A 72,089-nucleotide genomic window follows, 5' to 3' on the forward strand; every position below is an offset into this window, starting at 1 on the left:
CTGTCCTCCATTCTGCCAGAGCATAGCCAGCTCTCAGGCTGTTGTTGAACAGGGATCCAAGTGGGTCTGCTATGTCATGCTTTAAGTTGTTTAAAAGGCAACCTGGGATGTTGTCTGGTCCCACTGATGCCGTGTTTTTGGTCTTGTTGAACACAGAGATGACCTGCTTTCTTGAGAGAATAGGTGGGGGAATGGTAGCAGGTGTACTTTGGGGATGACTGGAGGGGACGTGGGGTGAAGTTTTCTCTAAATCTGTCAGCTAGCAGGTTGGCTATTATCTCAGGCTGAGTATGGGTGGTGCCATCCACAACCAGTTCAGTGCATAGCTTTGTCACAAACTATAGGAGCTGAAGTATTTATTATTATTTATAAATAGGGTCAGAGAAACCTCAGTGTGTGCCTCCATGCACTCAAATCCTGACTGGAAGTTGTAAAAATAGAAAAATCAATGTTTTTGAATTGTAGTGTTGGAGAAAATCCTTGGGAATTTCTTAGACTGCAAGAAGATTAAATCAGTCGATGCTTAAGGAAGTTAACCCAGACTGTTCACTGAAAGGTCTGCTTTTGAAACTACAACTAATATACTTTGACTGCACTACGTATACAAGATTCACTTCAAAAAACACTGATACCGGGAAAGACAGAAGGCAAAAGAAAAATATAGGCAGCAGAGGCTAAGCTGGAGAGTTAGTATCAATGAAGTAATAAAGAATGCCCTCAAGTGGCAGTGGGGGTACCCTGGTCAGTTCTGAGCTACTAGGAGTTACACAGAAATAAAATTGAGTGTGACCCTCTGATTTATCACAAAGCTATTCTGTGTGTTTAATAAGTTTTCTGTGCCTGCATAAAGTCAGAGTGTTTGCACAGCTCTTGGCTCATTTCCACATAGCTCACAAATACATGGTGACCAAGCTGCTGTTTCCAGAGAGTTTGGCTTGAATCCAGAGCAGTCCAAGCACAAGAAAAATACTTTTGGTCATACTGGTCATTTTTGCATTTGTATAACTTATTTTGACTGCACTGTTGCTGTATTTTTGTATATTTGTTATAATTTGTTGTACTTTATCATTGTAAAGGGATATTGCATTTTGTTGGCCTCATTGCTGGCTCCTGGACTATTGAATATTGTTTTATTAGAATGTTTTCTGGTTTAGTCACTTGTTTGTAACCTCTGGGATTTGTCTTTGTGATTTTACATTAAGGAGACTCAGCACTGCACTCTAGTGGTGGTGGTGGTGGGGAGGGTAGCCCGGTCTATTCTGAGCTGGGAATTATAGAGAAATAAACTTGTGGGTGACCTACTTATTGGCCACAAGGCTATTTTGTGTGTTCAATCAGTTTTCTGTGCCTGCATAAGGTCAAAGTATTTGCACAACACTTGGTTCATTTCCACAGAACCCACAAGCACTAGGTGACCACTCTGATATTTCCAGAGATTGTTACTTGAATCCTGTGCAACCGAAGCACAAAATAAATACTTGTGGTCATCTTTGCATTTGACTGTGCTGTTGCTATCATTTTGTATTTTTTGTTATATTTTCTTGCACTTTATGATTGTAATTTGTATGTTGCTGACCTTATTGCTGCATGGTTGAGTAATTCTATTAGAGTGTTTCCTGGTTTAGTCAATTGTTTGTAGCTTAGTTGGTCATATTTGGATTTTATCTCTATTTTAAATTAAGAAGACTCAAGATGCCTGGTCTGTTCTGCACTTGGAATCACAGAGAAATAAATTTGAATGTGACCCTTTGATTGGCCACATGGCTATTTTCTGTATTTTGAATGTTTAATGTACTTTTATAAAGTCGACATGCTTGCATGATGCTGCAGGTCATGCAGCAGGCTTTAGCAGTTCTCTGTATAGATGCAGGTGCCTTGACTTGATATTTTCTCTATAAACCTACTCTTGAAGTGTCCTCAGTCCCCAGTTGTGCAAATAGAAACTATTTTGTGTGGTGACAAGCATTGCTCCTCACGTTTTGCATTAGGTACTCATGTTGTTACTCTATACTCCTTCAGCAACCTTCTGATCAAGTGAAAAAAAGCCTGTAACCATGGATATGAACTCCCCTTCTATCTCTGCAGTCAGCTTGGTGAATATGGGCATCATCAGGCAATATATCAATTGCCTCATGTTTACCAACAACTAACTAATTTTTAAACAAACTAATAAGATTTGTGAGAGATGTAATTGCACAATGTTACCAGAATCAAAGCTTTTGCATTTGCACTCATAATACTAATACCAATCAGGTTGTCAGTAATGCACACACTATACCCACCACATGCAGTATGGATCACAAACATACACACTCATATTCTGAGACCCCTAAATATAATCTTCCAAAATCCCAAAGACATTCCAGACATTGCACTTACAACAAACATCCTCAGCTGACCCAAAAGCAATCCTATCTCCTTTAATGTTAACTATCCCTACCTGAACCTTTATCCTAACCCTAAGAGCTTCTACCTAGTGCCTAACCCTATAGTCCCTCATCCCTCCCTAAACCTAAAATCCGCTTCTCTTCCCTAACCCTAATGTTCCATCCTCCCACCTATTCCAGGTTGCTCCCTAAACCTAAAATCCCCTTCCCTCTCCCATTGATGATCGTTCCCTTCCCTAAACTTAAAATCTCCATCTCTCTCTCCCTAAACCTAGGGTCCCTATCAGTCCTAAACCTAAAATCCCTATCCCCTAACCTTAAAATCCCTGCTCTACTTCCTGTCCCCCTTCCTAAACTTAAAAGCACCCTCCCGGCTTCCCTTCCCCACTTACCTGGGTTGTGGCAAGTACTTGATTGCTTCCATCTCCTAGCACACAAGCAGATGGTACAGCAATTGCATTGCTGAACTCACATTCAAGTTCAAACACAAGCAAAGCTGGATCCAGCACTAAGTGACATAGGCAATTGCCTAGGGTCCCGTGGCTGGGGGGGGGGGGTAACTTTGCCCAGAAAGCTTCAAAGATTAAGAATTAAAAGATAAATAAAAATAAAAGTTGTGCTCACAAGTGCAGAATGTGTTCACATCCAGAGTGGCAGCATCTTCTCATTTAAAAAGGACCGTGCATGTGTTGCATGCATGCTAACGCAGGTGCCCTAGTTAGGGGGGAGGACATGTTAGTCAATTAACTTGATCAGACTTGACCCTGTAACTTGCTTATAGCAGACAAGAGCCTGAATCCTTTACACCAACTTCCAGCTGCTGAAAGAATTGTGAGCTTCAGTGGAGATAAGAGCCTGAATCCTGTACACTGATTACCAGACTGCTGAAGGAACTGTGAGCTTCAGTGGAGACAAGAGCCTGAATCCTCTACACCAACTGCCAGACTGCTAACAAAATTGTGAGTTTGAGCTTCGGTACATTTCCAGGGAATTATTAGTTTCATTGCATTTTCAAGGGTTTATGAGTTTCAGTTCATTTTAATGGAATTGTCTGTTTCAAGGGAAGAGATGTTTACTGTTGCTCATGCTAAGTCTGTTTTCAATGGTGCAACTGTTTTGTTTAGCAAATGGCAGTCACTGTTTGTGCTGTAGAATTTGAAAGCAGTGTTAGTAGCATAATTGCCTTTGGTGCAGAAGGCTGTGAATTCTACTCCAACACCTTGTAGATGGAGTGCTGATATTGCAGTACCCTTTTGGATTGCTGATTATTTGGTGCATTTTAAGGGGGGATAGGGGTTCTACAATCCTGAGTGTGTCCTCTTTTGTATGAGATGCCTAGTACTATGAACATTGTCAGTTTTTCAGTCATTCCCTATAGCAATATTACCAGCTTACCAATTGTTTTAATGTAACATAGGCAATTAATTCTTCAAGGGCAGCAGGCACTGAATTTGTAGATGAAACACTGACATGTAAAGTTGTTTGCCAGTAGAAGCCTCTTCAGTACTTACAGATCTCTTTAACATGGAATTATTTGCATGACTTTTACTTCTGCACAGATTGTGCTTACTGACTTCTATTGGGGGATTGTAATCACAGAAGTCTGAGTGGCCTTTTATGGCTGAAGTTTTCTGAAATTGGTAGTTTTGTCATTATTGGTTCATACATTTTGTTTTATTGCTTACTGGAAGAATGTTCAAAATTACAAATTAAAAAAAAAAACACTGTAAAAAATGATGCTGTATTATACAAGGAATACAATTTAAAAGAATCAGGAAGTTGAACCAAAGAATACATACATGTATGCATGACCCTAAACATGTGTGCAAGAAGTCTATAGTTAGAAAACTGCCCAAAGGTAAACTTAATCCTCCACTGGCCCGATGCATTTTCTTTGAATGTGGGTTTTAATGCCGTTTTAATGAATGTGAGTTTCAAGAGCAGAGAAGTTTACTGCTCATACTAAGTCAGTTTTCATTGTGAGACTATATTGTTCGTTTAGAAAATGGCTATCAGTGTTTGTGGTACTCTATTTCAGTATCTATAATCATTGCACAAGTTGTTGTGTTTGTCTTTTCGGCTTTTCCCTGTTAGAGGTCGCCACAGTGGAACTCCGGTCTGCTAATGATTGGCAGTAGATTTTTTTTTTTTTATGGTCCCGAGTTGCCAGCCCGATGCCTAACCTTCAGTGAAGGCACACCCATTCACGCATGTCTTTCGGAGGCCACTCAACCACGGGGAGGACATGCAGACTCCACATAGAAGGCACTCCAGCCGAGAATCGAACAGGAGAACCTCTTGCTCTCCTGTTCGAAATAAGAAAAATAGTATGCACACTGACAGATTTGAACAGTGTTTATGGTAACTGATGAGAAATAGCCAAGTAATGGAAAACTGGAATGGCTGTGGAGGGGACTGCTGTGAGGAGGTAGGGGATTGCTGCAGGAGGGGCTGCTCTGGGAGGTCCCAATCTATTACTGTGCATAAGGCTCCATTTGACCATGATCCAGCTTTGAGCATAAACAGCTAGTTGGATGGAGTTATACCTGTTTGAGTACCTGACTACAGTTTACTGGAATTCAAGCAACTGGGGCTTGAGCAGCTATAGAACACCCAGTTAAACCACATAAATAAATGAACAAATAAGTAAATTAAGTTGCATATGACTTTGACTAACCTCCAACTTTTTATAAAACATTTAATATTAATGGACTCATTTAGTCTAGGAAATTTGCCTAAAGACTTAATTGCTAGTTGGTTTCCTTCATTACTAGCCTCCCCTTGAAATTACCTCCCCTCATATCCAGAAATCCCCAATCAATAACAATAGCGAGAGGATCTTTGCAAATTTGTCAATCTCCCCAGTTACCGCTGCATTGTCCTTGTTGTAGGCTTCAGCCATGGCTCCTATGCAGAATGCGTGTGGAAGCACTGTGTATAATGCTTCCTCATCAATGGTAACAAGTATGGCCAAAGGACTTGCAAGCAATAACAATAAAAATAAAACGTTTTACAATCTGTACAATTAGTAGTATGCCTGAATAATGCACGGTTCATATTTTGCTATTTTATGTCATATGCATATTCTTTAATCTGCTCAGATAGCATTTTAAGTCAAGCAAACTTTGAATTGCACAGACTGTAAATTTTACACATATAGAATTTTAATTTTGTCTTTGGAATTAAGTAGATGACAAATAATATCTCTTGATTTGTAGTTCACAGCTGTAGGTTACAGCTTTTAAGTACAGTGGACCAAATCAAGCCTGGCAGCTGCAATACTCTTCAGCTGTATGCCAGAAGATAGCCACTCTGCTAAACAAAATATTAAAGTACGGCCCTATGTCTCTTCAGAAACCCCAAAGATATATATGCATTGATGTAGCTGAGAAGTTTAAGGTCCCCAGTCTCTTATATTAAAGAGTTGTTGTGTTAAAGGATAAATTACAACATCATATGTATTTCGCCTGCTGAGCATTAACTTTGGTTGCTACTTTTTTTAGAACAGCATTAGGATAATTTGATTCACTGGTGGTTGTCTTTAATTCCAGATATTGTGCCTTGATAGATCTAAGCAGGGAAACAGCTGCCTTCTTCATTAACTCTATATCAGCAGTACACCACTGCAGTTCAGATGGTATCATCACCTCCATCTCAGAACTGCACTCACTACTCGATCTAGAAGTCTGTTGCTCACAGATGGCCTATGATCCTCTGAAATGGTGATTCTTTGTCCAAGACACAGTCATAAAATGTTACAAATACTCTATAAAAATTAAATTGGAACAACATTTTAAATTTTCATTTATGTCAATAGCAAGAACATCTCACATAGTTTGATTTGGAACAGGCAGCCTTTACTGATCAGTTTAAAGGATTTTATACAGCAAAACTGAACATTCCTTGGAGGTTTCTTTATTCTGAGAAGTACATTCCTGAAAGTCCATAATGACACTATTTTCAACATTGAAATGACCTTTCACTGGACCTACTATCACTACATTTTTTCTTTTGATGAAAAATAAATATTTTTAAATTCTTAAGACTTTTATTTCCATTAACCTGCTTAAAGATTACATAGTCGATATAATCACAGGCTACTTGTACTACTCTTAGCATTCATCTTTTCATCCAGTGCTTCAGACACACAGAATCGATAGCATACGCTTCCAGTTAATGATGCTTCAAACACATAGATCCGACAGCATACGGTTCCAGTTATGGATGTTTCAGACATGTAGATCCCACAGCATACTGTTCCAGTTACTGATGCTTCAAACATTTACATCCCACAGTATACGGTTCCAGTTACTGATGCTTCAAGCACATGGATCCCACAGCATACGGTTCCAGTTACTCATGCTTCAGACACATAGATACCACAGCATACGGTTCCAGTTGCTGATGCTTCAAACATATAGATCCCACAGCATACGGTTCCAGTTACTGATGCTTCAAACACATAGTTCCCACAGCATACACTTCCAGTTACTGATGCTTCAAACACGTAGAACCAAAATGGATACACCCAGTATTTCTAGATGCAGCTGTTTGCATCAAACACAATTTCCCTTAAGAGCACACAGGGAACACAGTTAGTGGAGGGGCTGGGTCCTCTCTCTCTCTTTCTCTCTCCAGATCCCCAATGAAACTCTTCACTGACACAGCTGTAGGGTTAGTGGCCAAGCCACGTCCTCCAGAACCCTCTCTGTGGAACTAGTGTTTCTTGTCCCTGTTCCAAACATCTGACACACATATACTCCTTGAGATTTGATTTTCACACACACATACACACACACACACACACACACACACACACACACACACACACACACACACACACACACACACACACACACACACACACACACACACACACACACACACACACACACACACACACCTGGGAATGCTGGCACAGAACTAATAGCTATGCCCCCTTCTGCCGAGACTATAAGGTAGTCACACCACCACCAAAGCTAGCTACTCCAAGGCTCTTACAAGGGTACCCAATTATACTGAGTGAAACTAATATTAATACAAATGGTAATGTTGACCAAACAGCCAGGCTTTCAGGAGTGGCCACAGTGTCACCAATACATATACATACTCTCAAAGGTGAAAATATTCTCAAAAGGACAAGCCACAATGAAAAGTTTAAATATATTTAATAAAAAAATAAAAGAAGAACATGAAAATACTAAGTATCTATTTACAGTAAACACCAGAGTTTCAATCATAGGAAATATTAAAAATAACACAGGTGGACAGGCTCACACAATTGCAAAAAAAAAAAAACAATACTTAACTAATCTCACTATTTTTCCTGACTAATCTAAAAAAAATATTTCCTGGTTACTTACTATAGCAAGGCAAGATGAAGTAGGTAAGAGATCCTTCTTTGTCAGGTTAAAAAACAGAGTGCAATCAGACTTCAAGTCTTACCTAGTATTAAAATATCATTTTTTAGTGATGGATTACAGAATTACATCACATACATCTGGTCATCTGACTTCTGGTTCCCATGCCACCCCCCCCCCCCCGATTAGCTAGAAGCTGTCAGGATTTAGCATATGTGTGTCAATAATACATGCACACAGAGCCTTGCTAAGATCTGCTGCAGCTCCTGGAAGTCATAAAACAATTTCAAACCTCCACCCTTCCAGAGTAGCAATTAATTCACCCCAATGACAATGCAGGAAGCTTCCTAGTACAGACCATTTGTCTCTGGCTGCATTAAGAACTGTAAGATGCAACATTTATGGCATAAACCAGGTAATTTAATTGCAAACTATTTTCAAAGTTTGAGATTAACCTCTTCTCCTCCAGTATCCCCTTTTAAAACATATACATTTAAACAGTTACAATAATGCATATATATTTATTTTTCTGTCCAGCAGGGCACAGTGTTGGTACATTTTTAACACAAGCAGCTTTACAAATACATTTTTCAACACAAGCATCTCTACTGATCAGTTTGATTTGAGAATGACATATAATTCTTTACAAAATGTCAGCTGGCTTATGTTACACATTCACTGCCCTATTTCTCCTGGCATAGCTGGCAATAACTCACATCATCACATCTCTCCCCCATTTGAAGACTCAAGCTAGTTTTTCATGTGACCCTTGCGAAACATTGCTTGAGAGGAATGAGCCTGTCTTGGAATACATTAACCCATGCCCTCTCTTGAGAACCCATCTGCATTGGCATTGCTTACCCCACTACAATGCTGCACTGTCAAGTTATATGCCTGCTATCCTAGGCTCCACCTTAATAACTTGGTCTGGTTCGATGTAGCCATAGATCCTCCTCAGACTTCTCCTGCCATCCACTGCAAATAATCAACACCAGGGCCTCCCTATTACGGTAAGGCTCATGTTAACATGGTATAATGTATGCCCCTGCCTCCTGCCTCCTGCCTAGTAGTTCTACAATGTAGTTACCATCACTGACCTTCCTTTCCACTTTGAAGGGTCTCTCTCAAGCTGGCTGCAGCTTACTGTGTCTGACAGGAATGAGAACCATAACCTGCTGTCCCACAGCATACTCTTGAGCTCAAGCATTCCTTTCATATAAGGCCTTTTTCTGCTGTTGGGCTCTCTCCTGGGCCAAGCCTTCTCTTGAGGTTCAGGACATATGCCACAACAGACACCTTCTGGGATCCACACTCACCCTCCCACTCATCACAAATCAAATCCAAAGGCCCCCTCACCCTATCATCATACAGCATCTCAAAGGGTTAAAAACATGTGGGTTCCTGGGGTACCTCCTTGTATGCATATAGTAGATGGAGCAAATATTTGTCCTACTCTCTCTTAAATTGGTCTGCAAAGGACCCTAGCATGGTCTTTAGTGTGGAGTTTAACCTCTCCACAAGACCATTAGTCTGGGGATGGTAGGGGTGGTCTTTAGGTGCTTCACCCCACAGCATGTCCACAGATAAGTCAGTAGGTCAGACATGAAATTGGCACATCTGTCAGTCAGTATTTCTCTTGGGAAACCTACCCTGCTGAAAATCTCTAGCAAAGCATTTGCCACCTTTTCTACCTCAATGTAGGACAGAGCCATTGCCTCAGGGTATCTAGCAACATAATCTACTACCACAAGGATATACTTCTTCCCTGTGGAACTCGGGGTACTCAGATACCCCATGATATCCATAGCTATCCTCTGAAATGTCTTCTCAGTCATAGGCAAAGGCATCAAAGGAGTCTTGACCTTGTCTCCTGCCTTGCCTACTTTTTGGCACTACTCACAGGTCCTGCAGTATCCGGTTGCATTCCTTGCAATCCCAGGCCAATAAAATGTCTGTATGATATGTCTCTTGGTATGCTTTATGCCCATATGACCTGCAAAAGGAATGTCATGGGCTATGGCTAGAAGTGCCGTCTGGCTCTAGGCGCTACCAACTGCTGTATTACCCTGCCCTCTAACCCTCCCTCAGGGGTCCACTCTCTGTACAGTAACCCTTTTTTCCAGTATACAGGGTCCCCTTTTCCTTGAGGATCAGGCACTTTCCTAGCTACCTCCCTTAAGCCTCTTAGAGTAGGGTCCTATAGCTGAGCCTGTCTCAACTGTATCTTTGTAACTCCTCCAAGCTCCCCTTTCACAGGAAGTCTGGTATCCTCTGATAGTGGTGCCTCACTGTCAGCCTGGGTATTACCAGTCACCTTTGCCCTTGCAGTCACTCTGTCCAAGGAAATATCAGTACCTACCAGCAGCTGTGGCAAACCTTCAGGCTCATTGCTACAGGATAGTTCCCTCCCTGAAATAGCCACCTCACCACTCCTGGCTTCAGGTGTGGGGTCTGTCTGGGTCTCCCTCAGGCTACCACACCCACATGCCTATCTCCAAGCCTGACTGCATGTAACTGCATGCTCAAAAAGTACTGCATTATCAAAATCATTCCCTATCAAGACATTTGCATGGATATCCTTAAACACACCTATTTGCTTGCTTCCTTTTCCACCCTCCCAGGCAAGTTGAATCCTAGCTAAATGCATTTGGAATGGGGGCCTCCTAAATCTCTGACTGGATTGGACTGCCCAAGCAAGTAGTGTTCCTGTTTAACCACTGCAGACTTCACAATGGTTATGTCAGAGGCTGTGTCTCTCTTAGCAGTGGCCTGTTTTCCATTAAGATTGGATATAAACTCTGGTGATAGTTTGGTACCCATGTTGTCTTCAGACAACTTACCACTGGCATACTGTTATTCTCACTTGCTGGATACCCCACCTTTTGTTCCCCACCTTGCCTCTCTGGACATCTATATGATGCATGTCCCCACTGGTTACATTTAAAACCCTTGATCCTGGCTGAGTACCTAAGTTAGTGGCTTTCCCTGTTACTGGTGGACTTGTAGTGGTGTAGGCTTCCCCCAATGGTTCCCTTATATCCATGTGCAGCACTGGGTATCCCCTTCTTGTGCAGTGATGCCCTGCTTGCTAAGTAGAGATCCCCCTTTTCCCCAGTCCATCTGCAGAGTTAAACTCGCAGTCTGCCAACCAGATTCTCATGTCCTCAGGCAAAGTCCTAAGGGCTTGTTCCCTCATCAAGGTCTGCCAGCCCTTCAAAAGTGGTGATCTGACACCCACTCACCCACCTATGAAAATAAGTGCTTAACTCAGCAATATAACCACACACACTTTCATCTGTCTTGAGTCTATGCTCATGAAACTTTCTTCTTTAAGCTTCAGGTGTTAAAACATTCAAGTAAACATTTCTTTACTTTATCATAGCTTAGACAATCGATATCAGACAATTTAAAAACAGCAGTTACAGCTTTACCATGGAGTAAGGTGGTCAGGAATAGTACCCAGAGCCCTTGGTCAAAATTATACTGTTTACATACTCTTTCAACTATATGAAAAAAAATATCAAAATTATCACCCTCTGTAAATTGTGGAAGAAATTTACTGACTTTTATTGCTTTTGTGGTTCAGTTATTCCCTTCCCCATTACCTCCATGACCCTGGTGAAGAGTCAGCATCTCCCTCTTATGTTGATGCTGTTTCTCATTTTCTTCGGCCTACCGCAGTCTCTCATTTTCTTCAGCCTCCAAATGCCACCATCTCTCTGCTGATTCTAATTCCATCTGTTTTGCCTGCCGCAGCCTCTCTGCTGATTCTGATTCCAAATGTTTGGCTTCCAGTTCATGTCTCTTTAATTACAGATGGATTTTTAAGTCTTCTGAGGAAAAGGTGAACTGTCCTGTTTCTGAGGGCTGTAAATCCCCATCACCAGACTGGGTGTCCACCTGGTTGCTAATCTCAGCTGTGATTAAGGCTGAACTCATTTCCTCTTTAGTCAGGTTGGCATGCACCAGTCCTTTGGTTTTGCACACCATGGCCAACTCATTCCTTGTCAACTTTCCATAATCCTCTGCCAACATCTTTGCTTGCTTTCCCTGACTAAACTAAACTAACAATAAATAAATGAATAAATAAATAAATAAATAAATAAATAAATAAATAAAACTGTTCTGAAATGAAACTATGAATGTTTACCTTGTGGCTACTGAGAGGACACCCACCTTTAATGACAACTGCCTATAGGCTACAGAAGTTCAATTAATATCCCACCACTGCTCACCAATATGTGATGTCCCCAATCTGGGCCAGTAATCAAGAAGCCTGAATCCTCACCACTGACACTGGAGAGGGATGATCACTTGGAACCAAAATGGGTACACCCAGTATTTTCAGATGCAGCTCTCTGTATCAAGCACAATTTCCCTTAAGATTACACAGGGAATACAGTCAGTCTGGAGGCTGGGTCCTCTCTTTCTCTCTCTCTCTCTCTCTCTCTCTCTCTCTCTCTCTCTCCAGATCTCCAGTGAGACTCCCCACTGGCACAGGTGTAGGGTTGAGTCCTCAGCCGAGTGTCCAAGCCAAGTCCTCAAACATCCTCTCCATAGAACCAGTGCTTTGTGTCTTTGTTCCAAGCAGCTGACACACAAAATTTGTGAGATTTGATTTTTGCACACACACACTCACTCACACACACACACACACACACACACACACACACACACACACACACACACACACACACACACACACATACACACACACATACAAACACCTTCCAGGGGAAGGCTGGCACAGATCCACTAGCTATGCTGCCTTCTGCCAAGACTATAAGGTAGTTACACTGCTACCAGACATTCCAAAGCTAGCTACGCCAAGGCTCTTACAGGAGTACCCAATTATACTGAGTAAAACTAATATTAATACAAATGGTAATGTTGGCAAAACAGCCAGGCTTTCAGGAGTGGCCACAGTATCACCAATACATATAAGTACCCTCAAAGATTAAAATATTCTCTAAAGAAGCAGTCTCAATGAAAAGTTTAAATATATGTAATAATAAATAATAAAAGAACATGAAAATACTAAATAACTATTTGCAATAAACACACAGGTGGACAGGTTCACACAGCTACAGAAAGAAAAACACTACTTAACTAATCTCACTATATTTTTTTGACTGATCTAAAGAATTATTATTCCCTGGTTACTTACTAGAGCAAGGCGAGATGAAGTATGTGAGAGATCCTTCTTTGTTAGGCTACAAAAACAGAGTGCAATGAGACTTCAGTGTCACCAAGTATTAAAATATCATTTTTAGTGATGGATTACAGAATGACATCATATACATCTGGTCATCTGATTTCTGGTTCCCATGCTACCCCCCTGGGCTAGAAGTTGTCAAGATTTAACACATATGTGTCAATAATACACACACACAGCCTTGTTAAGATCTGCTGCAGCTCCTGGAAGTCATAAGTTCAAACCTCTGCCCTTCCAGAGTAGGAATTAGTTCACCGAAATGACCATGCAGGAAGCTTCCTAGTACAGACTTTTTGTTTCTGGCTGCATTGAGGACTGTAAGTTACAATCTTTATGGCCTAGGCCAGGTAATTTATTTTCAAACTATTTTCAAAGTTTGAGATTGACCTCTTCTCTTCCAATATCCTCTGTTAAAACATATACATTTAAACAGTTACAATAATGCATGTATATTTCTTTTTCTGTCCAGCAAGGCACACTGTTGGTACATTTTTAACATAAGCAGCTTTACAAATATATTTTTCAACACAAGTATCCATATAAATCAGTTTGCTATCCAAATGACATATAATTCATTATAATATTTCAGGTAGCTGTGCTGGCATATGTTACACATCCACTGCCCTACTTCTCCTGGCATAGTTGGCAATACCTCACATCATCACAGGTATATATGTATTTCTTTGCAATAAATAAAAACTCTATTATTGTGATAATAGAGTTCAGTGAAGTGAATTAACATGCAGTGATGATATCCAAATAAAGTAATGGTGAAAAGACTTAAGTTCTAGTTAAAACAAGGGTATATAGAGAGGATGTTGCTTAATGTAAGGTTAGTGGTGAGTCAGAACAGAGCCATATCCAGTCTCAGACAAATAATGTATTCATATGTAGAAAGAAATAAGCAGCAGTTATACAATGTCCTGTTTTTGTTCAATGAATTCTGTTAGCAGCACTGTAAATAAATGCTTGCTTTAATTAAACCTGATTTATTTTTCTTGTTATGTCATCCAGTACCTGTTCCTTTCATTGGATGGAATTTAATCTTGTTGATCCTTTATATAAGGTGGTCAGGAGAAATGTCATGTTAATCATTATCTGAAATCTGTGGTGGACAAGACTGAAGGCAATGACTAGAAGCCAAAGACAGAATGATTGAAACTCTGTGGGTCACAAGTCATCTCTTCTGCCTTTAAATGTACATTCTGCAGGAAGGAGGCTGATTGCAGGAGTGCCTTTTCTGACATCTATTTTCACTGCATGATAGTCTAAGAAAGGTAGATAAACGAAGGGAAAACTATAACCTTTTCTGTAACTAATTCATAAAGTCTTGATTTTTAAGCTGAGTGGTATTGAAATATTATATAATGACAGTGTTAAAAGCTCTAGAAGGAATAGAATATATAGAACAGATGTTAGAGCAGTATTTATGACTAGCAGATGCATGTTTAAAAGCAGAGATTGCAAGTCACTAAATAAAAATTAGTGTAATAAAGGCAAGAAAAAAATGAGCATATCTAAAAAAAGAAAGAAAACGTATGTGCCACTTTTTGTAATACACAAAAAAATATATAAAAAAGTAGAGGTTTATAACACTGACAACATTCTAACATCAAAGTAGGTTTGATGGTTCAAGATATGTGTGCTCAAACACACAAGACAGAGCTCACCATCAAAGCAAAACATAAACCTACTGTAAAACATGTGCACTTTGAGTTACAGGCTAAATGTGTAACTAAAATTCATTAAGGATATCCACACCTCCAGGCTAGTTGCTCAGCATAATGCATTTGAGATTATCTAAGTGCAACTAACTCTGGGCAAGATCGCAGTCCAAATTGTAGCTTGCTACAGATCCCCCACCATGCCCCAGGATTCCTACTCCTCATTTCTTGCTACACTGGAAAATATTAGGGTACAACCTAACACCCTAATAATGGGTGATTTCAACTACCCCACCATTAACTGGGAAAACTACTCATGTACCAACACTTGTGCTCAACGTTTTCTGGAATTTATAAATTCCAACACCTTGGATCAACTTATTCACACCCCCACCAGGGTCAGCAATATCCTAGATCTGGTCATTACCAGCATAGGCAACTGGTGTTCCACACCAAAGGTCAATTCCTCGTTGGTCAGATCCGACCACAAGCAAATCATCCTAGACATCCACATCCCACCCCCACCCCCCATTAGGGAAACCACCGTAAAAAATTTCTCCAAAGCCAACTTCACACTTCTTAAGACAGAAGTGGCAAACTTCACGACACCCATGCTGACGGACAATAGAGGTACGACTGCTGATTCCTATACAATTGCACTTTATAAGCACTTACACGAGTGCATGCATCATGCAATCCCTAACAGAACCAAGATGCTATCCTCCAAAAAAGGGAAGCCAATCTGGTGGTCCCCTACCATAAACAAACTCTACAACAGAAGAAAGAAACTGTTGCAAAAGAGAGTAAAATCCCATGAGTGGAGGAGCTCCCTGGTCAGCCTCAGTAAGAAGCTGTGATCCCTGATAAAATCCTCGAAAGCTAGTTAGGAAAACAAAATCACCACTGATTCTAAAGACAACCACAAAGCATTCTATAGCTATGTCAAGAATCTCAATGGCAACACTCATACCTGCTCTGAGTTACAGCACAATGGCACTAAATAAACAGAACCAATTGATATTGCCAACATCCTGGCAGATAGGTTCAGTGCTAACTTTACCCCTCTCTCATCCCCTAAAGGGCCCATCTCTATACCGGAAGAATGCAAAGTTCCTGTAATCACGGCTACACAGGTAAAAACACTCTCTTCAAAGCCAAGAACACAGCATCCATCATGGGACCTGACAACATCCCAGGCTGCATAATACATGAACTACAGAACGAGCTGGCACCCCACCTAAGTACAATGTTCAGTCATAGCCTCACCTCAGGCTTTGTGCCCACTGAATGGCACACAGCAATGGTTATCCCACTCCACAAAGGGGGAGCCACAATAGACTCTGGGAACTACCGCCCCATTAGCCTGACGAGCCTGGTCTGCAAGGCTATGGAATGTATCATCATGGAACTTATAAACAATGACATTGGTAATCTCCAAACTCTGGACCCTACCCAGTTCGGGTTTGTAAAAGGCAGATCATGTCTCCTAAACCTGATAGACTTCTTTGAGGCAGTCACCAAAGCCGTAGATGAGGGTAAGATGGTTCACACAGCCTATCTAGATCTTGCCAAGGCTTTTGACACCATCCCCCACTCTGGAATTATAGATTAACTCACTAAACTAGGTATAAATCCCTATGTCACAAGATGAGTTGCCAACTGGCTCACTGACAGGACCCACACTGTGAAAGCAGCAGACTCAAAATCCAACTTCAGACCAGTGACAGGTGGAGTACCACAGGGTTTAGTCCTAGGTCCTCTCCTGTTTGGTATCTACTTCTCTGAAGTACAGTTTAACACAGAAGGTCTTTGGCTAACAAAGTTCAGAGATGACTGCAAACTAGGAGCCATAATCAAAACTCCTAACAATGTGGACATCCTACAAAAGGGCCTCATTGAGACAGATGCCTAGTGTCAAAGCCATGGCCTCAAGCTCAATGCCAAAAAGTGCATTGTCATCCCTTTTGGTAAAAATTCTGTACCCATGAACTACCACATAGGCGGTAGTCTACTTAACACCGAAAGTGTGATAAGAGACCTTGGGACACAGGTGGACAGTAGTCTCTCCTTTGATAATCATATTGCCACAGTAGTCAGGAAATCCTTCTACGTGGCACACCTCATCACAAAAGGTTTCTCATCCAGGAAAAAAGAGATCATTGTTCCCCTCTATTCATCACTCATTAGACCCATTACAGAGTACAATGCCCCTTTTGGTATGTACCTCACAAGACATCTACAACAACTGGAAAGGCCACAGAAATACCTCACAAAGGGGATTACCAGCCTCAAACAGATGCTCTATGCAGACCGTCTCAAAAAACTCCAGCTTTACTCTGTTGCATATCGCCTATTCAGAGGCGATCTCTGCCTTACATACAAAGCTATGTCAAACCCAGAGCTGTTGGACATGCTCCACTTAAAGAAATCCCAATCCCTCTGAGCTACACGCTCTAGGGACCTAAACCTTGTCACCACAATAAACAGAACATGCTGGAAGGATAGATTTCTGTCCCAGAGACTTCCCATACTCTGGAACAAACTACCTATCTATATCAAACAAAGCTCCTCATTAGCACTCTTCACGAAAAATCTTGATGATTGGATGAGAGATAGGAAATTCACCCTGGGGATCACTTCTGTAGCTCTGCTTGACAGGGGCACAGGAAAATAATTTTCTTGGGTGGCAAAAGCCAGGGTACCATTTGGCTAGGCTTATATAGGCCCTAGGGCCAATAGCCTAGCACCTACCTATGAAAACGGGAGTGATCTCTAATAACAATATTTGCTATTAACATTGCTAGCTAATACTAGACAGATGGGGTAGCATTCTGAAAACACATATACTTATTACTCATTTGTTTGGTTTGTGTCCAGCAATTTGGCCATCCATCTTTAACATATTGGATAACAATGTGCAACTCCCAGTCTTTCTGGATAGCTTGCTTAAGCTTTTCTAGTCTATTATTAATGAATATGAACATTGATAATAATCACTGGTCCTGCAGACATTAAACTGCAGTATCAGATAATGGTTATGCATACAGTTTCTAAATAACACATCTGCAACAACCAACTGCTTTCCAAGAATATTAATTGCTGTAGTACTTAATCTTCTTGCACTCAAACAGTCTTTGGCACTTGTGTGGCACTCTTTCAAGATTGTAGGATGAGATTGGTGGATCCACTAGTTTGTGATCACAATGGACTTTGAAACTCTAAAACCCTTTGTCTCATGCCCATACACTTGCAGTGCACTCTTTTTCATTTTTTGAATATGTCTGTTCAACATTAGCATTCTGGAGTAATGGACAACAAGTCATAACACTTGTTCATCTATCTGGAGTATAGCTGCATTTATGGTGTAACTACCTGCATCTCTACACACTACTGTCTGTTTAGTGACATCATAGGATGCTAGCACTACTGCTGTTGTCAGCATTTCTTTTACTTAACTGAATGCTTGCGCTTGAGCTTAAGCATTACCCCACGACCAGAGTAAGGGAAAAGCATTTTCAAAAGATACAGTACTAATTTGCCCAAACAGTTAATTATACCAAGGGTGTGTCTAACTTAGTCATACAAGGTAGATGTTGTAACTCAGCTATTGCTCTGATCTTGCTTGCATCTGGTCCACTACCATTTACACTGTGACCAAAGAATTAAAGCTTAGTCTTGTTGAAGCAGCATTTGTCTTGGCTTAACTTTAAACCAGAACTGTTATTATCCAAACCAAATAAGATAGCATCCATAACAACATCTAGTCCATTGAGTAAAACAATCATTTTATGTTGAAAGATTTCAAATGCTGAAGTTATAGCAATTAGCAACCTTTTAAAACAGAACCTTCCAACTAGAGTAATGAAGCTCTTGTTTGAGGTGTGCTTTTCTTTTTTTATCTAGTGCTATAGAAAACACTTTTGCATTAACCAGCTTTGTTGCTATATCTTCGAATGTAGGTAGAATGAACCTTGCATGTTCAACTGCATCACTTAAGTTTTTTTTAAATCAAGACAAATTTGTACATGGACTTTTTCTTAATTATTGGAACCATTGGAGCTCATTGGTCATTGATTTCATTAGCACTTTCAGTTACGTGAAGGTCTTGCATTGTTTCAGTTCTGTCTCTACTTTCGATAGCATTGGAAATGGATCCCTCCTGGCTATACCACGCAATTGTCCAGAATTTTGCAAAATGACTGATTTTGCTTCATATTTCTACCATTTCCCCTTATAAAATTTTTGATTTTCTGGCAAATCACTGAAGATTAAAGTTTCTTACTTGTTCAATTAACTTTTAAAGTGAATTAGAGTAATATGTAAAAATGATTCCTGATCTTTGTCCTTTGTCTCCCCTCCCCAATTATTTTTTAATTTGTGAATATTTATTGAAAAAAGAAGTTGAGAAAGGTATCTTCTCTGTATTTACAAGCATATAGAACTACATTCTATTTTAATTTAATCTTTACTGGTTCACACTTAAAGAAACAAGTATCACTGAACATAACTTCACTGACTTCAATTACTTTAGCAATTAAGCCAATTTTGCATGCCAAAACTCTGTTCATTAGAGTATTTATGCATGGATCATGTAGTACATAAACCCAATACTCGGACTTCTACCCCTTCACTCAGATATGGCTTGAAATCTGCCAATATACTTGACTTTTCCTGCTGGGATATGAATTTCAGTCTCTGCTTCATTAAGCTGTGGAGAATCATATAACACCAGTCCCTGTATCAATCTTGAAATTCACTTTGAGTTCTATGACATGGCATGAGCACTGGTATCTTCTCCATAAATGAAAACCAAAAAAAATGCCATACAAGTTACAAATCTCCTCCAAAACCATTTGACTTCTCAAAACCATTTAAGTGGCCTGACTGAAGACAAATGTTCACTCAATTTAGAGGGTAACCAAATTCTGGCATTTTTTTCAGTTATCTGTTCACAAAAATGCCAGCACCAGAGATGGCAGATTTACAAAGAAAGGAAAACATCCATTGCTCTGTCAAGTCATGCAGGCAGTTTCTAAAGAGGTAGCACCAGTAGGAGAATTACAGCTCAGACAACCAGAGTTTGATTGGTAGCTTGGGTGCTTGACTGTGGTGGCTGAGGTGGATGGGCGCACCCATCATGGGGGGGGGCAAGATGTACATAAACCCAGTCCCTCAGAAGTGGGGGTGGTGTTGCAGTGAGTATGTTGGGGGTAGGATTCTATCTTAATGAGTCACTGCCTGGTGATACCTTTCATTAATTAGTGCATGGGAACATGCAGTCGAAGAGGGAAGGTGTTGTGAGTCCCTGTAGTGATGTGGATAGCCTTCCTCCTGCTGAGAGTGGGTTAGGTACTTATAAAAATGTTCTCATTTATGGAATGCCAACAAGAGCACAAGCTTCCAAGTATCTGCCTGATTGTTGCCTCCTCTAGATAACTCATTCCTTATTAGATATAGGACCTCCAAACCAATATCAAAAAAATGGGCTCAAGTCCAATAAAGGGAGGTTTAATGGCTGGCAGGCAGAGGAGGAAAAGCACATAGAAAATAAAAAAAAATGCTATAAGATCATAGGCTGTTTCTATGCTACCTGCCTTTGAGACTTTATATGCCTAGCTATTCATGTCCCAATTTTCCCAATTATCAATGCCCATAGGCTAGAATGGCTTTGATATATGTCTGCGCCTTAGGTAATCAACAAACTGCTCCTGCCCATAAGGGCCACAGGTGACAAGCCAGGGGTGAATTTGTGATTTCCCATCCATAGGTCCAGACTGCATCTAAATAGGCTTAGAGAAGTGTTCCGTTTCACATGAATGAGGAGTCTGTTCCAGAGAATGGATAATCTCTGAGTCACATACCTGTCTCTCCAACATGCTTTGGTTATGTCACAGACAACATTTAGATCCTAAATCAGGTAATTCTTGAGCTGTTTGTTTTGTGAATGCATAGCAGATCCATCAGGGCTAGATCAGAGAATGTCTTGTATGTTAGGCATACATCGCCCCTCAGTAGTCTGTAGGTGACTGAGTACAGGGACAGGGCTTTGAAGTGATCCATATAAGTCATATTATTTACACCCTGAATTATTTTAGTGAGGAACCTCTGTGGCTGCTCCAGCTGTTGCAAATGCCTGGTCAGGTGCATGCAGAAGGGTGCATTGTACTTGATTATTGATCTAATGAAGGCTGAGTCTAATGGGACTATGATCTTAAATCTGGATGCCATGCCCTTACTTATAAGTTGTACCACACAGAAGGATTTTCTCACTACCGTAGATATATGGTGACCAAAGTTCAGGTTATTGTCAGCCTGAGTTCTCAAATCCCTTCCCACTGCATCTACTATCAGGGGAGTGTTATTAATGTTGTGATTTGCAGGGGTGGTCATCTTCCCAAAGGGTATAATTATGCATTTTTTGCATTGACTTTTAGGCCATGGTTCTGGCACCAGTTATTTGTCTGTGTTAGACCCTCCATGAAGATATCTCCATCTTTGGGAGATTCAGTGATTGCACCCAACTTGTAGTCATCAACAAATTTGGTCAGCCAAAGGCCCTCTGCATTTCCCTTGACTTCAAATAAGTATATTCTAAACAGAAGTCCCAGTATCAAGCCCTGTGGGACACCACTAATAACAGGTCTCTGTTGAGGTGAATTTCCTACCTTAACTTCATATGTCCTGTCTGTGAGCCATTTGGCTATTCATCGGGTGACATAGGGATTTATGCCTAAATTTGTGAGTTTGTCTATAATACCCTAGTGAGGTACGGTGCCAAATGCACTTGCCATGTCTAGCTGGACAGTATGTACTATTTTGACCTCGACCATGTCCCTAGTGACCTTCTCAAAGAAGTCCACCAAGTTTAGTAGACATGACCTGCCCTTGATGAAACTGAACTGAGATGGATCCAGTGTTTAAAGATTTCCTATGTCTGTTTATCAGTTCCATGATAATTTTTTCCATGGCCTTGCATATAAGACTAATCAAACTTTTAGGTCTGTAGTTCCCTGGATCTGTTGATGGTTTGCCTTTGTGTAGAGGGATTACCATTGCAGTCCTCCATTCCCTAGGGATGAAGTCTGTCTGGAGGCTATTGTTGAATAGAGATTCTAGTGGGCCTGATAAGTCATATTTCAAGCTATTTAGGAGGCATCTGGGGATAATATTAGGATGCACCGATGCAGTGTTTTTAGCACTAGACAGTGCAGAGAAGATCTGTTCTTTAATGATAGCTAGGGAAGAAATTACTGAAGTGTTTCCTGTGGGGGAACTGGGGTGAAATTGGAGCTCCTTTTATTGGCCAGGAAATTTGTTATATCCCCAGGTTCGTATATAATGTTCCATTTACTATTAGTTCAGCACACTGTTGGGTGTTCCTTTTAAGGTTGCATACAAATATGAAAAATGCCTTATGGTTATCCTTAGTCTGGGAAGCTGTTTTTGCCTCAAAGTTGGCTTTGGTGGACTTAATTAGTCCTGGGTTACTTGCTGATACTGATGAAGGAGTGTTTTGTCTTTTGGGCATAGCCCTTCCTATATTTGGACAGGATTTCATTTTTTTTTTATTTGCTGTACAACCTATTTATACTGGGGGTTCACCAAGGGGGCTTGTTTTTGGAGTTTGTCTGAAGTTTATTTCGGTTAGATACTGCTGTTTCTATGCACTTACTCACATGCTTGTACAAGGTTTCCATAAACACTTCTGCATAGGCCACTATGTTCTCTGGGGTCTATATTACATAAAAGAAAACTCAAAATCTTGAACGCTCAGATGAGTGAAAATGCAGGGAATCGAAATTGTTATTGTGGGGGGACTGCCACCCCACAGCCCCCCTAAAAATATATTCCAACTCCGAGATCACACTACAGTGAGGAAAGGGCAAATTTTCCGATCTTCACTGTACCATGATATCACAATATCAATTTCAATTACCTGCATTTTCGCTCATCCGAGGGTTTGAGATTCTGAGTTTTCATCGTTCTGATAGGAACTCGTTCTCTGAATTTGGGGGGGGGGTTTAGAATTTAGCTATGCCATCACTTAATAGGAGATAGTTAGCCTTGGAAAAGTTTTTAAAAGGTTCTGGGTTTTGCTGGGAGTTCAGCCTTTATATTTATTTCAATAGTGACAGCTTTGTGATCTGATCTGACCAGTGAGGAGATTACACAAGGTAGAGGGTGCAACAATCCCTCAGAACTGTAAGTACATTGAGTGCATTCAAGTATATAGTTTTGTTATCCTGAGTCATAGATGGAGATCTATAGCTAGCAAGACTATATGGTATTGAACTTTACTTAAGGTTAGTTGGACATTGAGATTGTTTGACTAATCTTGAGGTGTGCTTACTTTTTATGTAGAGTGATACACCTCCACCTCTCATCCCTTCTTATGTAGTAGCTGGTCTAAACGTGTGGAAGGCATTATAGCCTTGTACTGCTGGGGGTGCACAGATCTCAACACTCTGCAGGATGAGGAGTGCTTCCAGGGAGTGGAGCTTCTTAATAAGACTCGTAGCATTGAGTAGTAACACTTTCAGTTTATCTTGCGTAGAATTTACTATGTTGGAAGGTTTATCAAGCTGACAAATATTGAACCCCCTTAGAATGACACCAGTTGCTAAGCTAATTGTTAAAGCCAATCATCTTCTGTTTATATTGGGGTATCATCATTGGAGAAAGTAGCCTGGGACATATAATCGAAAGCTTTATGTCTCCTCTCATATAGTCCATGAAGGTTTGTCTCAGGTCAACACCCATATGAACTAAGACAGGGTCATACTGGTACTTGTGGTTCAATGTCCTGAGTGCATGTGTGATCTGGTGGATCCTTACCCCTTATAGGCAAATGACAGCAACTGTCTCCTTGCTCAGCCTGGCAAGGGAGCATCAGTGTGTCTCACAATAGAGTCTCCAATGACCAATATATTGGGTTATATGGCAGTTTGACTTAAGGGCTTAGTTGAGATATCATAAGATATGGTTGTATGTGTCCTGGGGAGTGTTGTCTTTGTAGAATGTTTGAGAGATTGTTGAGGGCAGCATATGGGAGCCCTTTAAGATTTGGGTAGATTGCATTTAAGAGCCTCAGCATATTTGAGTTTTTGTGTCTGATCCATAGTATGTGTAGAGAGTGTGTGTGTGTGTATGTGTGTGTGTGCGTGTGTGTGTGTGTGTGTGTGTGTGTGTGTGTGTGTGTGTGTGTGTGTGGGTGTGTGTGTATATGTGTGTTTACTGGCAACCTGTTTGGAGATATCAGTGTCTGTATGCAATAGCTTTGCCTCCAAAGACATAGTGTAACTACTTCTCTCGCATACTGTGTCAGTCAGCTTAAGAATAAGGTGTTGTCAGTAAACATGAGACAATGCTACATTGTCTAAGGATGCCCATTTCCCAGAAACAGTAGGAAAGGGCACATCCCATCCATGGCTGTAGATCTTTTTTGTGATCTACAAAAGGCGGTGCAATCAGAGTTTGAAGTTGTTGGGCCTGGAGGAGGGGTCAAGGATTGATCTAAAACAATGGGGTAATGCTTCTGAGCAAGCAAACTAGCTGCTGTACACTCAGCTAGACACTTGAGAAAACAGCAAAGGAAATTTTATATTGAAAATTACAACTCTAGGTGCCTGCATCTATTCAGGCACTGCAAACCACTGCTGCACAGCTCAGCTGAGGTTATGGGAGGAATCCAGTCAGTAAACAGTAAAAATGCAGCTCTTGCAGCTGAAGAGGAATGTAGGTGAATACCTTAAATAAAAAAAAATTAAAAAAAAAAACTTGTTTCTCAACTCCTCCCACTAATTAACTAGATCTAATGCCTATTCAATCAATGAATGCAAAAGAAATATTTCCTAACTGACCCTAGCTGACAACTTGTAAGACTTCAAGAACAAAAACCTTTATTTATTATTTTTGTTTATTTGCATTTGTTTACCGGGATGGTCCACTGGGCCAAAAAGTGCCCATTTTCAGTGGAGGCCTGGGGAGAAAAGCTCCACATACAAAAAAAATTTAAATACAATCACATTTTATACATACACAGAGAGATAACTTAAAAAAAACAGACATACAATCTTATCATAAAATTCTAGCTAGAATAACAAAGGCAGTATACATTATATACAAAATATACCAAGTACAATATATCATCTGTGTTGGATACTGTGGAGTGAAGACAGCAAGAGATAGTTGCATAACTGTTAAGTAGAGGGGAGAAAAACGTTAGTAAGATCAGGTGGGGGAAGATGCTCTGTAGTTGTAGCCACATGTACATTGCCATAGGGCTAAGAGATGCTGTTTTAGAGACTTTTTGAAGGATATGTGATTGAAAATAGTTCTGATAGAGCTGGGTAGGGAATTTTAAGTTTTATCAATGGTACATGAGTGGAGAGATTGACCAACTGAGAGAATGACCAACTGTTAGATTGGGTATTTGCACTTTTAGAAGGAATTGATTTTCATATCTGAGTTGTCGGGTGGTCTTATGGAGAGTAAACAAGGAGATGAGGGATGAGCAATTGGAAGGTTTGGTAATGATATTGTGAGCTGTGGTTAACTGCAAGTAGGTTAGTTGATGGGGAAGTTCGAGCCATTTTAGTTTACGTAGGGAGATGCAGTGATGGGAGGAGTAAGTTTTGTTGGTAGTGAACCTGGCAACCTTGTTATAACAGGACTCGATCTTGGATTTTAAGGAGCTTTGAATGTTAGTGAACAAATGGGCACTGTATAAAAGTGAAGGAAGCAAATAGGTTAGTGCAAGGGTTTGTCTAGTGGTGGGTGAGAAATACAATTTATGCTTATAAGAGGGTGCCTAGTTTCTGATTTTTTTATGCAGTTTTGGATGTGTAGAGCGAAGGTTAAGTGTTTGTCTATTATAACTCCTACAAGTTTAGTTTGTGATACTGCTCTAATGCAGGTTTTGTTTTGTGAATAGAGATTAAAATTTGCTCTGTTTAAGGGGGTTGATTTTTGAGGGGGGGTGGATAGAAGCAGATTAGTTTTGCTAGGGTTAAGGGCTAGATGGTTGTTATTCATCCATTCCTCAGTGATTGAGAAAGCATGTTGGGTCCTAGCTAGGAGTTCGTCAGCAGAGTCAGCAATGCAGATAACAGTCGAGTCATCTGCATACTGTATTACAGGATTTAGGGAGAGGGTGGAGTGGAAGTCATTAATGAATATGCTAAAAAGGAGAGGTCCCAATATGGATCCTTGGGGAACTCCTGTGTGTATATTGAAGAATGGTGAGAAACAGTGGAATCATTTACTGGTTTTGCTGTCTTTTGGTTAGATAATCAGAGAACCAGTTAAGAGTGTGTGTGGGGGGGTGACATTCCCAGATTGGATAGCTTTGCTAGGAGTAAGGAGTGGGATATGGTGTTGAAGGCTTTGGAGAGGTCTAGAAAGAGAGAGGAGACAATTTTTCCAGTGCCAAATGCAACAAACTGTAATATAATTAGACCAAAATCAAATAGTAATGGAAATAACCCTTAATGTAAAGAAACCAAACACCAATGCAGTCAAACAACAATTTTACACTCAGAGCTCTTGTAGCTTCCGTAAAGCAGTAGCTGATACTAAGTTACATGAAAACATTCACTGGCATATGGAACAGATATACAAAGGCAAGCAGGATGAGGAACATGGTAGCAACCTCTCTTCCTAGAGTTTAGAATAGAAATATAGAATTATGCTCAGCTGTAGAGGTTGGCATAAGGGTGGAAGGTTGGCATAATGGTTAAGGTGTTTGTTTGTTTGTTGACATTTGTTGACTGGGAAAGTTAACTGGGTCAGGAACCCATTTTCAGTGGAGGCCCAGGAAGAAAAGCTCCACAACTAAATTATACATATTAGAAGGCATTAATCAAAACTTTTAAACAAAGTGAGTTAATACAATTTACAGAGTTTTTGTCTATAAATACAAATGTTAACAATTGACAGACCTACTATTTACATGTAATACATATAGTAGGCAGCCATATATTAGGCAGAAGAAGGCAGAGATTGTCTTTATGAGTGATAGCAGTTGACAGGGTTTCTATATACATATATTACATATACAAGGCACAAAAAGAAAAAGGCCAGAGATTGTCATGCAAATTATTAAGGAAAGTTCAAAAAGGACTTTTGAAAATTGATAGTATAGATAGGAACAGTTGAGATTATAAAGGTTAGTGGAGAAGAAAGAAGAAAAGTGAGGGTATGTAAGGCATTTAGGTATATGATGTGAGAGGTAAAACAGGGTAAAAACAAAAATGGAAATGAGGTGTGGAAAAAAATGAGTTGTATTAGCTATTGGCTGAAAGAGTGAAGAGGGGAGGAAGCATAATATTTACTGGTGAGAGGACAGAGAAAGGGAAAGATAGGGGGAGCAGGATGAAACAAAAAAAAAACATGTACAATAATTTATGGCGGCCTATAGTTTTGGGCACAGGAACAGATCTGATTGCTGAGTAAGTATTTCTTCAAAGATAGTTTGAAAGCTGAGTAGAGGAACCAGGCAGGGTTTTCCGCTTCCACCTTTGTTGTTTGCATTATATCTAGAACCATTGGCAAAGAAAATAAGGGACTCAAAAATTCAAGGATATAATTGGTATGGTAGTCAGGAAAAGCTGGCTCTGTTTGCAGATGATATTATTTTATACATGACAAAACCAGAAAGGGACATTACAGTGTTGTGGAACATTTTAAGACAGCTTCAAATCTTCTCAGGATACAAAATTAATGAAGCTAAAACAAAGGCAATAGCGGTAAATTATGTACCCAGACACAAATTGGTCCAACAATATCCATATTTATGGGGACATGATAAAAATGAAGTATTAAGGAGCATGGATTAGAAATGACTCTGTGGTGGCAGCTAAAAGGATATGTGGGAAGAGACTAAACAGAAGACAATACAAAAATTGAAAAACTGGAAGTTTCATTATACGGATATGGATACTAAGATACTAGCCATTAAAATGTTTTTAGTCCCTTTAGTCTTATACACAGGTTAGGCATACTTTTATCAACCCAAGGAGAAGTTGTGGATAACAATTAAAAAAGAGTTGAAGGATTTTATCAGGGAAGGGAAGACAGCAAGGGTCAAGTGGGTTAAGCTGATTCTACCAATAGAACACGGTGGACTAGGATTACCTAATTTGAGGGGTATTTTAGAACAACACACTTAAGGCTCTTATACATAGCACAAGCAGAAAATTATAATTCAAAGTGGAAAGGGATTATGCTGACACAGGGAGGAAGCTCAAGAAGTAAGGAGAGACTGGGATTTTGGATGCAGACTGTTAAGGAGTGCAACTAAAATCATACAGAGTATTATATTCATAAAATAGCAGGGAGTATTCTAAGAACCAAACCAGCATGAGAATGGAGAAAAGAGATTTTGCTGATAGGGTTGACTGTGGTTAGGGATACACATAATAAGCAAGAGGGGTTTGGAATTTATTGGAGAAAGCTGGCAAAGGAACCAAGGTATTGGGAGTAAATAACTGGAAAGGGAAAGGTAATAGAATGGGAAGAGGCCAATAAGTTATTTGAACTGCAGGTTACAGATTGCCTTCCCTAGCAAGGACTGAAATCAGAGTCTAGACAAAGAGAAAGAAATAGAGGGTTCCTAAATGAAAGACCAGCACTGGTAGATTTTTTAATAGAATCTAGAACAGAAGTTGCCATTAAAAAGGAATAATTAGTAAAGCATATAAAATATTGCATGATAATTTTAAGAATCAATCAGATGAGCTTAGAAAGGATTGGGAACAGAGATTAGATAAGCAATTCACAAAGAGACAATGGGGGATATATGTATATCTCCCAAATATGCCACAAAGTCTAGAAGATATTTGCCTGGTAGTATTTACATAGATATTTTTATACCCCAAGTAGACTCCAAAGAATTTTTCCTCAGGTGGCTAGCAAATGTTGGAGGTATGATGGGCAAGAAAGAGTTAGCTGGGAACATATTTTTTTGGAAGTGTGATGAGCTGGCATACTTTTGGGATTCCCTGCAGACCGCTCTGTCGGAGATGCTGGATAAGCAGATTGGACTGACTGGGAAGATGATTTTTTTGAGTTATGCTACAGAACTGGAATTGCCTAGACATAGTAAAGCCTTGTTAAGTCTAATTATGGTGGCTGCCAAAAAAGCAACTACTAGAAAATGGAAATCAGTGTCTAGACCAACTTTACTAGACGTAGTGAATATAGTAACAGAGATAAAACAATTGGAATTAGGATCTTTAGAAAAGGGGAGGAGCAAACTACATAGGAAAAATGGGAATCATGGGAACAATAAATGCAGAGCAAGAATTAAGTTTAAGAGGCAGGATTTGAATGAGCTATATAATGCTTAACTAACAATGACTGGATGGTTTATAAGTGATGTACAATGTTTACAACTACATTTGTTTCAATGGTGTCTGTGATGTAAACTGTAACTAAAATGATATAATTGTTTTTCATTTATATAAATGTAAGATTATCTTTCATTTATATAAATGTAAGGTTATCTTTGTCATATGTGTATATTTACTAAAGAAGTTTGGGAAAAAAAGATAGTTTGAAAGCTTTTAATGATTCTAGGAGGGTGATGCCTGGGGGAAGGGCATTCCATTTCCTAGCAGTAGCTTAGGAGTAAAGGTTCTGACGGGCTGTTTTGTTAGGTTTGATAGTGGTTAAAAGCTGTTTATTAGCAGATTGCAGGTTACAGGATGGGGAATATGTTTGTAGGATGCACTGTAGGGCAGGGCAGCTGTCTAGTTTGTAAATAATTTGTGGGTGGAATTAAGGTAGTGTTGGAATTCAAGCCAATTTAACTCCTTAACGGCTTGACAGTGGTGAGATCAGTAGGCTATGTCAATTACAAATTTGGCAATTTCATGGTAACATGATTGGAGTTTATTTTTAAGAGACTGGTTGAAGTTGGTGAAGATGGGGATCCCATACAGGAGGGATGGAAGCAAGAAGCTTGGCAAGTGTTTTTTTTCGTGGGCTTGTCCATGTAAACTTTGTGTCTATAGAGTCTGCCAAGTTTGACATGTTTTCTTTATAGTACTACGTATGTGTTGTTCAAAGATAAGTTTGATGTCTATAGTAATGCCTAATAGTTTGGCATGTGTTACTATTTCAATTTTTGTGTTGTCTTGTGACTATATGTTGAGGTCTGATGTGTCTGGTTTAGTTGAGAATAGCAATAGTTTAGTTTTTTTTTAGGATTGAGTATAAGTTGCGCTTCATTTAAACAGGTTTCTGTGGCTATAAAGGCATTTTGTGTTGTACTTTGCAGGTTTTGGAGATTATTGGAGGAGGGGATGATGGTAGAGTCATCTGCATATTGAATGAGTGTACTTTGAAGGGATGCATTACACAGATTGTTTATGAAGATTTTAAAAAGAAGAGGCCCAAGAATAGACCCTTGAAAAACTCCTGTTTACCTTACAAACACAAAGTAAAGGATTTGATTCTTACATGGGATAATTGGCTAGGCTTAAAAAATAACCCACAAGGGTAGTTAGCATGGTGCTAATTTATGGTGGGAAGTTGGCATGATGGTCATGGTGCTAACCTTAGAAACACAAGATGTAGGGTTTGAATCTCACATGGGGTAATTGGATAGGCTTGAAACGGCTTATAAGGGCAGTTAGCCTAGATCTAATCCATGCAAATGTGTTTTACTCAAGACAGCAACAAAAATGAAAGAGAAAATAAATGTTGCTATGAATATTTTCCACATGACTTTACCAACAATAGTTCTGTTACTCAAAATACAAATTTTTATATGAAAGGTACTTTGGGGACTTACAATCACAGAAATATGCTGATTTTTTTATAGTACACTAGCACAATAAATCAATATTTAAAAAAGTATACTTATAAAACATAATTGTCAAGCTGAATGTAATTTAAATGTAAATTAAGTTGTTTATAAAGGTAACTGTGTGCAGTTATATCATCTATTACAAAATCACACATTTTATGCTGTCAATGAACATATTTGCCAGAATGGTAATGCAACATTGTTGTGAAAAATAGCACAAACAACATTGTACAAAGCTCCCCAATACAGATTAAGTACACAGTAACAGCAACTCACTGCGGACCTGCTGGAGCTTGTGCTGCATAAGCAGGTTATTCTTTTGCAAACTTAGCAGACATCATGCAGAGATATGAACTTCACTACAGCAGTTCACGTGACGTTGGCCCAGTAGCTGACAGGTATCATACTTGTGGTGATGCACCTCCACATACCCACTGAAGGTCTGCTCCTGTACAACACAGGTACAGCCAAGATCCCCTACATGGGCTGCACAGCAAAGTCCCTGCCATTTGTGTGTTATAAATGAGTAAGAAATGACTAGAAAGGACTGTCAGAAAAGGGAAGAGCAATCTGAGAAATACATAGAAGGATAAGGCAAAAGGGAAGTGCGGTGTGAGAAGAAGGTTATCTGCTTTTGTAGGGCAGGCACCCACTGAGTGGGAAGATAGACTGTGGAAATTGTAAATTGGATGGAGGGTACAGGAATGGAAGCAGTGCAAGGCAAACAGACATACAAAGCAGACAAAGATGGATTGGGGGTGCTGATACAAAAGGGAGGCCACAAAAACAGATATTAAGACAGACAGATGGTGAACAGATAGTGATGGAAAGGACTGGGCAACAAACTGGGGAGAGGAGTGGCACACAGGTAAAGTAATATCATGAAGGGGGATAGGTTGGGAGGAAGGCCAACTACCAAGCTGCACAGCATTGACACCAACTAGAAGATTACACTTATGGCTGAGCCCAGGTACTGGTGGCCCAGTGGCCCGAGCCATGAAGGTGTGTGAAAAAGGTCCCAGCCCAATAAAATGCAAGCAAGCTTTGTGACATGCCTTAGAGGGTATCATGAAACATGAAATAGCCCAATACCAATGTGCAGTAGCATGAACACAATAGTTAAATTGATGGGGATCACAGATATGCACCAGTTATGCAAAGTTGTATGTCTCTGCTAGCATATATACAGAACCATGGCAGTGAGTCACTGATCGTGGCACCTATGTGCCTTTGTGCCCCCATACACTATGGTTTGGATTGCAAAACATGCAGACATGTGGTTGCAGTGGAGCTGCCAGGAACAGACTATATCATGGCCCATCATGCATACTACATGAGGAAGTGCAGGCCTTGTAGTGTGATTCAGAGCTAATATCATGCTACACTACATGTGCATTTTAGAAACATTTCACCAAGATCACATGATTAACATAACTGCTGCACTGGGGGCCCTGTAATAGCACAATAAAAGCCACAGTTACCATTGTGGTGCTCATCATGCTATTGATATTGCTATAGTATAACAAATATATTTTCAGCAGATATTATCAGGAGATCTAAAAAGTCTAAAAGTGTTCTACAGATGTTGTAGTAAGAGTACACAGGCCAGTGGCAGTTGGGATGCAGAAACAATGTATTTTCCTTATTTGGTGACTGGGGGGTCCTAAACAGCAACCTGCAGGCAGTAAGGTTGACAAAATGATTGTGAGCAAACTTGGCTCAGGTCCCTCCTTCACCTACCCACCAGATGAACTGCTACTTTACAGGTATTGCTGGAGAAACCACTGAATGGCAACATGAACAGGGAGGGATGTGTTGGAAGGCATACCCTCTGCTTCAGAAGCTCAAGTTATGTATACAGAAAAAAGGGTGCTGTGGAGCAGGACTGACACATCTGTTAAATGGTTTCAGTTGAGGCTGTGGTCTCTGGGACAGTGCATTTTATACCACAGTCCTTCTCCAAGCTGTCCCAGCTGGACTGCTGTAGGGACATGACTTGTGACACCACGTACAGCACACATGTCACTTGTTGCAGCCACTACTGCAACATGGGTGGTGTACTGGTGCAGCTAATGGTAGATATGTTTGTGTCAAGTCACTAATCATAAGCATCTGTTTCCATGTACAGGAACCTAAATTGCACTGCTGTAGAGTCAGTGGTTTCAAATGTTCTACCCAGCAGAGTTAGATGTGTTACTGTAGGATCTACATGTGCATGTGAAGTGCATTCTAAATACTGACATGGCTGACAGGGCCTTCCAGAAACATGTAGCAGGACCTATTACTGATGTGAAATGCCATTGGTAGCCACAGCAGATCGAGACAACAGGTCTACTGCAGTTTAACATTATACTGCATGCCCACACAAGAACCCAAGCCATTCCATGGGAGAGAATGGCGACGGGTGTTGATCCACCACCACAGATCATCCTCACTGAAACAGATGGGTTCCTGGTATCCATGTCTGGGCAGAGTGAGAGGACACTGATTCCTTGTGGAGGCCTGGATGTGGGGTGGACTGGGATGGGTTTTCTGATGGTAAACATTACTGTATGCGTCCCATATCTGTCCCATAGGCACATCTCTGATGCAAGCACAGCAGGATAAACCACAAGGTATGTATCTCTTCATTCTATGTATAGTTTGTTTTCTGCAGTGCTGTTGTAGCACAGGGGTGTTGGATTATCACTTATTTTCAGTTGTATACAAGTTTTTATCTGTCTGCCTTCACAGGTGCAGCAGTCATGGATTCAGCCTTAGTGGAATAGGACATGCCCGATGACAGCACACCATCAGTGCTTAACAAAGACTCCTGGAGCAGTCCAATAGCATGGTGCTGCTGTCAGCAGCAGTTACTGTGGAAGACACCCTGCTATCCACATCCACTGTCACAGGTGTGTTGCCTGTGCATCTTTTACCTTCCTCTAATCTGGTATGGATGAAAAGGACATGTCTAGCAGACCGCTACATCATTCACAGTCATCATCAAATCACTGAACAGCAGTGGGCAGTGCTGATACTAAAATTTGTAAAAACAGTACTAGGGACCAGAGTGCTGGCTGATATTGGTGCCATTGTTCCCACTCAATGCCCAGATTAGATGTCACTGTGGGCATTAGTCAACTGATGATCAGATTGGTGATCCAGACACTGAAAGATACCAATAATGTCAATGCCATGGCAGAGATGATTAACATACACCATGGCATGCATGATGACATCTGTGAGGCCTTGAAGTGGCTGCATTTAGCTATAGATCAGCAGGAGTGGGAGACCACCTACTTACTCAGGTTGTTGGACAGTCACTTCAATAGTATTTCAGCTTCCATCAGGTCTGCTGGTTCTGTCCACCGAGACTAATGCCATATCAGTGAACTCCAGCCCTCCGTCTCAATTGTGGGTATGCTCTACAGGGCAGGTACCTCATGGTCACATAGTGACACTTCTTTTTCACTATCTACTGATGGTCAGCCTAGTGTAGCACAGTAGGGCTACTCTCATTGATATTGCCTTTATATTAGCAATCTACATAATACAGCCAGGCAGTCATGGTTATAGAGTTCCACATCATCCTTGTCAGTGGGTGTTGTTGGCAGTAGCATTCCATGAAGGCTGCTTTATGAATGAGGTTATTCACAATATGCATCATTCCCACCTGTCGACCATGAACCTGCCACGTACACTTCCACACAGTGCTTTGCTATCTGCTGCAGCTTAGTATCCCTTGGCCCCAGTACTGTGCAACTTCCCAGAACAGCTGTCCACACTCAGGAAGCTCTACTTCCCTACCTACACATTATACTCAGATCCACCCTATCATCAAACCGTGTAAAACAACAGCCCTTCCACATCCCCTATTTCATCCCCCATTCCACCTATGTAGCTATTGCTGATCCCTGTCACTGTGACCTTCACTACCTGTGCAATTTATGACAACTGTTCCTGACAACACTGCTGTGCTATATGGGCTTGATAATGCCTGATACACAGCATGGCCAGTCAGTGCACTGTTATGCATATCCTGGATGAAGTATTGCAGACATCAGTTTTAATGTTTGTCGCCTTTACTCTGGCCCACAGTTGTGGACTAGATGCAAAATCTTACCACTGCTACAGCACACAGCTCCACATCAGCCTTGCATGGACTTATCCTGCAGCCATTTCAGCCAATGGCTCCTTTTACAGCACAGTGTCCAATGCTGGCTTGGCCTGTCTTGTTCTGTGATAATGATTCCATGCTCCAACTCTGTGTACCACCATGTTTTGCAGCATTACACACACACAACAAATACCTTGCCACAGATATCCAGAGCAAACTGCAGCACACCACCAAAAGATTCCAGGCAAAGGAAGTGGGTGTTCAAGAATCTAAAAATAAGACAATGATATTGCAGGTCTGTGACAGTGTGCAGTTGTATGACATCTTGGCCATACTCTGCATGTTACATACTGGTGTCATGAGCCATGGCCCCAGGGAGTATCTGGCATCATCAATAAGTTGCTGCTGTGGAAAATCACCCAACACAAATTGCTGGTATAAGTCAAAAGTATGCCTCATGTGGGAATCATGGGAGCTGACTGAACATTACAGAGACGTTTTGTAAATAATACCCTGTGACTTGCACACAGCCTGGCAGTTGATAGAGTTGAAACCCTTCTGGCTGAAATACCAGTATCCATGCATAGCAGGTGGGGCATTGATAGTGATATGCATGTGGTCAATGGCTTCTACAAGCCTATGGAAATGGGCTATATCCTAGAATACCTACATACTGATGTTTCTCTCCCCTGAATCCATAGGGTGACATATCTTTCACATACTACAGCATGACAAAATGAAAATAGTGTTGTATTCATCAGGCACATACCTGTGAAGCACTTACTGTGTTCCCTGTGTTCCATCATGGCATAGCAAAGATGGTCAGTACTGAGCATACCTTAATGTCCACAGACACTTGTATTCTACACATCCCATGGGATTCCATATGAACATGGCACATGTCTACAAACTCCCATATGGTGTCTATGTCTGCTCAACAGAATTCAATTATGTCCCTGCCATGGAGGTGATGGAAGGTTAGGTGCAGTTTGATCTATCTGCAATAGGGGCAAAGACAAGCCCCATCAATAATACTGGCTGTGAGAATGGCCCTTAACAAATGCTGTCCATCTGATGCTAATACTGTTCCTTGCATCTTAACAAGGTATTTCTCTCTCTCTCTCTCTCTCTTACTCTGTTCATTGAGAAATTATGCATATAAAAACTCATTGCCCAGATCATCTTATCATGCTATTTTTATACATTTAGTACATGGCAATAATTTTAGCATATGCATTTTATACATGACAGTAGTTTTGGCATATGTATAAATAATATTATATATATATATATATATATATATATATATATATATATATATATATATATATATATATATTATAGATATGTAAGTATACATATAAACAGACACATGGATTGCCTACACATGATCTAAACCACTGTATAATCTGACAGTCAAAACTCTTGACAGCAAAATATCGACACTGCAAAATGTCTGCACAGCAAAAACATCTAAACACAAAATACTGACAAACTGAAGTTATACTAGGGAAGATTTATGGCTTTTCCCCACTGTTGTCCGACCACACAGTTAATATATATAATTAGCAGGGGGTGCAGTTTTGTCAAAAAAATTACAAAATGTGGTTCAATTTCATGAAATTATTCAATGTTTGTCTATGTGGCTAGATAATTAGCAGGGGGTGCAACTTTGTCAAAAAATTGACAAAATGTGTTTCAATTTCATAAAATTATTCAATGTTTTTCTATGTAGCTAGACTTTGTCACATTTAGATCAATGTTTTGCAGGGGAGTAAGACCCCGGGCATCCCCTGCACCACCTGATAATTACATATACCAACTCCAAGGTCATACCACATTGGGGAAAGGGCATAAACCCTTCCCTAGTATAACTTCAATCTTGTCTGTGTTTTGCAGTTTAGACATTTTGCAGTTTTGATATAGTTTAGATATTTTTCTATCAGTCTTTTGACTGTTGATCATATGCTGGTTTAGATCATGTGTAGGTAACCTACTGAATATGCTGATAACCTATTGAATATGCCCCATTGAGACCTGTAGTAGAAATTGGCGGAAGTAAGACTGAGGCTCTTCCTATTTTTGTTGACAGACATTTACAAAAGTGGTCGAATTAAGCTTTTCTTATATAAAAGATACTTTTGATTTTGTTTAAGCACTAAACAAAATTGTTCTAGTTGAATTAGATTATTTAGTGACTATGGACATTCAGTCTTTGTATAGGTTCATAGGTGTTTACTAGGCTAACAACCACAAGGGCCTTTTTAAGCCTAACCATGCATCTCAAATCTCTTACAAGTTCTGATACCCTTGATAAGTATAAGCAGAGGTTTGGGAGATGAAACATTTACAAGCAGGGGCTTGGGAGATGAATCATTTACAGGCTGCCTGTGTCCATTAGAGACATAGGTGCCAAACCCAATTGTCCAGGTTGCACTTGAATTGGGTTAGGGAGGAACTCTGCTTCACATGGATGGGGAGACTGTTCCAGATAGAAACAGATGGAAAGACTCCAAAGGCTCTTAACAAAGAGGATCACAGGTTTAAAGTCCCTAAGCCACCAGAAAAGACTATAAGCATTGTCAATGTTTCTGTGACTTATAAGCACCTCAGAGGAGAAGTATGCCTTGCCTTCCATGCAGTCAGGGGCCCAGTATTCCAGGATTTCTTGTATCTTCACAAATCAAATAGCTTCACAAATATCAGAACAAGGGATCTAAATCTGCTTCAGCAGATCAATAAAACACGATGGGGAGAGAGAGAGAGAGAGAGAGAGAGAGAGAGATTCATTAGTCAGTATCTTCCTCCCTCACTTCTAGAATAGTCTCCTCCTACAGATAAAGCAGTGTGTTACATTGTCCTCAAAAAGGACATTGATAACTGGATGGGTGTTTGTAAATTCACCTTGGGCTTGACTAGCCTAGCCCTTTTTGAGAGGAGAGGTACAGTCTAGAGTGAGAACTGGCAAGGTATATTGGTTGTGAGACTTAGCATCCTTGAATTTTCTGATTCCTATGACTCATACTTGAAATAGGGCACAGGTTAACATAAACACTTTGGAGGATAGTCAGAAGGAAATAGTACAATGCATTAAATGAAACAGGTGAGCAGCAACATGAAGGGAGGTGGTTAGTTCAGTCATATTTTGTTAGAACGCACTAGCATTGAAAGTAGTGCAGTATGCATCGCATGCAAACGACCGCATAATGACATGCAGATAATTGTCAATATGCTAATGAGACCTGCTACATGTGCAAGTGATAAAATAACATAGCAATGTAATTAATTTTGAACATAGAAAATTTGTGAGATGAACCGCAGTGATCAACTTTTCTGTTCACTAGCTTTTGGCATCTTGTAACCCACGTGCTGCCTGCTGATGCTCATTACATTATGTCCACAACATGCTGCATTATGCTCGAGCAATCATTTTCACTCCTGAACTTGACTTGGTAAAGAGACCAGCTGTCATAATGACTAAGGTCTTTGCCTTCCATGCACAAGGAGCAAGGTTCAATCCACACATCTGGTCAATGTCTGTTTGGAGTTTACATGTTCTCCCTGTATCTCTGTGTGGTTCTCCCACCTCCAAAAAGCATACTGAGCATTCTCATCTGAAACTCACCCAAAAATGGAGCTGTGGGCAGCAGCACAGTCTCTACATGGTGCACCTTATAGGAGAAGAGTTGTACAGACCAACCGCTTTGATCATATATACTGTGGTGCACACTATCCTCAAGATAGGAGAACATGGATCACAAATTGCACACCATGGCAGGGCTAGCTACACAACACTGTAAAATATGGCTCTAGCTGATTCGGTCATGTTGTCTAATCTCACCAAGTGGGCATGGGTATTTGCCAGTGATAAGGGGGTTGAGGACCTAGCCTACTCCGGCCTATGCTAGGGACCGGTGGAAGGGGTTATGCCCCTCTATTGTCCAGTGTGTGCTCACCATAAAGCCCAACAGCCCTGGGTCAATAAACTATTGGCTGGCTGGTGCCTAGCTCAGGTTACCTGGGATTGGTCTGTTGAGTGGAAGCTGGATGTAAAATCAGTCAACTTGCCATGCATGAATGAAGAATTGCTACACTCATTGTCAGGAGCTTGGAAGTGGATGACAGGATGATATGGTAGCATGTATCCAGGAGACAAGACAGAAGGACAATTCAGCAAAGTCACTTTCTTTGGGATCCAGAATCTGCAACTCAGGAGGAGGACAGGTGCTGAAATTGTGGTGATGGAGAAGCTTTAGAAGACAGTGAGGGATGTCATCAGAATTAGTGACAGACCCACGGCAATTAGACTCCAGCCTAATAATAGGGCAGTATTCATAATCTCAGCCTATGGCCCACAGCAGGATTGTGATAGTGAGGAAAAGAGTGTATTCATACAGCAATTGTAGGACCTGTTATATAAAGAGGGACAACATGAACTGGTATTGATAATGGGTGACCTGAATGCACATAATGGAACAGACAGAACAGGATATGAGAACTGCCTGGGTCCACATGGGTGGGACAACAGGAATAAAGAAGGAGAGTATTCCAGACTTCTGTTTGGCAAATGGCTTAATGGTGACCAACATATCATTCAGCAAGAGAGACAATCACAAGATCACATACAAGAGTGGCCAAGATGCAGCTCAGGTAGACTTCCTCCTAGTAAGGAAAGATCACTGGGGTAAAATCAGTGATTGCAGAGTCATCCCCAGTGAAACAGTCAGACCACAGCATAAACCACTGGTTGCTACAATCAACTGAAAGCAGTGGTCAGAGAAAGCTCTAAAATCAACAGAGACCAGATTGAATACCTGGAAGTTGACTGGATAGAAAGCACAACAGTTGAAGGAATTACTCAGAGTTCTAGCACCCCAAGAAGAGGAAGAAATAGATGGAGCTAAAGAAGAATAGCAGCACCTCAAAACAGCATGTGTGAGGACTACAGAATAGATATGTGGCTGAGCCAGGTATGGAAGTAAGGTACATAAGGAAAGCTTGCATTGGAATGCAGAAGTCCAGGAAGTTATCAAAAGAAAGGAGGAATGCAGGAAAAAGTGGGAGATAGAAAAGATGGACCAGGCTATGAAGGAATACTGGTTGGCTAACTAACAAGCTAAGAAAGGGCTAGCAATAGCAAAGCACAAAGCATCAGAGACACTCTACCAGCTTCTGGAAAGTGGCTCAGTAAATGGCACAAAGAAACTATATAAGGCAGCAAGGCAAAGACAGAACGATAAAAAAAATAGTCAAAACACCCTTCATAAGACATGCCAGCAACAACCTGCTCACCAATCCATGGGACATCAAAGGCAGATGGAAGGAGCACTTCCAGCAGCTTCTAAATGAAGAAACCCAATAGTAGCTGTACTGCTGCAGACCCAGACTATAGTCAGAGAAGAGGAGAAGCCCACCACAGTAGAAGTAAGAACGGCACTAAGGAAAGCAGGCTCAAATGAGGTCACAGCAGATATCATAAAGATGTGGGGTGAGATAAGGGAGAAATGTCTCCTGAGGTTACAAATAGCAGTGTGGAGAGAGAGGCATATCACAGATGACTGAAGAATAAGCATACTAGTGCAAGTGCTTAAGAACAAAGGGGATATTCACAACTGTGGGCAGTACAGAGGTATCAAACTCCTGCCACATTGCATGAAAGTCCTGGACAGGGTGACTGATAAAAGAATACAAAGAGTAGTGGAAAGTTAGATGGGAGATACACAATTCAGATTCAGAACAGGATGCAGTACAACTGACTTGATGTTTGCAGTGAGACAGATAGTTGAGAAGAAGCTAGAAATGAGGAAAGAGTTCAACTGGGCATTCCTAGACTTAGAGAAAGCATATGACAAAATCCCAAGAAGCTGATTTGGGCAGTCCAACAGTGGTGCAAAGTCCTAGAAACATTAGTAGAATTAGTGCAAGCTATGTACATGGAGTCAATGACTCAAGTACAAATAGTGTTCAGTCTCACAGAGGAGTTCCCTGAGGAAGTGGTTGTGCATCAGGGTTCAACTCTGAGCCCACAGCTGTTCATACTTATCATGGACTACATTAACAAAGAGGGTGGAGGGGACAGATCAACCAAGCTGCTGTATACAGACAATGTGGCATTACAGGCAGACTGTGAGCAAGAACTTCAGCAAAGGATAGGGAATGGAATACAAAACCGAAGGCACATAGGATGGAACTAAGTACAGATAAGACAGCTGTAATGGTGGCAAATGGGGGTAATCAGAAGAAGCTGAGAGTTAAGATAAAAGGGAAAATAGTGGTACAGGTTAACAGTTTCAAGAATCTGGATGGGGTGGTTGAGGAGAAGGGAAGTCTGAATAAGGAGGTCAAAGCTAGAATCAGAGGGGCTGCAGCCAACTGGCACAGTGTGTAAGGTGTACTATATGACAGAAGAATGCCAAAGAAGTTGAAAAGTAAGTTGTACAAAGCAGTGGTCTGACCAGTACTACTGTATGGTACAGAAACCTGGGAAGTAAAGGCAGGGCAGTTGAGGAAGCTAGAGGTGATGAAGATGAAGTGCTTGAGATGGGTGATATGATGCACATTGTGGGACAGATGAAGAAATGAGAAAATCAGAGCAGAGATCAAAGTAGCTCCAATTGCAGAAAACATCAAAGAGAACAAATTATGGTGGTTTGGGCATGGCAGAAAAGCAGAAGACAATCTGTTGAAGAAGATATGGGACAGCCAGGAAGAAGGTAAGAGGAAACAAGGGCATCTAGCTAAAAGGTGGATGGATTGTGTGAGAGAAGACCTGCAACAGTCAGGCATGAGTTTCGAAGAAGGCAGGAGAGAGGCATTGACTAGGGAGAGATGGGGACAGTTGACATGACACACTGACCCAATGTAAAAACCAGGAAAAAAGGTGTTGATAATGAAGATGACGTGACCTGGTGGGTGAACATGGCATTTATAGGATCTGAGAGTGGTAGGGCTCCTGCATGGTGCAACAAGGAAACTAAGATTTGCCCTTTTGGAATGTACCTCACAAGACATCTGCAGAAGCTGGAAAGGCCATAGAAGTACCTCACAAAGAGGATTACTGGCCTCAAACAAATGCCCTACACTGACCATCTCAAAAATCTCCAGCTTTACTCCATAGCATATCACCTACTTGGCATTTATAGGATCTGAGAGTGGCAGGGCTCCTGCATGGTACAACAAGGAAACTAAGATTTGCCCCTTTTGGAATGTACCTCACAATACATCTGCAGCAGCTGGAAAGGCCACAGAAGTACCTCACAAAGAGGATTACTGGCCTCAAATAAATGCCCTACACTGACCGTCTCAAAAAACTCCAGCTTTACTCCATAGCATATCACCTACTCTGAGGTGATCTCTGCCTAACATATAAAGCTATGTCAAACCCAGAGCTGTTGGACGTGCTACACCTAAAGAAATCCCAATCCCTCTGAGCTACACACTCTAGGGATCTAAACCTTGTCACCACAATAAACAGGACATGTTGGAAGGATAGATTCCTGTCCCAGAGACTTCCCATACCCTGGAACAGGCTACCCATCTATGTCAAGCAAAGTTCTTCATTAGCACTCTTCAAGAAAAATCTTGATGCATGGATGGGAAATGGGAAATACACCCCTGGGATTACATCTGGGTCTCTGCTCGACAGTGGCACAGGAAAATAACTTTCTTGTGTGGCGTAAGCCAGAGAACCTTGTTGGCTAGGCTTACGTAGGCCCTTGGGCCGATAGCCTAGTACCTACCTATGAACCTATGAACCTATAAGATCTTTCTGCACCTGCTGCAGAAGTGACACAGGAAGCACCTCCTGGAGGGGCAGCTATGAACATCTCCTTTATAAGGCTGATGTCTGTCAATCACTTGCCATGGTGGTGAGTCATGCAATGGGCATTACCTGCTGTGATGAACAGTGTAAGCACAGATATAGTGATCTGAAGAGGCACTAGACCTTCTCTGCCAGTAGGAAGAAGAATTTAGGGAGACACAGCCACTGTATTACTGTAATTATTCTTTTTTTTTTTTTTTTGCTGAGTCATACTACAGTAGCCCTTAAAGTATAGGTATAGACTCTTTCTGCTATCCATGATTATACTGTGTTCATTAATGTGCTTTTTCTGTTGTGCAGTGAAGGAAAAAATTGCAAAAATAGACCTACTACAGCATAGTAATCCACTGCCCTTGTAAGACTGCTGTTTTATAGTGCATGTGGAACTATGGTAGTGCCCAAATATGGTAGTGCCCTTCACTGTGCAATTAATTCCTGAAATATCTTCTGTATGACAGCAGTGCTGAATTTGTGCACAGTGAGGCATATTCTCCTTTCTGATTATTACAACTGTAATTATTTATCCATTGCTTATTTATATCATTAGTTTTCAGCATGTTATTTTTGCCACTGTCTAACCCTGTGCCACACATCCCTGCATTTGCCGCACTGTATATGGCAGCTCCACATAGCACTGTCTTCCTCAGTGGTGATCACTTCAGTTGCTCAGCTGATTATTTCTTGCTTGCTCTATTGTCCACTGCACACACACCATTGGTTCCCAAACATTCCATGTACCACTGTCCTACACTCTGGATTGAGTGGTAACAGTGGCACAGCCATTCATATTCACTGGTGATACGTCTAGTCATATCATATGCATTTGCAAGCCACTGATATAAACATTGCTCTGCTGATGTTTTTTTTTTTCCTTCTAGGGCCTAAATTAGCAAAGTGTACTATATCATACTGACCATTGCTGTTTGTTTCCTCTTCTCTTTCTCTGTCATAATCTTCTTTTATTATGTTGCTTTGTTGTTTAGATTTTTTTGTATTCATTTTCATGTTTTCTAAAGGACTGGCCCTGGAGCAGGCAGTGGTGAATCAGCAGTCAACACACCCTTTGCCAGATGCCTCACAACTGCTAGGTCTCCATCAGCAGACCTGCCTTTCTACAGGGTGCTGAAGTCATTATATGGAATGTGACCTGGAAGGCTCACTGGTCTCCTCTGGTGTTGCTTTTCTATTGAGTGGAGAGGGTCTTCATTGGAGAATGGCACATATAGGCTATTGTGGGTCACCTGCCATGTGGTGCAAGACCTGGTCAGGAGTGAGGTGACGTGTTACTCATATTGACACCCTGGAGTATATTCTCATGTGACTGGCAGGGCCACATAGCCACATGACTCTAAAAATTGACCCACCAGGGTACAGATGTGACTGAGTTCTGGGCAGGTTCCCCTCTTTGATGGCTTGGCAAGGTCTGATACACTCACCCTCTCCTGTTTGTGGTCCAATCTTCCCCATCACCAGTTGTCTAAGTTATCTCTGTCTGTTTGTGTCTCTCTGTTGTGGCCCACCCTTTTTTCTATCAGCACCTCCCTATCAGTCTTTATTTGTGTTATATGTTTGCATATCTGCCCCTGCTGAAGTTCCTGTTCCTTACTATCCACAAGTTTTCCATGCCTCCATCAGTCATCTTCTAAAACAAAAAAAAACCTCTTCCACAAAAAAAAAACAATGAATGCCTTCTCTCCCCCATACTTCTATGTGTTCCCTTGCCTGTTCTTCCATCCTTCTGACTTCCTATCACTCCATTCCCACACATTTATAAAATAAAAACAGTTAGCACTTTGTGTGACCCTTGTATGGGCTGTCAGCCGTGTCCATGAAGCATATGTATGGCACTTTGATGGGCATGTGCATGCACATCACACTGAGCATGCATCCTGCATGCTACTGGCTGTGGGTCATGTGACCTCTCATAGTATGTTCTACTTGCTTGAGTGGTAATTGCCATTTTCACAACTACACAGCTTCATTATGCAGCACGGTCCATGCCATATTCACACTTTGTCAGCACTTATGCATAAATAATCTCTATTAGACCTCATTGTACAGTTTTGACCTTACTATTTATTGCAGCATGGTTACAATATTATTGTTTCTGAATGTCCCCAATATGCTAAACATTTTCAACAGTACCAGTTAAAATAAAGTTAATATAAAATTCAAAAATACATTTTCTCCATCTGAACATGAATAAAAACTTTGTTTATCCGTTTGCCAGTAGTAACTATATTTCCAGCTAATCAACTTAAATTGGGACAAGATAAACACCAACATTCAAAAATAGTAACAGGTGTAGTTCAGCAATGATAAGCTATAACAATAAACATGTACCGTAAAATGTAGGCTTGCACCCAATACCCAGAAAATCTCATTACTTTGATTCCATAGCTCTTTGATTATTTGTGAATTTGACTTGTTACTATATTTAAATATTAGAAACCGTATTTATTTTTACACATTGTTGATTTTTAGCATACATTCCTTAATGACTATATTAAATCAAGACAAAGTAAATGAGGCATTATTTTAAACATGTACAAGAGTTATCAACCCAAATATCCTGTACAAAGTCATACTGTAACTAAACATACTCAACAAAATGCATACAGATAAAGGTAACCAACATTTGAGCAACTTACACCCTTTACAGATAGAATTAACATCATATATTTTAGGCCAACTTTAGCTTTTCTATACTGTGGTTTAAAGTGTTTGTGTTACACTTTTTGAAAACTTGGCATATGTTAAAGATACCTAATTCTTAATTCACATCTTCATGAAAAACTTCTTAGTCTAGCCAGCCATCCTGTTGCTGGGACATTACACAGGCACGAATGTCACCTCACAATTGAATCTGACCTTTTCCTCACACTAATCTTCTTCCTTGAAAAAATATGCTTGTCTTGTTCTAACAGTATTCTTACCACTTTGTTCTGTCTGCATTATCAAATTGAAGGCACTGTCAAATGAAGTTATCTTATCCCTCCAATAGTTTCATTCAAACTATTAGTTGCCAAATCCTCTGCAATATTTGATCTTTGTCATAACCAGCCAAGAATTCAGTCGGCATTGATCTTGGCTTCACATATTTAACTTCTGTCTCTAATAATGGCAGGCAGTTCACCTGTACTATACATGGTCTTTCACAAAACCACTCCACTCCACCATCTAGTTTTCCATATATTGCAACATGTTCATTTTTTCCTATACCATCTGGTAATGCATGCAGCCTTACATTCCATTTCCTTGCCTTATTCTCCCAAATTATAGCTGTCCCATTTACTCTAGCTACTTGACCATCTCAGTTTCTTGTCTTAATCTACATGTATTTACTATTTGTCAGGTTAATTGACTTCCAAGCACTCATGTAAACCCTCTGCATCACCAGGAATGATCATCTGTAGTCTCTTCATTTATACATTGAACAGACTAGTCAATTTAATCACTGGATTTGTGTGGCTTTCAAACTGCTGGTATTTAACAACATTCAGCCACAAAACTTTCCCTGGCTCTACATCAGGTGGGAAATTGTATACTGTGGTTTTCTCATTACCACTCATGACCACGTCACCTTTAAAACATCTTGATTCCACTACACTATCCATTTCTTTCACCAGTGACTAAGAGATGACACCATTGCTCTTTAAATAATCCAAAACTGTGTTAAAAAACACGTTTAGCTTAAGAAATAAGTGTTTTTAACTTCTTAGTACATGGTGCAGCCCAAGGAGGTGACCAACTTCAATGAGCAGTTTTTAATTTCCATTCTGATTTCCAACCCAAAATCACACCTCCCACTTCCTATTATCCTCTGTCCACCACTCCAACTATTCTTTCCCCAGGAAATTACAATATGTACCTCCTAGTCTCTCCAGTTCCTTTCTAGTCTTTAATGGTTCCTGCTTAGTTGTTTTCTCCCACTTCTTTTAGCTCCTGGTTCCAATCCATATCAACTTATAATCTTGCTTACAATGTCACTCACCCTTTGTACACTTTTAGTCACTATAATGTACCTTATAATATTCATCATTCAAACTCACTTTCTGCTTTGCAACCTTAGTCTCTCTCAAACTATTCTCACCCTCTTATTTTTCCATGCAAGTATCTTACTTTAACTTCCACTTAATTTTATGTAGGTAGTTTTCCAGAGAACACCATTTGCAATTTTAAGTATAATAAATAAAAATAATGAACAAATATGGTCACTGAGACAGTTAAAAGTCATAACGCAATAACCATCCATCTCTTTTATATGCACTATTGAAGAGGTATGTTTTAAGTGAAGTATAGGATGGCCAATGTTGAACACTATCAAAGCCACTGAGGTAGCAAGTTCCACAAGCTGGGAGCTTGATAGCAAAATATCAAACACCAAAACTCTCAAGATGTAGCCCTGAAACCACCAACAGCCCCTAAGTCTCCAAGTGTAGATCCCTAGTTGGGGTATATGGCACCACTAATTTATTCAGGTAAGAGATACCTAAATCATGCAAAGATAAATATACAACTACAGAACTGTAAAGATAATTCTAAATTGGGCAGGTAGCCAGTACAGACCCTGCAGAATAAGAGTAATGGGTTCATAGGCTCATAGGTACTTACTAGGCTATTGATCTGTTAGGATCTTAAGAAGCCTACCTGTACATTCCCATGGTAATTTCAGCCCTCATATTTTACATATGAATTCAGGGGTATTCGGAAAAAAAGGATAAGTTGGGACATTTGCTTGTTGCTTGTTGAGGGAAATGGGTGCTTAACCTGGAATTAATTTGTGGTTTCCCAGCCATTCATCCAAATTACATTTTAACAGAGTAAGAGAAGTACTTTACTTTATATGACATGGAAGACAGATTCATAGAAGTGGTATTCTCTGTGATATATACCGTTCCCTCCAACATGTTCTATTTGTGCTGAAAAAGAGACTGAAATCCCTTCAGCAGGTGCACATGCTACCACTGGACTTCTGAATGTGTAATAAGTCTGAGAAGATACAGTCTGCCAAGGCTCTATACACAAGGCACAGGATGCCTCTTCTCAGGCTCTATGATACCAAGATGTGTGATAAGGCTATGACATGATGTGCATATTTTTGCTATTAAGGCTGTTGATGTTCTAGAAAAAAAGTGCTGTGGTCGGCCAAGTTGTGGCAAGTGTTTTGACAGGTACATAGTGAATGGGGCCTTATATTCAATGACTGGCCTGATGAGAGCTAAATACAGTGGAATGATTACATCCCTGGACCTGAATGCCATACCTTTAAATATAAGCTATGAGATGAAGAAGGACTTCCTTACAATAGTGGATAAGAGGTGATCAAAGGACAGCTCATTGTCAGCAAAAGTTCCTATATACCTAACTACTGGATCAACTTTTTGGGGTATGTTGTCAATGTGATAGTTACAAGGGAGGTCAAGCTTGCCAAAGGATACAACTAGACATTTCCTGGCATTTAGTTTTAGTCTATGTTTTGATGCCATCTATTTGTTTGAGAAAAGCCCTCTTGGAGAAGGTTTTTGTTGTCCTTTGGGGAATTTATGATGACACCGAGTTTACAGTCATCTGTAAGCTTGGTTAGCCATAAACCCATAACATTTGATTTGATGTCTGGAAAGTAAATGCCAAGCAGAAATTGCCCAAGGACTGAACCTTGGGGAATACCAGTAGTGAGAGAGCTTTTAAGGGAGGTACAGCCACCCACCCTAATTTCCTGGGTTATGTTTGTGAGCCAGTTTGCTATCCAGTAAGTTACAAAGGAGTTTATATTTAGCATGGAGAGTTTATCAAAGATACTTGATTGTGGGATGGTGTTGAATGCCTTTGCAAGGTCCAGATATGCAGTGTCCACTGATTGCCTCATACATTGCTCAAGAACATGCTTCAATAACCTTCTCAAAGAGGTCAACCATATTTAGTAGGCAGAATCTGCCCTAGATGAATTTGAACTGGTATGGGTCAAGGGTTTGTAGGTCACTGATGTCCTTATTTATTAATTACATAATGATCCTTTCTACAGCCTTGCAGATGAGGCTTGCTAGGCCTATGGGTCTATAATTACTTGGGTTTGTTGATGCCCTACCTTTGTGCAGTAGGATGACTGTTCCTGTCCTCCATTCATCTGGTATGAAGCCTGTTTGGAGGCTGATATTGAATAACATCTCTAGGTGGTCTGACAGGTCATGTTTCATAGTGACCAGTAATTAGCCTGGAATGTCATCCTGTCCCATAGGAGTACCATATCCTTATTCTGCCTCTCCTTATTTGTCCTTCTGTAGTTATAAGGACTATATTTAAATATCCTGTTTTTCTTTCCTTCATTCCACTGCATCAAAACATGTACATGATTCATAAAGATTCTGCCTTGAGTCTTGATGTATTTCTCCACCCTGCCATAATCTTATCTGCCATAGATCAATCCAGTATAACTTCCTGCTAATACTCTTCATTGAAAACATTTACATACCTCTCACCTGTTGAGATATTCACAGAATGTCCAGATTTGTGCCTCGTATTTTTGGTCTGTTTCTCATAAAGCTTATGGGTTTCTGGCAATTCGCTAGCAAATAACCAAGGACTGAAGTCAGAAAAATAATGGCAGAAATTTCAGTTTCAGACTTCATATTCTTCAGAAAAATCCATGCTAATGCAACACCTGTTATTCTGTCAACATTCTAAGCTTGTAGGAGCAATATTTCAAAAGAGATTCCCATTTTGGGCCTTTATCCCCCCCATTATTTGTGACTTTGTCCAGATTTCTTGTTCTAAGAGGTTTAGAGGTATGAAAACATATTCCCTCTTTTCTACCATATGCATTCTTTACTAATTCACATGTCCCTACTGTTCCATCCCATACACCAGGTCCTTCTAATCTTTACCTGCACGTACCATCATACTGAAATCATTATCTAATATTGCACTGTCTCCTTTCTTCCTCATCTATACTATCCACTTACAAATTCATTCAACACTTCAACACCATCCATGTGTTGTCTCTATAATGTTCCTGCAACCATGCCTCTCTGTTACACCTCATGAATACCCATTTCCTCTTCACCATTCCCAAATAACTCTACATCTTCCCCCTAATAACTTATTTGTCAGCACATCTTCCCTTTTCCCTCCCCTTCTCACACAATCCAGCCAAAATAATGTAACCTCCCTTATGCACAACATATTCACCTCCTTCCTCTTAAGTTTAACCTCCTATAATGTAATCATGTCTGATCCAGTCTTTTTTCATCCCTCTCAGTCTGTCTGTTTATACAGGATTATTTAATGCTGCCCACATTCCACTTGATGAACTGCATCACATTCTTTTTTCTTGCCTCTCCTCTTTCTCTTCATCTACTACATGTATGCTCATCCACCCTATCAACCTTTAACCACTCTAAAGGTCCATCAGCTGTTGGGTGCCTCTCTGTACAACACTGATGCTCTCACACTGATCCATGAGCTCCTCCAGACACTCCTCGTCCTAACAATTGCCAGCTTGTCTGCTTATTTACCAGAGGATGTCCTCAACACTTTCTTACCTCCTTCACCTTTAATATTCCCAGTCATTCCTATCAAATCTCCATCACTGCAAACTATGCTTCTTCCACTATGTGCTGTTCCCTCTTACTTCCTGTAATTCTTCATAGAAAATTCAGTCTTCTGTTCCCTTCATGTCCCTCATGTCTACACACCCACTCCTGTACAACCTTCTCACATTCCCACTTATTACTTCCCCAACTCTTTGACTTCCCTCATCCACTTTTTTCCATACATTTACACTGCTTAAATCAACCACCTCCTCTAAATGTACCTAATCCCCTCTTCCACCAATATTTCCTTTCCCCTACAGCAGTCCATTTAAACTAACCTCTCTAAAACGGCAGCCACTGCATCATCTCTTGTATCGAGTCCCTTAACTCTCCAAGTCTTTCAGTAATACCACCAGTCTTAAATCTACATAGCTTGTTTCTTAGTTTAGTTATCCTATTAAAGCACCATACCAATGAAACATGCAATTGCATTAAAGAAAATGGTTAACAGACCACTAACAAAATATTTGGTTAATGAAACATTCAACAATATAAATGTTTCTGTATCTAGTGCTCATATATTTAATTACAACCTAACACAATTACATTGTACTTGCTAATGTTGCTAATGCTGCCATTGTTTCCTATGTAATTATTCCATTTAACTATATGTCTGTTATGTAACTGTTCAATGTTGAGTTGTATTGTTCACTGCAATTGTATGATATGATTCTTTGTTCAATTATACAATGTAACTTTTTGTTGTATAATGTCCTGCACAACTGAATAATACACTGTTAAATGTTCTGTGAGATCAGGCCACCCACCCAGTCAACAAATAGAAAATAAATAAATAACTAAATAAATACTAAATACTACCTTGGATCTTCCTAGAAAGTGAGCACCAGCTTAATGGGACTTAATCTCTCAGTCAATAAAAGTAACAAAATAAATAAATAAATTACCATGAAGCACCCTATCTCTGATCACATCCATGTAGAAGTCACAGTGCTGGTGGATGGGGTTTCCTGCTGAAATTCTGAGAACGGGAATTGTGACTCTCAGAGCAGTGATATTAAAAGTACAAGTATTATAAATAAATGCACATTCATTTATATAATGGACAGTACTGGTGGGATATAATTTGTACCTAGCCGGAGGAACTTCTAACTAATCACAGGAGATACGGTGGGAATAAAGATCTTTTAGTGGTGAGTCTCAAGGGCTGACTCAGGGTCTGGATCATCCTCATAAAGATCCAGAGCAGAAAGGATAAGAGCATAATATTGCTGCACTAGAAACTAGAATAGGTGCCATGCAGAAAAAAAGTTGTTATGGGCTGGTTCTAAAAGAGTATACCTTTGGCTTGAGATTGGTGACTTACAATTAGAAACTAAGTCCAAGGTCACATATCTAGGGTGTAACTGGTAGATAATTTACTGGCATATAGAACTAAAGTTATGCAGACTGACAGTTTAACTACTATTGCTTAGTGCCCTGGGGACACATGAATTACAGCAAGGTGATTCAAAACTATTTTCTGGGCTTCTGTGTGGATTTTTATTAAGCCTAGCCCAAGGCCCTCTACTAGGCTAAAAACCTTGCCCCATTCCTCAGTAGCTTAATAGTGATCAGTAATGAAGTGTTAAAGTGATTCGGAGATCCCTGTAATTCAGGGCAAAATTTTTGCAGCCATTAGGGTTTTGAGGTACAGAAGAAACTGCCATGTGGAAATGATTTTTCACCTGACTTGTTTTAGGCAGTTGGTGTATATTTAGTATCTGGATATGTACTATGAGACTTGTCAGCTATGCCATCTACCCCCCACTTCTACAGCAGCAGTTGCAACAATCCTCACAAACCAGGGTTAGACAAGGGTGACCCCAAAAATGTACACTAAATTTCCCTGATCAATTTGGATACTAAGACTGTAGCTGAAGCACTGGCAGACAGGTTGTTTAATATGGTTCTCAAGTGTATAGCCTCACAGCCTATTGGGTTCTATAACGACATCAGTTTGATGAGCATTGGTGGTTCTTGCATACCCTCATTTGTGATGCAAGGTCATTTCCACACCTGTCATGTGACCTTTCCTTGATATCAAGTCATTTAATTCTCTGTGGTAGTGTTTCTCATTTAAGATGCTGGCATTGGATAAAGGTTGTGTAACTATCTAGAAGCCTGGTGTTTTGCCAAGCATTAAGTTGTCCTTTCCAGCTGTATTTGGACACATGAGAAGGGTCCCCTATATCCCCAGTTTTATAATATCTCTGTCTATAGAGCCACTTTTGAGGACCCTGAAGTGTGGCATGATAGGAAATGGTTATTATCTCTCCATAGCTTTCCTCTACATAGCTCTTCACTGATGACTAGGCCCTGATAGTGTGGGAACCCTGGTCCATAGTGGTGTGGGTTCCTGGAAGTTGCTTTGGTAAAATGATTTTGTAACTTTTGGGGGATATCTGGAATGTTTGGCTGTTAGCACAGAGGATTAAGGCTAAATCTGGCAGTCAGCACAAAGGAGTAAGGCAATGAAAAATTAATGGCTTCCTATAGCCCAGGGTTTGATACTCACAGCCTCCATTTACCTACAGTGTAACAGTGAGCAAATTAATTAACCAAACAGTGCTCTGGTCTCCTGGACTGCATAACTAGTAACTACCTATGAACTTATGTATCAACAAAACTGTTTGTGTGAAGATGAATGAGGTAACAGTTATCCATGGGCCCCTTTTCTAATTAACTGGCAGAGAACAAAAACATTTCAGATTTATGACCAGACCCAGGGCAGGCCTTAGCTGAAATGGCACCCTAGGCGAAGTAGTACTCCAGTGCCCCTTAAGCTCCACCCACACCATACTCCTGAAACACCCCTTATAAGCCACAACCACATGAAGGTTACTTCCTAAGAAAGCCACTCCAGTCATTTCCTTCAATTATTTAAATGCATAGGAAGAAAAGATACCTTTTAATATAGTTAAACTGCAAGTGAAGTGGATTTTTTTTTAATAAGCCTGCTTTATTTGTTGCTCCTTTACACATTTTACTGTAAAAGTCATGTCCTCAGAAAATACAAGCCCATGTGCCTTCTTTCAAAGGGATGCTTAAGTTAATCTAAACAGTTTAATTTACTTTGGGTAGACGAGCAAGCTTTACAGCTCACTGAAAGGAGAATAGCACCCTCTCTCCTCCCTGTGTACAGTGGCGTAAACTAGAACAGCACAAACACAGATAGACTAAGCATACGCAGCAAACTTCTCTGTCATTGAAACGGCATGAAAACCAACACTCATAGAAAATGCATCTGGCCAGTGGAGGATTAGGTTTACTTTTGAGTCGTTTTCAAAATAGACTCCTTGCACACATTTTAGGGCAATGCATACATGAATTTGTTCTTTTATTCACCTTCCTGATTGTATTAAATTATATTCCTTGTATAATACAGCACCACTTGTTAGAATGTGCTTTAAAATTTGTAGTTTTAAACATTTTAATAAGCAATGAAACAAAGTATAAACCAATGACAAAATTACCCATTTTAGAAAATTTCAACCATAAAAGGCAACCCAGACTTCTGTCATGACAATCCACCAATATCCCTCGATACACAATCTCTACAGAAGTAAAATCATTGGAATAATTCCACATTAAAATAAATCAGTAACTAATGAAGAGGTTGAGAATGGCAAACAACTTTACACCTCAATGTTTCTTCTACAAATTCAGTGTCTGCTGCCCTTGCATTAATCTATATTACATTAAAAAAATTGGTAAACTGGTAATATTGCAATAGGAAATGACTAAAACCAACAAGTTCATAGTTACTAGGCATCTCATACAAAAGGAGGAAACTCAGGAGTGCAGAACCCCTATTCCTCCTTATAATACACCAAAAAATCTGCAATCATATGGGTACTGCAATATCAGCACTTCATCTACATAGCGTGGGAGTAGAATCCACAGCCTTCTGCACCAAAGGAAATTATGCTACTAACACTGCTTTCAAATTCTACAACAGGATGCCATTTGATAAAACAGTTGCACATTGAAAACGGACTTAGCATGAGCAGCAGTAAACTTTCTTTTTAAATGTAATCCCTTGAAAATACACCGAAACTCAATCCCTTGAAAATGCACTGAAAACTCCATTCCCTGAAATGCCTTGAAACACAAACTCCTTTCTGTCAGCAGTCTGGTAGGTGGTGTAAAGCAGTGGTTCCCAAACTTTTATGGACCAAGACCCACTGCTGAAAATGGTGATTTTCATGACCCATTACTCATATCAGTATGTGTAGCTCTCCTGTTCCTCCTTAAAAGAGAGGACGCTATCACCATGGAGTGTTTTTCCGGGATTTAAAGAGGCCATGTAAACTACTCCCATACTTTATTACCAGAGAAAATCATAGTCAAATGGAACCCTAGGCAGGGTAATAGATTGGGGCCTCCCGAGCAGCCCCTCTTGCAGCAGCCCCCTCCCCAGCCATACCAGTGTTTCATTACTTGGCTATTTCTCCCTAGTTACTATGAACAATGTTCAAACCTCAGTGTGTATACAATTAGGTATTTTCTGCCATTGAAACAGAATTAAAACTTACATTCAAATGAAATGCATCTGGAAAGTGGAGAATTAAGTTTACCTTTGGGCTATTTTCAAATTGCAGGCTCCTTGAACACATTTTTATGGCCATGCATTCATGCATGTGTTCTTTGATTCACCTTCCTGATTGTAATAAATGATATTCCTTGTATAATACAGTCCCAGTTGCTAGTATGTATTAATTTTGTAATTTTGAACATTTTTCCAGCAAACAATGAAAAAATGCATGACCCAATAATGATAAAACTGCCCATTTCAGAACATTTTAACCATAAAAGGCCACTCAAACTTGTCATTACAATCCACCAGTATCAATCAATAAGGAAGGATGACCACGGTGGTGCAGCAGTTAACGTTGCCTCACAGCAAGAGGTTCTCCAGTTCGATCCTCGGCTCAGCTGGGGTGCCTTCTGTGCGGAGTCTGCATGTCCTCCCTGTGGTTGTGTGGGTTTCCTCCGGGTGCTCCGGTTTCCTTCCACATCCCAAAGACATGCTATAAGTGGATTGGACATGGTAAATTGGCCCTAGGCGTGAGTGTGCCTTCCATGGAAGGTTAGGCACTGGGCTGGCAACTCAACACCATAAAACTTCACTACCAATCATGAGCAGACTGGTGATTTGCTGTGGTGACCCCTAACTGCGAAAAGCCTTAAGAGAGTATCAGTCAATAAGCACAATCTCTGCAGAAGTAAAATTCATCCGAATACTTCTACATTAAAGAGATCTGCATATCCACAAAACAAACAGTACCAGAATTACCCATTCTAAAGACTTAAACCTTGCCTGTGATATAAATAGGACCTGCTGGAGAGATAGGTATGTATCCCAGAGACTACCCTGTCTATGTAACAGGCTCCCCATCCATGTAAAGCAGAGTTCCTCCCTAATGCAATCCAAGTACAACTTGGATAATTGTATGGGAAACTGGAAATTCATTCCTGGTTTGGCACCTATGTCTCTGATGCAAACAGGTAACCTGTAAATGGTTCATCTCCCAGGACCATGCTTACACTTATCAAGTGTATCAGAACTCGTCAGAGATTTGGGATTCATGGCTAGGCTTAAAAAGGCCCTTGTGGTCATTAGCCTAGTAAACACCTATGAACCTATGAACCTATATGAACTCTAATTCCTCTCTAGAAACAAACACATTTGATAATTGCAAAACATGCCTAAACCTTGTGTGGAATCCTTGTAAGCTCTAGAAAGGTTGTTATAAAAGCTGAATTTGTAGAATGTCCTTTATGAAAGACAATACCAACTGATCAGTAACTTGCTCCTCACCAAATAGTTCCCAAGTCGATTAATTGTAATTTCTAACATGTTATAGATAAGGAGATACTAGAGTAGAAGGAGAACAACTTTCAACTGTTTAAAGGAACAGAGGAAGGAAACCCAGCAGAAGGTACCCAAAAGGTCTCTCTGTAAAAGGTAGACTCCACAATGCAGTACGACATCACCTGCCAGCCCTTCCAGAATTACTTTCATAGCAATAATACCCCACTTAAGAACTGCAACTTGCCAGCATCCTTCATTCAACAACAGGCTGCTTTCACATCCGCTACCTGTAAAACATCTTTATCACTATGAGCTATGAGCTATATGTCCTTTACTCTGGACACTTTAAGTGCTATCCACTCACTTTCAAAGAGCACATGTTACTTTCTTCTAGGGTGTATGCACAGGTTATTCTGACGCTGATTTGGACAGATAATTTACAACATTGCTATTTCTTTCTTCAAAGTGAAGGTTTAACTTCATGGTAACATTTACTTAGGATAAGCGATCACTGCAAGATTCAATATGATCTTGTCCTCACATATGCTCCCTCCAAAAATGCTAATATGATATAATATAATATGATATAATATAATATAATATAATATAATATAATATAATATAATATAATATAATATAATATAATATTATAGTAACATTCCAGTTGTGCAATGCTGCAAAGCTTGGCAGAGACAGCTTAGCTAGTTTGCTTACTTTGTATCCTGTATGTAACATGTCATTCTTTCATGCCTCAGCTTCATAAATATACATTACTTAATGATTTAAGGACACTTTTCTCATCCTGTCAACCCATAACTGAATGAGACAATAGCTGACTATTATACAGTATAATGTAATTATGCACCTGGCTAACTCATCCTCCACTAACAATTAAAGATACTGAGGCCTCCTTTACATGTCCATTTTATGTTTTACAACAGCTGAAAATTGTACAGTTTGGTAGTACATAGCCTTTGCAAAAATCATTTGTAAACAGTTCAAAAATCTATGTGCAACACCTAAAGTTTAATTCACAATGGTCGACTATAGTTTACATATACCTTTGGCCTTTATCCCACTTATTTATGGTATGACACACACACACACACACACACGCACACACACACACACACACACACACACACACACACACACACACACACTCGTCTTTAAATTCCACACACTCCTACTCTGCTCTCATACAACACACACACGCACTTTTCTCTCTTATACAGAAGTGAGCAAAACCACTAGTTTAAGTTATGCACACACACTAGTTTAAGTTATGCACACACACATCAAGCACAGCAGCACATGCATACAATGACTCTCTCACAAAGCAACACACAGACGTACACACAAGCCCACACCATAAAAGAGCTACTTGGTAAACTTAAACCAACCTGTCTTGGCTGCATATCACACACTCAGCATAACAGAACGGAACCTCGCATGCACACACTCCTTACCTCAGCCTGCATAAAAATGGAGCTTCCTTCCAGACCACCGCAGCCTGCATAAAAACGGTGCTTCCTTCCAGTACATGAACACCTCAGCCTGCATAAAACGAAGCTTCCTTTCTGCGCACATTTGTGTTTGAATGTTAGCGTGCAATGCATGCATGGATCCTATAGGTCTTACTGCTGTAAAAGTGGTGGGGGGGTGCTCGCTTGCTCACTCCCTCCCCCTTCCCCTCGCTCTATGGTTCCTGCGCCCATGCGTGGTGGATGAATTGTGCTTTTAATTACGGAAGTGAGGGAGGGCGCAATGCTACAGCTGAAAAGTGAAGAGAATTAAAGCTTGCTAACTCACTTAATTTTCACCCTTTATGGTGCCAGCTTTTACGGTGCCCTAGGCGGTCGCCTAGTTCGCCTATGCCTAAGGCCGGCCGTGACAAGATCCATAGTAACAGATTTGTTAAGGATAGATCTGACAAGTTCCACCAAACTCCTTTTATCCTTCGTTTTTGTGGTATCAGATGTTTATATGACAACCCCCACAGGTGTTGCACTACCTTAGATACTTAGCCTTTTAGGTTCCCAGCCTAATGTGACTAACCTGTTCAACAAGGGCTAAATAGGGTCATAAGATCATAGGAAGTTACTAGGCTAATGGCTCTAAGGCCCTTACAAGCCTAGCCAAGTTCTGCCCTTGTTTCCACAATCAGCACCTATTACACCTGTCCAAGAGAGACACAGGTGGAACCCCCAGGGTGAATTTGTGGTTACCCATCCAGATTTCTCTTGAAGAGGGCCAGTGAGGCCCTCCGCTTGGCATGTATGGGAAGTCTATTCCATAGCATGGGCAGTCTCTGAGTTATGAACCTGTCCCTTCTGCTTGTTCTGTTGATTGTGGTAATGAGGTTGAGGTCTCTGGAATGTGTTGTGTGGAGGGATTGGGATTTCTTTAGATGTAGCATTTCTAACAGAGCTGGGTCAGACATGGTTTTGTAAGCCAAGCAGAGATTGCCTCTGAGTAGGCGATACGAGACAGAGAGTAGTTGGAGATTTTGAGTCTGTCCATATAGACAAGTGTTTAAGGCCTAAGATCTTCTTTGTGAGATATTTTTGCGGCCTCTCCAGTTGATGTAGGTGTCTAGTGAGGTACATGCCAAATGGGGCATTGTACTCGATGACTGGCCTAATGAGGGAAGAGTACAGGGAGACAATGAACTCTTTATTCCTGGATTCAAAACCCTTAGTAATGAGATGTGCCACATAAAAGGACTTTCTGACCACAGTGGCAATGTGGTGGTCAAACAAAAGGTTGCTGTCAACATGTATTCCCAGATCTCTTATGACGCCTTCTGTGTTCAGTGTACTACCATTGATGTGGTAATTCATGGGAACTGGGTTTTTCTCAAAGGGGATGATGACACATTTTTTGTCATTGAGCTTAAGGCCATGGTTCTGACACCAGTCATTGGTCTCAGTGAGGCCTTTCTGTAGGATGTCAACATCACTTGGGGAGTTAATTATGGCTCCCAACTTGCAATTGTCTGCAAACTTTGTCAGCCAGAGTCCCTTCATGTTGGCCTGAACTTCAGAGAAGTAAATGGCAAACAGGAGAGGACCCAGGACCGAACCCTGTGGGACTCCACTCGTGACTGGTCGACTGGCGATATGAGACAGACAATAGTTGGAGATTTTTGAGTCTGTCCATATAGGACAAGTGTTTAAGGCCTAAGATCCTCTTTGTGAGGCATTTTTGCGGTCTCTCCAGTTGTTGTAGGTGTTGTACTCAATGATTGGTCTGATGAGGGAAGAGTACAGGGAGGTTATAACTTATTTTTGCTGGAGGCAATGCACTTACTTATGAGATGAGCAATGTAGACTGTCCTTCTTAACATTGTGATTTCTATGCCAAGAGCTTGAGTACTGACTGTTTGTACCCTGAACCTTGCAGCTATGAACTTATGAACTCTTCTGTCTGTCAAGTTACACAGGCTGTTGCTTGCAATCAATCTTCTCTAGATGTTTTATGCATGGTGAATCACTCATAAGTAAAGAGAGGAGCTGCCAGGTGCCACTTAAACATGTAGGTGAGTTTGAATAAATGAAGGCCTGGGAGTTTATCTGTTAGGTTAAGGTGCAGACTGGGAAATTTAGGCTTAGGGTTAGGGAGTACTGGCTGGGATTAGGTTTAAACAGTCATCAAGGAGTTTAAGTTTAGGGAGAAAAAGAGAAATTTAGGCTTAGGGAGTGTGAGTAGAGTTAAAGTTTTCAGGAATTTAGGTTTAAGGAGCAAGATGGACATTCATGTTTGTGGACCAGTGGGTAATTTAAAGTTAAGAATCAATTAGGGAATTTAGTTTTAGGGAACAATCAGGGAACTTAATTTTAGGGACTGAGATGAACATTTTGGTTTAGGGAGTGAGAGGGAGTTATCAGGTTAGGGTTAGGGAGCAAAGATTCAGCTTAGGGACCAGGATAGAGTTTTAGGGTTAGATTTACCTTAATAAAGTTTGCTGTCTCTTCTCTCCTTCACTTTACAAGTAGAGTTTGTATTACTACTCACCCCCTCTGAGGCCTTCACTCATAGTTTTCCATTGCTTGCCTCTCTGGTTTGGCTGGTTTCTTTGCATTGCACCTGGTTCACACCCTTTTTGCTACCCCCACCCCCAATACTATGTCTATATTAGATTCCTGCTGTTTATGGAGCCATCTTTAAATTACTAGTCTCCTATCAGGACACAAGTGCTCATCAGCAGTTGAATTTTGCTCACTGGTAAGCCATTAGACATCAGGAATTTCTTAGTGTTGTTTTTAGCTAATTATTTGGTCACTAGTTAAAGAGCTACTAGTGGCAAATATAATCTGTTTTACCTCCCGAAGTGTGTACTATCAATCTGCAGTATAAAACTAGAGAAATAAAATATAACATCTGCAGTATAAAACTAGAGAAATAAAATATAACATTTTACAATTACTGATCTTGCATGCACAGAAATCAGGTACCTCGTGGTTTGTTTTGGCCCTGCTCTGCTCGCTGTGCTCGGGCTTGCAGCCACCATTCCTTCCATTTGGAAAATATCTCATGTAATACCACTCCATAAAGGAGGCATCTCCTTCGAACTGTCAAATTTTAGACCCATAGCTATTCTGTCACCATTAGCTAAAACAATGGAGCAGTGTGTCCATAAACAACTTATGCATTATCTTACCCAGAATAAGCTGTTGGCTAACCCTCAGCATGGTTTTAGGCCACACCACAGTACCACCTCAGCCCTCCTATCCTTCTGTAACACCATAAACCATAACCAAAATAATAGCAAGCTTTCCTCAGCCCTCCTTTTAGATCTCTTCAAGGCCTTCGATATGGTCAACCACCAAATACTCATGCACACCCTTAAGGCATTCTCACTAAATACCCATGCACTTCAATGGTTTCAATCGTGCCTGTGTGGGAGACAACAAGCCATCCTATGGCAGGACAAACTATCAACCTACTTACCCATCACCCTAGGTGTCCCCCAGGGCTCCATACTAGGACCACTTCTTTTCTCTGTCTTTATTAATGACCTTTCCACTTTCATCCCAAATGGACCTGTATCCAATATGCGGATGACTCCACCTTGATTTGTTCAGCCACCTCCCCGACAGATTTCATAGGTTCATAGGTTCATAGGTTAGTACTAGGCTATCAGCCCTAGGGCCTATACAAGCCTAGCCATAACAATTCCCTGAATATTTCTTCCCACATTATTTACTTTCCTGGACCCCTGTCTAGCAGGGCGACTGACGTGATCCCTGGGGTGAATTTCCTTTCTCCCATCCAATCGTCAAGGTTCCTCTTGAAGAGGTCCAAAGAGGCACTCTGCTTGACATGTATGGGCAATCTATTCCAGAGTCTGGGGAGTCTCTGGGTCAGGAACCTATCCCTCCAACATGTTTTGTTTATTGTGATGACAAGGTTTAGATCCCTGGAGCGTGTAGCTCTGAGGGATTGGGATTTCTTTAAGTGTAGCAAGTCCAAGAGCTCTGGGTTTGACATGGCCTTGTATGTTAAGCAGAGATCGCCTCTGAGTAGACGATATGCGACAGAGTATAGCTGGAGTTTTTAAGGCGGTCAGCATAGGGCATCTGCTTTAGGACTGTGATTCTTTTAGTGAGGTATTTCTGAGGCCTTTCCAGTTGTTGCAGATGTCTTGAGAGGTACATACCAAATGGGGCATTGTATTCTATAATGGGTCTAATGAGGGATGAGTACAGTGGGACAATGACCTCCTTTTTCTGGATGAAAAGCCCTTCGTGATGAGGTGTGCCACATAGAAGGATTTCCTGACTGTTGTGGCGATGTGGTTATCGAAGGTGAGACCACTGTCCACCTGTGTCCCTAAGTCTCTTATCACACTTTCTGTGTTTAGTGTACTGCCACCTATATGGTATTTCATGGATACATGTTTTTTCCCAAAGGGGATAACAATACATTTCTTGGCATTGAGCTTGAGCCCATGGCTCTGGCACCAAGCATCTGTTTCTGTAAGGCCCTTTTGTAGAGTATCCACATCATTTGGGGATTCAATAATGACTTATGACTGATTTAATGACATTAACCCAGAATACTTTCAGTATAATTGAAAACTGGCTCTCTAACTGTCAGCTGATATTAAAGCCTAACAAAACAAAGTTGCTTCTTTTCTCCCTGACTTGTAAGTCTTCCTCACTACTCTTTACCATAAAATCTAATAATGGTACCATTATCTCCCCAGATGCGCAAACCAAACTCTTAGGCATCAGAATAGACAACACCCTCAAATTTGATATCCATGTCAATCAAACTATCAAAACCAATAACAAAAAACGTGGCTCCCCTCTAAAAGATCAAACATTTCCTTACTCTGTTTGCTAGGACTGCTATTGCTCGTTCTCATCTACTCTCCAGTCTTCTCTATGCCTCCCCTCTACTCACTAATTTGAACAAATCCACTCTTAGCAAACTCTCCAGCTGTTATAACCATATTGCTAGATTTGCAACAGGTACAGTCTATAGGACCCACCACTGTCACAACCTATATCTTCTGGGGTGGCTAGAATGGCCTAGCCTACTTTAGTACAGCCAGCTTATAATTGCCCATAAAGTTCTCAACAACCCCGATAATATGCCCACACTTAAAAATATCATCAGCCCTTATAGCTGTCATTTGACAGCTGACATTACTCATATAAAGACACATTCTTCAGTATTGATGGTAGCACAGCACGGCTTTCTAAATGTCAACACTAGTTGCAATGTTGGCGGCACACAAACAAGATTGTGTGTGCTTAGCTGTCTCGCATAATTTTCGTAGCGCATTATAAAGAACTGTTGCTCTTAAGAAATGTTTTCTTATATTTGTCATTAGATTTCTCATTGGGTATCATTTTTTTATGATTTACTGTTATTCATATCTTGCCATTTTAATCAACTGCCCTTATGCAGATGAGCTGATATTTTATTTTATTTTATTCTGCCATTAATCTCCGCTACTGGTGGAGATTCAGATATACTGTGTCGTGTTATGGTGGGAATTATTCCCTTTTCAGTTTAGATACTTGTTAGCTATAGCATGCTATGAAACAGTGTATTTTAGGCACTTATCAAAGAATTTATTCTTATTACTGTTGTTTACCACGTACAGCATTTTTTCTAACTATTAGGCCATTTAAGGTGATATAAGTTTACGGATAAGTGCGAAACAGCCGTCTTTGATTGGTTTGTTTAACTATTGGGCAGCCTTTGGTTACAAGTACATGTTGATTGGTCCATAAGTGGCTTATGCTATTGGATGGTATGTAAATTAGACATTTTCTGACTGGTTCACCTAGGATGTATTTTCCTTGTTCACTATTGGCTATATCAAAGAAAGTGTCGTTCAACATTTCAATTTTGATTGGTTACTTTTTCTTTTTAAATGATGTTCCCCATTCCCTAAGATTATGATCTGATGAAGGATTTTTCCGAAAACGCTTATCGTTGGACTTTGCAAAGGGGATTTTATTATGTTTGAATTTTTGCCTTTGAATACTCTGGATTACATCCAATAAAGGATTTTTATCGCAGTTTGAACCTTGTGGTGGTGTCACTTGTTTTGCATTTTCTTCTTCACGTTTACTTGTGTGACACTTTCAGCAATTGCAGGTGTTTTCTTTCCTTATAGCAACCTGAGGTCACTCTAATAAACTACTGGTTCAAACATCCAAAATTAGCAACTCTGCTGGGGACTCTCTATTTGCTAACTCTGTCGGCAAAACTTGGAACTCTCTTCCTGCTGATCTTACTCTTGAACCTTCTCTTACTCAGTTCAAAAAAAGCCTCAAGCTATACTTTAAAACTCACTGGCTATGTCCTTGTTCAAACCCCAACTAGATCCTCCTCAACAGTCTGTAATCATGTTACATTGCCTAGTCAATTTGTCAACACTGTTTTAAAAATGTATGATTACATTAGCTGCTTGCTCAACTGGAGCCTGTAAACTGTGTGCAACTTGTAATTGTTTGTGATTTTTACTGTATGTTCTACCTTGGAGCTTTTCTACCCGGGCCTCCACTGAAAATGGACATGTATCCAGTCGGACCATCCCGGTCAACAAATGTAAAATATTTATTTATTTATTTATTTTATTTTATTTATTTTACATTTGTTGACCGGGATGGTCCGACTGGATATATGTCCATTTTCAGTGGAGGCCCGGGGAGAAAAGCTCCAAGTTATTAGATTACATTACATTAGTAACATTTACAAATTAACATAGTTTACAGTCTTCAGTAAGGTTACAAACATTTATAGAACACGGTAGGCAACTGAGAGTTTCACACAGGGTTTACACAGATAAGAACTTTATCCTGTAACAAGCTCTAGATATGCCACAAAGCAAAGTCATATACATTTTAGAGTCAAATGACAGATTTAATTAGGCAAGATATCCAGTACCAGGGGGTGGGTGTTAGTCAGGTTTTGAACAGGGACATTGCCAGTGCATTTGAAAGTGTAGTTTGAGGTTTTTTTTAAACTGGGTTAGAGAGGGCTGGAGAGTAAGTTTAGCAGGTAGAGAGTTCCATGTTTTGCCTGCAGAGTTAGCAAACAGAGTGTCACCAGCCACATTTATGCTTTTGGTTGTTTGAACCAATATTTTGTCAGCAGAGCGCAGTGACCTCAGGTTGCTGTAGGGATTAATGATCTTGTTTAGTGCTGGTTTCTTATCGGGGTGGTTTAGAACTTTGCGGGCTATTATAAGATGGTTGTATTGGAGAAGACTAGTCCATTCAAGCCAACCTAGTTGAGTTAAGTTGATACAGTGGTGGGTCCTAAAGGTTGTACCTGTAGCAAATCTAGCAATATGGTTGTAACAGCTTGCAAGTCTGCCAAGAGTGGTTTTATTCAGGTTAGTGAAAAGGGGGGAGGCATAGAGAAGGGTAGACAGTAAGTGGGAGCGAGCGATAGAAGTTCTTGCAAATGGAGTGAGGAAAGGTTTGATCCTATAGAGGGAGCCCAGTTTTTTGTTGATGGTTTTGATGGTTTGATTGACATGGGTATCATATTTTAGGGTATTGTCGACTGTGACCCCTAGGAGTTTGGTGTGAACATCTGGGGATATAAGTGTGCCATTACTGGATCTTATGGTAAAGAATGGTGAAGAGGACTTACAGGTGGGGGAAAAATTTAGCAGCTTAGTTTTGTTGGGGTTTAAAATAAGCTGATGGTTTGTAAACCATTTTTCAACATCATTGAAAGTATTCTGGGTTAGAGTCATCAGCTCAGTTGAGGAGGAGGCTTTACAGATTAAAGTGGAGTCATCCACGTATTGGATGCAGGTGGCCTTGGGAGTGATTGTGGGTAGGTCATTGATAAAGACTGAGAAGAGAAGTGGCCCTAGTATGGAGCCTTGGGGGACTCCTAGTGTGATGGGTAGATGAATGGATAGTGTATTCTGCCATAATACTGCTTGTCTGACAGACAGCTAAGACTGGAACCATTTAATCACACAGTTATTTAGTGACAGCTTCTTCAGGGTATGGCTATGTAGTTGGTGGTTGACCATATCAAAGGCCTTAGAGAGATCTAGGAAGAGAAATGAGGTAAGTTTGTTATTGTTTTGGTTGAGGTTAATGGAGTTAGAGAAGGTGCTGTGGTTTGGCCTAAAGCCATGCTGAGAGTTGTCCAGTAGTTTATTCTGGGTGAGATAGTGCATTAATTGGTTATGAATGCATTTTTCCATTATTTTAGCCAGTGGTGATAGTATGGCTATTGGTCTGTAGTTTGAGAGGTCTAAAGAGTTCCCTCCTTTATGGAGAGGTATAACGTGGGAAACCTTCCAGATAGAGGAGATGGTGGCTTTGGACAAGGCTTGGTTTATAATAATAGAAATGGTGTATGCAATGGCATCTGCCACTTTCTGTAGATATTCTGGTGGGAGGAGATCAGCTGCTAGGGGTAGTGGGTTTTAGTTTGTTAATTAGAGATCTGATGGTTGATGTAGATACAGGCTGAATGTTAAAGGAGAGTGGAGTAGTGGTCAAGGAGGAATCCAGATTGGACCACTGGGAGCCATTTGGCTAGCTAGTGATTGGATGGTCTTAGTGAAGAAACTGCTAAAGACATTTGCAGTTTCCTCTGCAGATTTTGGTTACAAGCTGATGGGGTGGAAGTGGTGGATTGTCCGGGGTGGAGCAGTTTGTTTACTCCTGCCAAAAACTTTTGAGCTTTGTTCTGATGTTTTATATAAAAAAAAATAAAAATAAAAATAAATTACAGTTCACAGAGGGATAAGTAGTACCATAAAAGAGTATGTAATTTATTAACATTAGGCTGGGTCTATAGTAGAACACCAAACGTTCAAAATTTCAAGTGTTCTAATATCGACCCGTTTTCAGCGAACGCTGAAAATATCGAAGAAGCAGAAAAACAAATTTTTTCCTAGGGAAAGAATTTGATTGTCCGTTTCTGTTGCTTTGGTATTTTCAGCGCTGTGGTGGAAAGTTACAGGTCAAGTTCAGGTAAGTGTGCGATTGTGTGGATGTGAGGGTTAGGGCAGGTTAGGTGAGTTAGAGTTAGGGAGCGGGTGAGGTGACTGCGATAGTGACGGACCTTAGGGTTAGGGATTGGGTTAAGGTAAGTGGATAGTTAGTGGTGTATGTATAGTTTAGTGTAGGGTTAGGTGTAAGAGTTTAGGTGTATGTGTGTGGATTGCTGTTTGTTTGGTGTACTTGTGTTGTGTGTATGTGTTTTGGAACAGCAAATTTTTTCCCTAGGAAAAAATTTGCTGTTCTGTATGTTTTAAATTTTCGATTACTAGGGTTCAATATTAGAACACTCGAAATTTTGAAAGTTCGGTGTTCTAATATAGACCCATTAGGCTTATGGGAAATCTATCTCCTGTCATTTTGAGCAAGTTGCAATGAGCAAATCAGCTAATAGTATAAGAGTACTTGTAGTATTTCTGTCTGTCTATATTTGTGTGCATTTTTGTTCATGCATGTATACAGCACTTGCACACATGGAGATACACACACACACACACACACACACACACACACATAGACATTGCACACATATCATTACATCTTTCCTTAGTGGAAAATCAGGAGGAAGTCACAAATTATCATTAAAAATTATTCTGAAAATTTTAGTTATAGATTTTTCAGGAAACTTGAAGTGTAGAAAATTAAACAAGAACAGCATGGGTGACCAAAACAGTAGTACATCTAAGATTATTTTTATATTTTAACAAATGGAACAAAAGTATAAGCCTGCAGACTGCTCTAGATAGGATTTTTAGAACTGCACATCCGTTTTGAAAATGTTGCTTGTCAGTTAATAGGCATATATTTCTGGTTAGTGCACTAAACTTTTGTGCTGCTACCTGCGCTCCACTCCATCCAACATAACTGTCCCTTTTGTGTGGTATACATCCTAAATAGCAGTACATGTATTAAAATTATTATACCAGAAGCCTTTAATTAAATATATTATTATATAATAGGCATACAACACTCTAAACACAGACGTCTTTGCTGGATCGACTACCTTTTTAATGAGTTTTCACCAGCTTACATTGCTGAGTAGACAGTTCTGCCACCCACTTTGCAGACAAAAATAGAAACAAAGCCAGGTTTGAAGATCTTTTGCAGGAGACACTCTGCTCCCTACATTCGTGATGTGTGGGCACTAACACCATTCCTTCACTCTGTAAACGTACTACTTCCAAGGCTGACGAAATCAGAAAGAGAAAATGGAATAAATGTTTTGTCTTTTTTTTCTGAGCTGGTGCAATTGGAGGTAGTATAACTAGAAACTAATAGTGTGCTGGGTGGAAAAGCCTGTCTGGGAAAAAAAAATTTCTTCTACAACTCTAATTAAACAAGTATCCCATGTCAGTCTACCCTCAGTGTCAATGCTGATTGCTGTAGACTGGGAGCAGGATGCATAGACATCTGGTAACCTCATGCTGGGTGAAATATTATCCATTTAAAATGAATGCATTTACCAGGATTTGAATGGTATAAGTGCATACCTCTCAACTGTACAGATTTTCACAGAATGTCAAGACTTTTGCCTCATATTTTTGGTCTGTTTTTCATAAAATTGTAGTTTTCTGACAGATTAGTGGCAAATCATTAAAGACTAAAGTTAGAAAATAAAGACATACATTGAGTTTCAGACTTCATACCTATCAGAAAATTCATGCTAATGTAAAACCTGTTATTCTATCAACTTTTTAAGTTTGCAAGAGCAATATTTAAAAATTGTCCCTACTATTGGGCCTTTGTCTCACTTTTATTTATGGCTATGTCCAGCTTTCTTGTCTAAGAGGTTGGGAGGCATGGTAAGTGTGGCTATACTTTTGCCAGTGAAGCAAATGCAGAAATGGAGACTGGTGTCATGCACTTAACAGTTACAATGTATTTACAAATAATCACAGTTTTGGTGGGCAGTTTGACAAATTTTAGTATGTTTGTACAACTGACCCACTGCAGAAAGATGCCTTAGCAAACTATCAACATACTGCTTTACAGAGAAGCAGAACTACAGAATATCGATTGCTTCACGGCTATTTCACTCCTCAAAAAGATATATATCTATATCTAATCTCTCTCTCTCTCTATATATATATATATATATATATGTGTGTGTGTGTGTGTGTGTGTGTGTGTGTAAGCGTACACACATTTTTTTTTGCATTTTACTTTTGCAAAAGATATACATGCATGTGAGTACTATAATCACTGTTTATATTACTAAATGTTGACATCAAATACCATTACTTTTATGACTGATATACTCTAAATATATTTAATTTAGCTGAATGTTACATCCTGTTATAAATAGTGGTGTATTTACAAGATATGCAGAAGTAAAGACATATGAGCATACTGTTATCCTAAAGTTTTTTAGCAGTAGAGTGGATAAGCATTCATGTTGTTTTGTGTCTTCACAGATCATCATAGTAATAAAAAATAAAATTAATTATTATGACTAGTTTTGTATTCAGTTTGAAATGTAAAAAGACTAATTAAAATGCACATCAAATATCAAAATTAAAAGGGCAACACTGGCAAGTCAAATGAAGCTTACTGCCAACACTAAAAAGCAGTTAAACTAATAAAGTAATTACCATCAGAGTGATTTTATAGCTGGCAAGGAAGTGAATTCCAAAGGGAATGAAGGCCTATTATTTTTAAACATATCCAGGAAAGGTCTAGAAGTTTAGCTCAAGGGTGTAGCTAAGCCTCCGCAGTGTACTCAAATGAGTGCATTTTTTCTGAGTAGCTCTTGGAAACTTTAGTACTCGGATAGCATAGTATGTTGAGAACTATCTAAACTAATGTTTACAGTACAGATATATACAAAACAGAAACTGTTGGAAAGGTCAGGACCGGCTTTGGCAAGTGCCATAATGTGGAGGCTAAATGGCCGAAAATCCAGGCTTACATATACTGAGTCTGAGATTGCCATTTCTTAGATTATTTCTTTTTGTCCATCTTATAGTGATCTTGGAGTTGCTATATATAGGTCTGTGGGTGTGCAGGGCTTGCTGCCTACATCAGGGAGTGCAGGCGTATTTGCCCTCCTGCTGAAAAGAAGAGAAGACAAGAGTGATTTTCAATACTTGCTCTGCTACTGTAATTTTGGTCTTTTTTTTCAGCATGCCAATACTTGACATTTTGAGAACTGACATTTCAATAGGGAGCCACACAAAACATGCTTATGTGAGATTATTGCACCTCTAAAAGTAGCTATTTCACTAGAAGTAGCAAAGAAGCTGGTGTGGTTATCACATTTCCTTTATATGCAGACAGTTCTGTGTTCTATTCCTAGTGTGAGAGGTTTTCTAGTGTACTGGTTATCACATCTGTCTTACATGCAGAAGGTCCTGGGTTTTATCCCCATTAATCCCTACACTGTCTACTGGATTGCACATTGGTCAGCCAACAGATCCCAGGTTGTGAAAGTTGTTGGTACACTCTCTGAATGTAAAATTGCAATAAGTGGTGTATCACAGGGATCCGTGCTAGTCCCCATCCTGTTTGACATTTTTTTACAGACATCCAAGCCAATATCCTGTAAGTGTGAATGACCAAGTCTGCTGATGACTGCAAGCTGGGCACTGTAATCTGCTCATACACAAATACTAAACAGCTCCAGCAAGGGTTGGATTATGTGCATACCTGGTATAATGAAAGGGTCTAACGTTAAATGCATAAAAACATGCAACATAATAGTGTTCAGTCAAAAAATCTGTTCCCCCCCTTAAATGTTACGAATGATACTCTTCTTCAGATGGAGACAATCATGAGAGACCTAGGTACTTATGTGAAGAACTCTCTCTCATTCAGTCACATTTCTACAACAGTCTGGAGAGCCTTCTATCCAGCCCAGATAATTAGCAATGGATTATCTTCAAGAGCCAAAGAAGTCATCCTACCACTGCATTCTTCCCTTATCAGACCTATCATCGAATACATCACTACCTTCAGGATGTACAAATCCAAATGTTGTTGAACTGGAAAAGTCCAAAAATTTCTAACCAAAGAAAATTAAAGGGCTTAAATCCTTTGATTATCCCAACATATTAGCATGACTCTTCTTATACTCAGTAGCCCACCAGTGCTCCAAGGTGACCTGTGTCTCACTTTTTGAGCTATGAAAGACCCAATCCTATTTGACCTCCTATTTATTCACAAAATCAGTGCCTCTACAAACACCCACAATAGAGACCTAAACCTACTCCAAAACATATATATGACACACTTCAATACCAAAAAGAAATACAAGAGATCTTATTCCATTCTGGTAATTATGAGTAAGTGTCCACCCAATCAAATCAACATAGGTTATCACAGGATTGATTTGGTTATTGAAGAGTATCTGTTGGACAATCGTATCACCAATGATACATACAATTTCATTAGAATTAAGTATCCAAAGATGACTTGTATTGTTGGTATACCCAAGTTACACAAATGCATGAATAAACCCCCATTTAGACCCATCATTTCTGGATCCCAGTCTAAAACTTTTAACATTGGGGTAGTCATTGATCATTGGACAAAGCACATTTACAGTAATGTCCCCCATTTGATCAAAGATTCTTGGGATTTTCTAAGCAAGTTGACATCAGATATTTGGAGAGAGGATATAACATTCATCACCATTGATGTCAAGGATTTGTTTTCATGCATTCCGAATACCATTGGATTAGAATATTTCAGCAATAGTATGCGGAAATTTTCTGGATTAACTTGGGATAAGATAAACTTAATTGTTGACATGATGAGTCTCATCTTAGATCATAATTACATCCAATACCTAGGAGAATACTTTAGACAAATAAGAGGGATTGCTATGGGTGCCTCTTGTGCACCCATATTTGCTAACATGGTGTATAAGTGAGATTGGAACACAATTTTGTATTTACTAGTGAATTTTACAAATATATATCTCTCTACTCCAGGTTTTTGGATGATTTATTTATTGTTTGGAATGGACCCAGTAACATTATACCCCAATTCATTACGATACGATTTAAATAATAATGACTGAATTTTTGCAATTTACTTACCAAAACTAGTAATGAAGGATTTCATATTTAGACACCTTCATCAGAAAAGAAAGCAGGTGGTTTTTCTTCCAGACTATATAGGAAGCCTACATTCTCTAATGATTATATCCAATTTGGGGAGATAATCACCCCCTCACATTTTCACAAGAATGTTGTGAAGAGGCGATGTATTCATGCAGCCAGATGTCAATCTTTAAGGGAAGATATATGGACAACTTAATTAGAACTCCTTTATATACAAAATGTTTGTGGATCAGGGAATATCCCAAAGGGATGCTTTGATGATGTAGTTGGGTATGTCAAAAAACCAATGGGGTAATTTCAAATACCCACCACTATTAGGGAGTAGCCCCTAGACCCAAAAAGAAATAACAAAATCAGACATATGAGAATAATAGTAGGGTATGTGTCATCATATGTTCAATGCATATACCAACATACTGTAAAAAGAGATTTTTACGCAAACATTGGGGTTATTAACTAATACAGAGATGATAGGGTCCAATAGTCGGGAACCATCCAGTAGTAGTATTAAAAACATCCAAAAATATCAAAAAGATATTGGAAAGTGGATCATATATAAAGAACACAGATAAAAGAAAAAAGGGCGCCAGAAAATGTGGTTTATGCTTGGAAAAAGCAATGTAAATACATTAATGAGGGAGCAAAACTATCTTTCAACAACAATGGTATGGCAAAAGTAAGTGTAGATGCGTAGCAGGAAATTGCAATTCCCAGAGGGTGGTATATCTCGCTTGTTGCACCTGCTGCTCAGCTTATTAC

Source organism: Protopterus annectens, chromosome 5.part1 (genome assembly GCF_019279795.1).
Source record: "Protopterus annectens isolate FY-2018-M chromosome 5.part1, PAN1.0, whole genome shotgun sequence".
NCBI lineage: Eukaryota > Metazoa > Chordata > Ceratodontiformes > Protopteridae > Protopterus > Protopterus annectens.